The sequence below is a fragment of the Hetaerina americana genome, unplaced genomic scaffold (genome assembly GCF_022747635.1).
Source record: "Hetaerina americana unplaced genomic scaffold, ioHetAmer1.1.p SCAF_5, whole genome shotgun sequence".
Taxonomy (NCBI): Eukaryota; Metazoa; Arthropoda; class Insecta; order Odonata; family Calopterygidae; genus Hetaerina; species Hetaerina americana.
Window position 1 is genome coordinate 43,691,446 of NW_027287095.1, and position 72,089 is coordinate 43,763,534.

General features: G+C 41.8%; 1 protein-coding gene and 1 non-coding gene across 2 annotated transcripts; both read right to left on the reverse strand.

Moving 5' to 3' along the window:
* Positions 1-3,821: 3,821 nt before the first annotated feature.
* On the reverse strand, positions 3,822-40,094 carry LOC139693645 (uncharacterized). Its single transcript, XM_071591880.1, has 2 exons — positions 38,991-40,094; positions 3,822-3,989 (listed from the first exon to the last, which is right to left on the reverse strand). The coding sequence occupies exons 1-2, from the start codon at positions 40,092-40,094 to the stop codon at positions 3,822-3,824; spliced, it is 1,272 nt and encodes a 423-aa protein (XP_071447981.1).
* Positions 40,095-54,717: 14,623 nt separating this feature from the next.
* On the reverse strand, positions 54,718-54,790 carry TRNAV-CAC (transfer RNA valine (anticodon CAC)). The gene has a single exon. It is a non-coding gene; the product is annotated as a tRNA-Val (tRNA).
* Positions 54,791-72,089: the final 17,299 nt, after the last annotated feature.

A 72,089-nucleotide genomic window follows, 5' to 3' on the forward strand; every position in this document is an offset into this window, starting at 1 on the left:
TGGATGTAAACTATAAACTTTCTACAAAAATAAACTTTCTTGAATGACAAAAAAGCCAAACTGAAATTTTCATTCACGAGAACTGGAAAATATTCACCTTCAGAAGAATATAATTGATACCTAGTTTTTTTATAAAATCGGCTTATTTGTTGTAACAATACAAAATACTTTTCATGAATCGCCTTAATCCGACCTCAAATTGGTGGATAACTTCTGTTAAAAGGGAACTATGAGAGCCTTAATCCAAGGGTGGGAACCAATTTTGTACGGGCAGCCGTTTTTGAGACGAGAAAATAAAGGTACACAAATAGGACCCCTGGGTCAAGTATGGAAGTTATTTCTTTTTAATTGCTCCTTCACTTGCGAAGACAGGACAATTAAAGGAAAACGAGAGTTATACGGAAATCGCACTCACTCTTTGAAGTACATGATCTATAAGACGTGATGATCTTCTAAGAGAGACTTAAATTAAAAAAAGGAAGCACCTGAGCGGAAGGAGCGGTTCTAGGAGAAATCCTACATTCATTGAGGGAGCTTGGTAAAGAACTGGCCCATGCGACCATAATCCGGGCACGGCGTTACAAAGACCCCTCTTAGTTCAAAGGAGGGCAAGGTTTGGAAGGAGGGGAGAGCTTAAGAGCGTCAGTCCGAGAATGTGGGCTCGGGTTCACTGAGGGATCAAGTAAATGTGCGTATGATGAACATGTGACCAATGACAAACTTGCAATTATGATAAAAATTAATTAACTAGCTCTCGGTCGCATCTCCTAATAACTAATATTACTAATAATTCTAGCTAACCGGTGGTGGCGGGGTAATGTCCTCGCCTGCCAACTCAAAGGTGGCGGGTTCGAGTCCCCCGAGGTGGTTTCTCCCCCACCTAGGGCTTGGGTGTATGTAATTGTAATCTTGTTATATCATTGTTTAAAGTCCAACGTAAAGGCCGAAGTGCTGTTTACGGACTAATGCAAAATAAATGAATAACCGACAAAACTTGACAGTTTATCTCTTTTCCAAACACAACGTGATGTGCAACAATCGCCAAAACGATTACGTTGTGTGCACTACCAATAATAAAAAATATCCACCTAATTATAACTTATTGGGATTTTATCCTGTTGAATACTATAATATACTGGCTATAATATGTCCATCTGATTCGTAATCAATGATTCTATAAGTTTGGACGATTTTGCTTGGTTTTGTGGTATTTTTTTCTACACTCCATATTGCAAATAACTATCTTAATCTTAAACCTCCCTTATACCACAATTGGTTTAAGAAGTGACTGAAAATGGTGTATTGAAGGACTTAAAATACATGGTACTATTGTAATTCCTGGTTAAACTGGGAGGAGAGGCCGCAATTTTAAGTTAAGGGAAATTCAAATACACCAATCCATGTACAGCATCCTTTTACCCTCACGAACTTCACGACAACAACAGAAGGAAATATCGCATATTATATTTGAACTGTTCAAATATAATCGTACGTAATGCCAATGATCATCAATTACTATAATTATTAATGGCTGGTGACCAAACAATAATTGTCATACGTGTCCTCATGGCGACTTACAGAGCACGATGTAAAGGTAGGTATTGACAATGGCTTAGGTTTATTGCGAGAAGTTAGCCTATACTTACAAACTCTTTCTCTTATAGGCCACTGATAAAGGTATTATGAGGTAAATAATATCGTAATCTAAACTATTTGTAAGTAAAAGTTTTAGGCAACTATAATAGCATTATACATATTTTATATAATATATAATAAACTTATATACTATTTGAGGTAATGCATTATTTTTCGGACTCTAATGATAAGATAACTGTAAACGTTTGAATTTGTTTGCGCACATACAACATATCAATAGCATTACACAATTGTGTGTTTATATATACACCCGCACTTGTCTTGTCACACATGTAAAACTAAATGTCAAACCATATTAAAAATAGGGAAGTCATATTATAAAACACGTGTCAGAAATTGATACTTGGAAAACGTATGGCAGGGAAAAAAAATATTATACTGCGTGCGGCGTCTTGTTATGCAAGCGGTAAAAAAGGATTTACAAGCAAGGTATTTACATTATTTCGCATATCATCTGATAACCAAATTTAAAGAAAATGATAGGAGTTTCAAAGTCTATTGTTTACAATATAATGACAACACCTCACCGGATAGGTGATGGCGTCATTCGCAGATATGCATACTAACTGTACAATTAAAAAATATAATCGTAACTATATGGTAAAAGGAATGTTTTCAAAATTAAAAAAACGCTTTTAAAAATGCCTCAGTTTTCGGCACAAAAGTTAGCAACGAATATCACGCATTGCAAGTTGTAAAGAAAATTCTACGAGTACGACCGAAGAGAAAAATAAAATAAAATAAATACGTCATTTCATAGAGGTTATCTATGGTGACAACTTATATCCTGAGAGGAGTTTTATGTGTCAAAAAAGGTCGCAAATGTAGATATGTTTATTTTTAGGTCTGGATATGTTTTGTTCCTGATCAACGATTCAATGTGAGATTCAGGTCATCACTGACAGCAATATATCCCGTCATATTTAGTATTTAGAATGTAAAGCACCTTACCTTCTACTTAATCAAATTTCATCCCCATGAGTTGTCCTCTTAGCGTGACGTCACGGCTGTCGCCGACATCGCACTACCAAAACACGCCCCTCTCTGTGCGGGGGTGGTGGCAGGTATTGCGAGGGTTCCCACTTGGCTGAGTTGTCCCGTCCTCAGGCCGCGAGCCCCTGCAACAGCAGCATGGAATCCCCGAGGTCCTCCAGTATCGCCGGTTTTTTTAGCACCAGGCATTTATTTACCCAGGGACAGAAGTGTGACGAGAGGAGTCGGCTCGGGGTAGAGGGTACCACACCCACGCGAAAGCACAATAACACCGGCCGACGTACAGCGCCGGTTCGAAAACAAAACACAATCGGAAGTCGACGAAGGAGCCCGAGGTCAAACGAGAACTGCGCCAGGAGCAGCAGAGGCGGGGATTTTTCGCGACGTCGCCTCGAGGAGGGAAGTTTTGCTTTTATTCGCTACAATTTATTTTCTATCTATTTATTTTGCTCGGACCAGTTCACCACAGTCCACTCAACGGTGCGGTCAACATCATCACTTCACCATGTGGGTGAGCGCCGGTGACAAACACGACAGTCCTATTGCGCCGATGACAACACACACCCTCTCGTGTCCACAAGTCCGTCCGTCCGCTCCCGCGTGACGCAAGGAGGGGGGGGGGATGACGACGCTCTGTGCGTGAGCATAAAGATCGTGACAAAAGAGGGGGGAGGGGGTGGACAGCTTTGAAAACGCACCGCCGAGGGCAAGAGACCTGTACCCCAACCGGCGCAGCGGTTACAGCCGAACTGCTGTTGAGTGACGTCCTGCCGAAGAGCGCTCGCTGCTCGCCACGGCGATTCCAATTCCCCCTACCTCCCTCTCTCTCTCTCTCCCTTCCCACTCCCCCTCCCGCCCCTGCACATCACGACACCCCTTCCACTCCCCCTCCACCGCCACCCATCCGGGGCCCTCCGCACAGTGTCGACCGTGTGTCCTCCTCCTCCCCCCTACCAGAGCCAATTCCCTCCCCCTCTTTCCCACTACTACAACCCTCTTCGCCATACGCCCGCCCCTACCTCTCCTCCTCCCGCATCCGCCTACCCTCCTTCCCCCCACTACCCTCCTTCCTCGCTCCCTCATGCACTCTCCCCATCGCCCTCGCCTTCTCCTCCCCTCAAATGCTGCTACCTGTCCCTGTAATACACGAGCGCTGGGACAGGACGGAGGGCCTAGTCGCCCGTGGCCCTCGTGGCCCACCTTTCAGTATTTCGCAAATGGGTAGGAGTCACCGTTGGCCGATGCACTCCGAATCTTCCTCTACCCCGGAATTCCACCTTGTTTGGGAGACCCGTGTCCAAACGTTTGGCGGTAACCCGCTGTGAGGTATCCATTGAAACCTGTCAAAGAAGGAAAACATGTCAAATGGAACGGAAGCAATAGCATCGAGAAAAGTAGCAGCGAGTGATTGTAGGAATGGGATTCAAAGTGCACATTCAATTCAGATCATTTTCTCTCGCAGCCGGCGAGAATACCAGCGCATATTCATAACCTCCGTGCCTGGGGGTGGATATGCGCCCGCGGTCTAAGGGCTAGCGCCAAAATGAGTAAACTACAGGCTGTTCGGTCAAGTTTACCGGATATGATCTCCAGATGACCCTTCAGTTTTCAGAGTGAACACAAATATACAACCATCGCGAAAAGGCTTAATGAACGAGGACAGTTCAAAGAAATACAAATGGAAACCACGGGACAACTAAATGGAATGTGAACACATCTTCGCATAGATATATATGTAAAAAAAAGCAACCTGCCAGGTGGTGTAAGGGAGTGGTTGCATTTAACGATGGAAAGGGAAAGAATGGGAAAGATTTTAATATAAGAAATTGGGGCATTGCACTTGCCAACTTTCAATTTTTATTACTGATGCTAGTCTATCTCAAGGTAGGTTTCGAATGATCACGTAGACTAACCGCAGCTAAGTTTCTTCACCGAACACGACACAACATGACCCTAACTAAGCCCTCATTCAATTGAGCACACTTTCTGCCTCCCTTCTCTTTTCCTCCCCCAACCACGCCTGCCACTCTACCCTCCATTACGTTATTTATCATTCCATTGCCATTGAAAATTCCCTCCATCCTGCTATTTTTCACACCTATATCTTACTATGCGCTATGGTAATATATTAAAAGTTTTTGATTATTTCCCTGCAAGTTTAAATCTAAATTATTGCATATAAATTAGCACCGGAGCTCTTGTATTTAAATTTTTGTGTTATACTATTAACATCCTTTGGATACTCACTGGAGTGGTATAGGAAAGATGCATCGCAGTTATTCAAGAGCGTGGTCCGGAATCGTACACACCAAAGCGAAATAGCATCCAAGTAATCTTGTCCCAAGCCGGCGTAGTGGTTGCAAATGAGAACTATGCCTGTATGTAATCTTACGGCTACTAGCAGCAGAGTAAAAACGCTATTCATCTACATCTACATCTACATAATACCCCGCAAGCCGCCGCAAGGGCGTGTGGCGGGGGGTGTTAGGTCACCAACCGTAAAAAGGAAAAATACCACATGCAAAAAAAAAACAACACGGAAAATTACACCCACAGCAGCGCACACACTCATGCAAAAATCCCTTCATCCAATACTCATGCAAACACATAAACCGCAAAACAACTAAAAAACTGCACCCCATGATGCAGCACGAAAGACATCCTACAACACGGAAGCCAGGACACAACAAGCAAGAAATTGAAACACCACATGAAAATGCACCACGAAACACTATACCCCCAAAGAGTCTCTAAAAGGCAGGGAATGGGACCCAACGTTGCAGGTAGCAGGAATTTGCCCCCGCGGAGAGGGACGAGGGATTGAAAGGGAAACTTAAAAACAGATGAACAGAACATGAATGAAGTCATTCGGAAAGAATGGGTTATTATAGCAAAACACATAAGGTTAGTGGAAGAGCATGCATTTAAATACAACTAATTATTTTTTAGACGCTGAGGGTGGCAAGTGGAATTTTTGCTATCTGTAACCCTGCAGTTGCTATCCCGTATTGTCCGTGGGAAGAAGGAGTCCTTGAGTCGGCTAGTTCTGGCATCTATTTCCCGAATTTTATATGCATGATCCAAGCGACTAATGTATGTAGGAGTACGAATAATTTGCGAGACCTCGGTGCTGAAACATGCGGATCTAAATTTATTTAATAATTTCAATCTTGCATTGAATCGTCTCTCAGCCAATGATTCCCACCCCAAATCCATGAGCATTTCGGTGACGCTTTGCGTTTTATCGTAGGAATTTTTTACAAAACGGGCTACCCGGCGTTGAACCTTCTCAATTTCCCGAATGAGACCTTTTTCACTCGGATCCCACACGCTGCATGCGTATTCTAAATGAGGCCTTACAAGAGCGTGGTAACAACGTTCCTTGACCTTCGAGTCACTTTTGCCGACAATGCGTCTAATGAATCCCAATTTTTTATATGCTTGACCGCAGACTTTACGTATGTGAGTCCCCCAAGTTAAGTCTTTTGTGAATGTGACACCTAGGTATTTTACCGTATCAACTACTGCTAGGTCACCTCCAGCTAATTTGTAAGCAAATCCCGTTGATCTTTTAAAGAAATTTACCACTGAACATTTATTATAATTTAGAGTCAATCCCCAGTTAGAACACCATTTAGTAATGCAATCTAAATCCTGCTCTAGAATAAAACGATCCTCATCCCCAGATATCTCCCGATAGATCACCGTGTCATCCGCGAACATCCTAATTTTACTTTTCACTTCGCGGTTCAAATCGTTAACAAAAATCAAGAAAAGCAACGGCCCGATCACACTTCCCTGAGGTACCCCCGACGTGACTCGAACGCTGTCGGAACTAGCGCCATCAAGGACTACCCTCTGTTCCCGCTCTGAAAGAAAATCTTTAACCCAACTTATGGCGCCCTTGTTTATACCCGCGACCTTTAATTTATGAATGAGTTTACCATGTGGGACCTTATCAAATGCCTTTTGAAAATCTAAGAAGATGGCATCCACTTGCCTACCTCTCTCACCCGATAAAAGTAAATCATGTGTAAATAATCCTAATTGGGTCTCGCAGGAGCGGGTTTTCCTGAATCCGTGTTGATTGTCACTTAAAAAGTTAATATTGTCAAGGTGTCTCATTATTGAACTGACAATTATGTGCTCTAAGATTTTGCAACAGATAGAAGTGAGAGATATAGGTCTGTAATTACTGGGATCCTCCCTGTCACCACCTTTAAAAATAGGCGTTATTTGCGCGGTTTTCCAAATCTTAGGTACTTTGCACTCTGTGAGGGATTTGTTAAATATAAATTCAAGGTACGGGGCAATGTTTGGAGCTAAATGTTTTATCACCCTAGCTGGTATATTTTCGGGACCCGGGGATTTGTTGGGTTTAATCTCGCTAAGCAATTTTAGAATTCCTTGTTGGTCCACTGTTATTTTTTCCATGGGTGGAGTATGTATTGTTTCTTGGAGATATGCGGTGGCAACATCATTCGAGAAAACGCTTTGGAAGAATGAATTTAGGATGTTAGCTTTACCCTCACTGTCTGTATGAATTATATTGCTACAATCCCTTAAGCAAGCCACGGTTTGTTTACTCCCATTTACTTCCCTAACATATGACCAGAAAGCTTTGGGGTCAGTGTCCAAGTGCTCGCTAAGTACTTTGCGTTTAAAGTCCAGTAAAGCGCTACGTAATTGTGTTTTGGTTTCAATTTTAGAGGATCTATATGTGTCCCATAATTGTTTATTCTCAGGGGATGATGTGTTCACGCCTGCCCTCTTTACCCTAGAGTGTAGCATTCTCTGCTTTCGAAGGGCTTTTCTAACGCTATTAGGCCAAACCTATACTTCATCTCGGATAAAAACCCTTGGACACTTCCTATTTGCACTAAAATGCGGGGTCGTAAAATAATAAAAAACTGAAAAATCGCGATTTTCCAATGCGGACTTATGGCTACCCTGCCAAAAGTGGTTCCCACAACCAAGTCAGGAAGCCGTAATAACACCCACCCTCCTTTCCTTCCGGTGAGGAGGTAACGAGCAGACCACTAAGGGAATGGTTGGCTCACTTATGTTTGGAAGCAAGATTTTGAAAAATGACTTTGTGATGACTCAATTATTTTATTGTTTAATATTTTTCCATTTTCCACTTCCTTCTCTCCAGCTTCATCTTGTCTGTCCCCGATTACCTCCACCATGGCAAAGGGTTTTTAATACAAAGAATTGATATTTCGAGCAAAAGGAATATGCAAAAATGGTAAAACGGGAAATTCCTGAACAGGATACAATAAATAACATCTAGTTTCATCATACTGCCCATATAATCTGATGAACATTAAAAATCATTTTGGCCTTTCATAAAAAAACAGAGTTAATTTTAAATCCATGCCAAACTTAAATACCGCAGATGTGTTGATGAACTATGCCTATACGTAATCTTATGGTTACCAGCAGCAGAGTAAAAACACCATTAGGTCAAACCTATACTTTATCTCAGAAAAAAACCCTAGAACACTCTTCCTAAGATCTGTTCGGGATTTCATCCAGGAAATCCAAGCAGATATGTATAACAGACGAAAACATTGATGAAGTGAAGAAAATAGTATTGGCCAATCGTCGAATCACCGTTAGAGAAGTTTCTGAGTACCTAAAAATATCGATTGGCTCGTGCCACTCGATTTTTACCAATGATTTGGGTATGACACGGGCCACCGCGAAATTTATACCAAAAACAGCAACGCATTAAGATTGCTAATGAGGTGTGGGACTCTGTCCGCGACGACCCAAATTTGCTCCAGAGGGTCATAAACGGTGAAGACTCATGGGCTTAGGGTTATGATCAAGAAACTAAAGATCAATCATCCCAATGAAAGCTGCAGCACGAGGCAAGACCGAAAAAAGCACGCAAAGTTTGGTCGAATGTGAAAGTTTTGCTTGCAGTTTTCTTCAATTGCAGGGGCGTGGTGCATCAGGAGCTCTTGCCACAGGGTAGAACGGCAAGTAAGGAATATAACCTGGAAGTTATGCGCAATTTACGCGAAGCAATCCGCCACAAACGCCTGGGTTTGCGGAAGAACAAAAATTGGCTTTTGCACCATGACAACGCTCCTGCTCACGCATCGTTACTTGTGTGTGAACTTTTGGCCAAAAGCAACACACTAATGATGCCGCAGCCACCTTATTCAGATCTGGCCCCCAGTGACTTTTTCTTGTTCTCGAAACTGTAGAGACCCACGAAAGGACGACGCTACGCTACGATTGACGAGATAAAGTCTGCAGGAGCTGAACAAGATAAAAAAAATGATTTTTTGAAGTGCTTTGAGGGGTGGAAAAAACGTTGGTACAAGTGCATGATACGTAATGGGGATTACTTTGAAGGGGAAAAAATAGATATTTTCATGGATAAATAAATAATTTTCGAATAAACACAAAAGTCGCGATATTTTTTTAACAGACTTCGTATTTAAGAATAAACCAAAACCAACTGTTGGCAAGTGTTTTCCACTTAAAATCTCTCATCAAAGTATCCCAAATAATGTCTTCTGTATGCGCGGGTTTATATTTTGTTATGTATGTTCATATTTTTAATTATCTATTATTCTTTGGTGTTCAAAACCATACTATTCATGCACTACCATATAACAAGAAATCAAAGAGAAATTCCAGGAAAATTTATGAAAAATTCATAATCTCTATGGTCCTAAAATTATAAATATAATTATTGATGTATTATAATAACCTAATTAGTCCTCATTTTTAGGACAAATAATTTTCTTCGCCAGGCATGTCACGCAGAAATATAATGCTTGTTAAGTATTTTATGAGCATATCTTCTGTTGTAATGTAAAACATAATCATTATTATTCCAAAAATGGGGCCAGTGGAGGAATAACTGTTCGTCAACAAAAGAAAAATACGCACGATTGAGGACTTTAGCATCAAGGATTTTCTTTAATTTAGATCCTAATCACTTCTCACGTACGTTTACCGTGAAACTTATCATTTAAATTAATTGGAATCGTCATTTGTCTCAAAATCTCCTTTCCTTGCGGTATTTTCACATGAAGATAAGAAATCCGGGATTCCCATTAACCGCATTGACGCCATAACGAAGTGTATAACCGCTCTCATCTTAACTTCTGTAAAATCTGCGAAGGGCTTAACTGATAACCATGGCTCAAAAAACACACACGTCTTTTCCAAAGCGAAGAATGTCTTCGCGCTGTGTTTCTAACTCGCATGTCATTTTGCATGTGAATAGGAAGCAAATTTAATTTTTGTGAAGGCTCTCCGTGGAATGGTGTTGATAAATGCATTTTTCTTCGGAATTTCATCCAGGAAATACAAACATAAATGTATTCAAATATAAAGTTTAACCAACTGCTTGCAAGTGTTTCTCACTCATCAAAGTATCCCAGGATGTGTCTTCTGTCATTAGTTTTTCTATTTATTTTTATGTTTTTTAGTAAAAAGGATATTTACTGCCCATATTTGACGGTGGTAAAAATATAACCCCCTCGAGATAACAATATTATTACAGGGGATAATCGGCAGTATATTACCCATTTCATTCATAAACATTTTTATAATTATTTAATTATACTTTTGAGTAGCTTTTAAGTCCACAAGACAGACAGGTAAGTTCAAATTCTCAGCGATTCATGATTTATTTGACAAATGTTTCTGCCACATTTCCCAAGCTTAGCTTAAAGCATGAAATAAGATGACCATAGTCAGCTGAAAAAAATTGGGAGAACTGGGAATTAAAGACATGTTTCTTTCCGCATTTTATACTTCTAACTCACCTAAAAAGGAGTAGCAGCCAGATAGTAGACTTGGGTCACACCATACACATTAAAAGACTTGAGTAAATTTTTTTTGTTTCCCCAGAACAGAAAATGAGTTACTTAAAAATGTTTTCTGCATCAAACGATCCGAAAACAGTTGCGAGAGAATTACTTATTTTTGTATTTTTTAGTACCCAACAAGCCCCAGCTAGGTTTTGTGCAGGTAACTGTACACACTAGACTAATTTTCAACCAAATATTTTTACCCCTACCGCAGTCGAACAATGTTATTCTGATTCCTAATCGTTCGTGGAAAAAATGACCTCTTAAATCTCTCTCTTCTACACTTAATCTCTCTAATTTTATTTACATGATCTCTCCTGCCGTAGTACGATGGGGATAAAAATACATTTACAACATCATTGTTATAGAAACATACTTCCAACAAATGCAATAGATTTAATATGTAAAATCACCGTCGCTCCGTGGGGGCTAATAATACATTTTCTACATCATCGCTGAGGAGGCATCCTCCAAATTAATACAAAAAAGTAATCTGTAATTTAACCTTTTCACCTTGATTGTAGACCAGCCTACCTCCTATAATATTTTGGATACGCTACTAAGTTTATAATAACAACGTTATACAAATCTAGATCCTATACGCTGCACTCATTCCAATTCGGCAATAAATCCAACTTCATGAGGATCCCATATACTAGCAGCATATTCAAAATAAGCCCTAACCAGCGAAAGATTACAATTCTCTCTGGCCTTTTCATTAAGTTTGCCCATCTTATAATGAAGCTTATTATGGTTATCTAGTAAATTTAAATGTATAAAAAGTATCGGGAAAATATTCGAAAAATAGGTTTATTTGAGATATTTCTAGAATGCCTCAAAATTCTTCAAAGTATATCCCTTGAGTGTCAAAACACTTTTGCCAGCGGCTTTTCTACGACTCGAAGGCGGATTCCGGAATGTGATTAAGGGTACACATTCCAGCTTTTTTGACGGCAATTTGGGTTCCATGGTGGTATCCTTTGAGGGAGGATTTCAATCTTGGAAATAGAAAATATGTAGTCTGCTGGTGCCAAGTTGTGGCGATCCAAAAAGTCGGGATCCTCTTTAAAGCATTGCAAAAGGTCTTCACAAGCAGACACTCGGCTCTGCTTTTGGTCACCCGTCAAAACCTTCGGGACGAGTTTAGCGCAGATCTTTTGCATTGCTATATTTTCAGTAATGATGGTGTGCACTGTCATCTTATCAATGCTAATACGATCTGCAATCATGTGCAAACTTAATCAACGGTCTGAATTCAGCACTTCATGCTCACGCTAGGAAAAAAATTGTTACCAATACTTTTTATACAACCCTTGTATGTTTCACCCAGGAGAGGTCGTGAGCGAGAGAGCTCTAACGTCTAAGTATTTCTTTGAGTTTGCACATTCCATTTCGGGGTTCCCGATGCAGTAGGCATTCGGGAGGGAATTGCTACTTTTCTAAAAATCTATCACTACGCACTTTGTTAAGTTTAATTCTAATTGCCAAGTGTCGCAACAGCGACATGCAACATAGCATTTAGGTCATCTGATAAAGCTGCTATGCCCTCAGGATTATGGATATCTCTGTAAACCACTGCATCGTCGACAAATAAACGTATCTTACTAGTGAAAACAGAGTCAATATCGTTAATGTAAAATAGGAATAAAAGAGGTCCAATGAAACCTCCCTGGGGAGCACCGGAAGTGACTTCTACTGAATTTGAGATAACTCCGTCGATGACTAATCTTTGCATCTGACCATTCAAAAGGTCTTTAATCCCACTCAGAATATTTTTATTTATGCCATTTGCTTCTAGCTTAGTGAGTAGTTTACTATGGGGTACTTTGTCTAGAGCTTTCTTAAAATCTAGAAAAACCGCGTTCACTTAAATATTTGTACCTCCCGAAATAAGGATTACATGAAAAAAAGCGCATGCTGGACCAAAAGCACAAGTTGAACAAAATGTGCAAGTTGATCATGTGACCAGGTTGGAGTAACTCGGAATGTAATCCAGTGTACATCAAATATGTTAAATACGAACAATACGGCAATGCTTAAAATTAAGGGACCTGTCCCTTAAAGAACGTTTGCTCAAAGCGCGTTGATTCATATTTGAATAATGATTAATAACACCTCAGAAACTTCTCCTGTTTTGACCGATTAGAATAAATAAACCAATCATTTCAAGGTGTTTCTCTTAACTCCACCCACTGTTCCATTAAGTTAGCCTAACCTGTTAATTAAAATTAAAGACTCATTTAGGGCTCCACAGATTTGAAGAATTGTCACCCTAAGAGTGTACGGCATGAGATACATTTTTTTCTGTTCTAATTTCACCATTTGCATCCTTATTATTCTAATTATTTATTATTTTTTATCTATGAAGTTAAATTCTTGAATAGATTCTTGTATAAATTGGAAGAATCTCTTTTGCAGTAATGTTGTAAGTTACATATTATCTCCATCGTACTATGATAGGAGAGAACCTGTCAATAAAATTGGAGAAATTAAGCGTAGAACAGATATTTTTAGATGTCATTTTTCCCACGAACGATAAGGGATCAGAATAAAATCGTCCGACCGCGGTAGGTAGGGGTCATTTTCGGGTCAATATTAGTCTTGTGTATTGACCCCCTGCCACACACCCTAGCGGTGGTTTGCGGGAAACTAAAACTATCAAATGATTTGGTCTTCTACCAGAAAAGGTAGGTTTTGCATGGAATCAGCCTATACCTTTGCACCCAATATATTTACTTGCTTCTCCCAGCCAAAAAACACAACCTGAAATCGCACACTACATTAAGTCCCTCTTTATCTCCGTATGCCTTTTTCCTCCCTTCATTCCGTCCAACATCCCTATCCTATTCCTCTCCTGTCATCGTCTACCTAACATTCTCCCCTCTATCACATTCTTCAGCATCCCACTGCCGATCAATACTACCTTGATCAAAAAGTTCCCGGAATAACCACCGTGTGGCGCTCCCATCGTTCCGATTTGAGTTCTGTTTTTTTTGTTAAATTGGTACATCTGTTGTTGATATTCCCTTTAAATCTTAGTGTCATAACTTGACATTTGCAAAAGTTACGTAGCCAAGAGTACATCTATCTCTGTGTGTGTTGGCGATTTTTTACAATTTCAGAAATGGATTTAAATTTGCAACAACGAACTTGTATTAAATTTTGCGTAAAAAAACGGATTTAGTGGCGCACGGACGTTGGAAATGTTGGAAAAGTGTTTCGGCAACGATTCTCTAAAAAAAACGGTCGTTTACCAGTGGCACGAGCGGTTCAGAAGTGGTCGTGAGTCAATCGAAGATGATGAACGCAGTGGCAGACCATCGACATCGAAAGTCGGTGAAAAAATTGATAAAGTAAAAGAAATGTTGGTCAATAACCGCAAATTAACCATCAGAGAAGAAAGCGGAGGACTTGAACATTGCCTATGGATCCGCCCAAGACATTGTGGTTAATGATTTGGGTTTCCGTCGTGTAGCAGCAAAGTTGGTGCCAAAAGACCTCAATTTCATGCAAAAAAGAGACCGTGTTGACGTCGCAAAAGACATGATTTGCGAGGCTGAATCCGATCCCACATTCATCAAAAGGATCATTACTGGAGACGAGACGTGGGTTTATGAGTACGACACGCAATCCAGACATCAGGCAAGTGAATGGCGTTCACCAAATGAGCCGAGACCAAAAAAACCACGTCGTTTTCAGTCAAAAAAGAAGGCAATGCTGACGGTTTTCATGGATTACAACGGTGTAGTGCATCGTGAATTTTTGCCAGAAGGCCAGACAGTAAACAAAGAGTATTATTTGGGCGTTATGAGACGTTTGCGTGAAGCAATTCGCCGAAAGAGACCAGAAATGTGGGCAGAAAACTCGTGGATTTTGCACCATGATAACGCACCGTCGCACAGTGCTATCATTATTCGTAATTTTTTGACGAAAAATGCAACAAATACCATCCAACAGCCACCGAATTCACCTGATTTGGCTCCCTGTGACTTCTTTCTGTTCAATCGAGTTAAAAAACCATTACGGGGAACGCGTTTTAGCAGCCGAGAGGAAGTAATGGAAAAATCGCAGGAAGCACTGATGGACATACCGAAAACCGAATATAAAAAATGTTTCGAGGATTGGATCAAGCGCTGGCATAAGTGTGTTGCAGTCGATGGGGATTACTTTGAAGGGGACAATATAGATTTAGATGAATAAACTTGTATTTTTAATTTTCTGAATAAATTCCGGGAAATTTTTGATCAAGGTAGTATGCTGTACATCCATTTTTCCTGTCTCCTTATGATTTCTCCCAACAATTACCTTTACGCCGTCACTATACTTCTTCATTTGTTTTCCATTCTGCCCATTTCACCTTTTCCATTCTTCTCCATACGCACATTTCAAAAGCCTCCAGTCTGTGCCAATTATCCTGCATCAGCGACTATGTTTCAGCGCCGCACAAAACCACCCCCAATATCAACATTTGACGAGATTCTTAACATCCCTCCTCAACGTCCCCGTCATCAATTCTTTTCTCCTGTGAAAGCTTCTTTGCCTAATGCGATTATTCGTCTTTGATAATTTGGTCCAAAACGCGTCTGAGATAGGTAAACTGTTTCACATGCTCTGATTTTTACCCTCCGATTTCAACTTTTATCTTAGCCTTTCTCTTTCTAAAAAACTGCATGACCTTTGCGTGAAATCCTCTCGGGTCTTCCACCGGGTTAGTATCAAATTGCAGACGAATTTTCGAAAACCAGCTAGAAAGCATTCAGAAGCCCTAAGGACGATGACCTGGTCGGTTTTCTAAACGTCGGCAGCTATGGAGACACTAACGCGGTTGAAGACCCGAGATAATTTCACTCAACAAATGCCCTGGAAAAGGACAAGATCTTTCGCATAACCTTTGTCAAAGTTACACATAATATCACCCCATACTTATCGCACTGACCTTCCAATGCACCCAGTAATGCTTGCAACCCCTTGGCTGACTGACAAACCAAAGCTTGATCACGGCAAACCAAACCGATTTAATAAATTCCCCACCTATTTTCAATCCAACCTCTGGCTCTTCCCATGCCTCTTTAAATGCTTCCACCACAGGTACATGGAAAAGCACAGGTAATAATGGACATCCCTGTCTGACGTCTCTTTCTTTAACACCGGACTCCTCATCCGCCACTCGCACCAGAGCAGTCTTTGGCATATACATATTTCGGATAAGTCACCTATCAGGTAAATCAACACATATTTTCTACAATATATTCATAAACTCGCCCAGTTCACTCCATTGAGTTTTAAAAATTTTCTTACATTTTCTTCAACTAAAATATCACGTTCTATTAGAGTTGGGTCTTCAGATTCTCCTCATGTATATCCACCTGAAATACGGTGTATTGCAATCTACTTCTAAAGGAATTCTGGAATAGCCGTGGGAAGACAAGAACGGGTTCGCACGACGTGTAGGTATCGTTTCGCGTCATTCAAGCGATTGACCCTTTTTTTACACTAACCGATAAACAGCCTTCCTGTTGCGGCTCAATATCCTGCTTCTTATTTTATCGGCAACGTCCTCTTAACAAGAAAGAGAGGCACATTTCTCGGACCATTTTTTACGGCGATGTATTTCGTATTCAGAAGAAACAGGTTCAATAGAATGAGTATCGGTATCTAAACAGGAATATATTAGCTTCCACTATTCAACATATATCTGATATATATATTTTACAATACATTTTGGAAATAAACCGATTGGCCGGATGAGTTTCCTACACACATGTTCTCTCGGGCAAGAACCTAATCTGCGTTTAGGTTCTCACCCAAGGGCATTGGCGGAACGAAGGTTGCAATCGATTCTCATGTACTCCTGGCTTTATAATATTTTTCAACAGTCAGACCTAATGCTGGGAAACAGAGGAAATTCTGATTAAATTGCATTTATCCAGGAACACAAAAGAGCTCACGGATAAACCTTAAAACAAATACACATACTGAGGAGAAACTAGGGGAGGAAAGTTGAAATGACGTTTGTAAACTTGTAAAATACTCAGGTTGATACAGTTTTACTGTATCGTACATAAAATGCTACTTTTACACACAATTTTCATGTGCCAACAAATGCGATTTAACTACAACACATTCCCGATTAAATATCAGTCATTAGTTAAATGGCCTTACACTATTCCAGATAAAAATTTTGAGGAATTAATTGCTTATAGTTACATAGGGTTTTAATTTAACTAAACAAATAACTTTTTTATCATGACAGTTCAGAGTTAGGTGAGTACTATCGAATTTTCTTTATGTAGAATTCCAAAGAGTTTCCGTTCTCTCAAATCAAAAGATTCACCTCCAAAAAGGGGAAATCCCAAGAGAGGCATTACAAGGATTTCACAATGATTTTCTAAACGATCTCTCATACGCCAGAGCACCAAAGGTCCACAAAACATCGTGTGGTGAATCATGCATAAAGGCACGCGTTAATTTAAAAGGACTCTTCGTAATCACGTTAAAATTGCCGTCTTTAGCAGGAAACGAGAGAGGACGGGCAGGAGTCACACCCTCCTCGCCCTCACACGTGGCTAGTTTGGTTCGCAAATGAACGAAATGGAAATCCCTTTTCATCGCGATTAGTGCTAAAGACAAAGTAAGGACATGACGTCTTCGTCAGACGCATGGCCTATTGTATTTAACATGGCTCGGTGAACAGCTAAGCTGAATGCTCGAACTAAGTGAAGACCCACGGATTCCAGTTTAGTAGGTGGCATTTGAGGTTTAGAGATGATTTCAGTGATCGCCAGACTCTTCCAGTTCCAAAAATTAAGGCATCAATACACGATTAAGCAAATTCTATGCAGATGCAAATGATAAGAGCGATAATACATTAGAAAGGACAAATTGAGTTTCTTAGGGCCTTTTCAAGGACTGACTATGTTAAATAACATTTCCTTAAGCAGCAAAAGAAACATGTTTAGATTTATAGTTTATCGGTGAAATAGCCTTGAGACAACAAAATTTCATAGGTGACAGTATTTTTGCCAGTTCCCGAAAATTCCCGGTCCTACCTAAGGTGCTTGGTTTTTAACCAAATTATCAAATTATTCAAAATTCAAGAAAATTTAAAAAAAATTATGTACCCAATGCTTATGCGAAGAAATAAATTAATATTAAGTATTTCTGTTTGCAATGAAACTATGATACATTATTACAAAGACAAATAATATTTGTCCCAGGTGTAAATAGTAGAATTTTTTAATCTAGCTCTAATATAATATTTTGTTACAATGGAATATTTCATTGGTCCTTTTATCCGTATCATGTAGGTAAGTTAAAAATAAAAGGGGATGGTGTGAAGTTGTAATTTTAGGAAAATGCCGAAGAATGAGAGATTATACTCGTATGATGTAATGATTGGCGAAGCGCTAGATACACAAATAAGTAGTATACCCATGCTATTTTGAATAAATTTTCCTTCAGTTCAAAATAAATAAAAGAACCATTGATTAAGTTGGCAATTGTGCCGAACGTAATTATCACCATATAAAAAATACACAATAGACGTTAGAAGCTGTGCATTGACATATGCTTGTATGTTTTTATTACTATACTTTTTATCTCACTCCAGCATTAAATATGTTCTCTTTTAATAAAAAAATCCTTAACAAAATGCACCTATATTTCAAAGATATGGATTACAGTTTTTAAAAATTGTTAAGAAGAAAAATATCTCAGTGGAATTTAGAAGGTTTTGATCATTCTAGTGGTTATTCCAAGTAATTTTAAGATGTCTAATTGAATATTTGAAGGTTTCTAAGATGTAAACGCTTTGTAAATTTATACTTTTCGGAGTAAATACGCGATTGAAGACGAAAAAGGTAAGCGCTGGTATAACAAGATTACCAATCAGCTGACTTCTAAGACGGCGATTTGTAATTTATTGTGATTGAATTCATCCAGTCTATTGGTTATTTCGGATGTATCAACGTGAGCAACACTAAAATAAATATGGCGTAAGAATATGAATTTTGAGTCTCAATTGAGTTACACTGAAAATGCTGCATTTTAATGTACATTTAGCGGTTTACTCCGATAAAACTAACAGCCGCGGCATCTCCCACAGTTTGTTAGAATCTGCATTGGGTTTTCATGATAGCTATGCTGGAAATAATAAAAATATATGCACCCTAGATAATTTTGCAGGCACACACACTGAAACTTATTAGTCTTATAAGAATAAGAAGGGGTTATTAAAATACTCAGGTAAGCCAAAAACTTTGACGAACAAGCATACTCTTTCCGCATTTTAATGTTAAGTAAAATACCTTTTCTTTCATATTTACATTTCTGGGACCTTTTTTAGCGACTGAAATAATGCATTGGAAAATATTTCAAAGTTTTGAGACCATACTAACATTGCATTCTTTTCTTCCGTATTTAAATCGGGATTCTCGCATTCTTGCTTACATTCGATACGATGGTGGTGAGTGATCTAACCCTGTGCCCTCGAATTTCGACAGTTTGCAAGAGAGACAGTTGTGAGGGGAAGTAAGGAGACGACACGAATTCTGGAGGAATGAGGAATGGGAATCTTAAAATGTGGGGCATCACTATGAGGAGAATATAGGGGGCTGATCAGAGGGTGGAATGTCACGTAGAATAGGAGGTAGCTGGTAGAAGGAGTAGGGGGGATAGAGGAGGCCAAGGGGAAGAGGTGCGCGAGTGGATTTGATCCTCTCTTCGATCTCCCCTTTCGCCAAGGAATTTGCGCATGCTCACTACATAAGAGTCCCACTCCAAGCTAAGCGCGGAGAAGTCATTCCTATGAATTTGCTTGAGATTTTCGAATTTTCACCTAGTATTCCTTCCCGTTGACTTTGCGCATGCCGATGACAATTCTCGTATCACTTAGATTTTAGGTATTGCACTAGGTAGATAGGTAGATATTCCCTTTTTACTACAAAGTGGTCTTAAAAAAATTGAAGCATACAAAAATTGAAGTTTTAGGTAGGCCCTTAAGGTTATACCTGGTATAAGTCTAGCTTTAAATTAAAAATACATTCGTTGCAAGAATCACGATAAAAAACAGAAATAAATAAAACAGAAATATATGCATTTGCTCACTATGAAACCAAAAAAAGCCATAATAGAAAATATACAAAAAGCCTGTATACACAAATAATATAAGTCATAATTAAAAACACAAAAATTCTCAAATAATATTCATATAATTTGTTGAATGATTTTACTTCGACAATAAAATTACAAGACATTTATCCTTTAAGTCATCTGGAACACGGTAAATGTTTTAGGTCCAATATAACTTCGAGTATACAGTTCGAATATAAAAAGGTCTTAATTCTTTATAAAGGTGTATAGTATACTCATTTCTTGCCGGTGAAAAGTTTAGCTAGAGAAATAATGGGAATGAGCGTATGTCTCCGTTTAATAATTATTGTTCGGACAATTATTATTTAAGAGTAAGAGCAGGTTTAAAAATTACATTATATGTTCCTTCCCAAATGATCAATCCACAATCTAAATGTGACAGATCCAAAGCATAATAAATTAAAAGAAGAAAAGAAATGGATCATTTATAACGAGTGAAAAAAATTAAGTTAAGCCATGTCTTAATCTTTTTTTTACATTCATGATGTACCGGGACGCACCCAAAAGTGGTAGGACTGATTTTCTCTGGCGCGAACGGAGCGGTGGAGGGGGGTCTGCCTGGCAAGGTAAGGTGGAGGGGGCTCTTAGCAACAGACCGACACCAGTTTTAGTCGCCTGCGGGCTGTCGTTGAGTGAGGACACCGTTTTTAGTGAAGCAAGTTTTTTGTCCGCGTCGAAAAACAAAATGAATCTGAATTTAGAGCAACGTTATTCCGTGAAGTTTTGTGCGAAACTCGGGAAGAAGGTAACTGGGACCCTCGATATGATCAAGCAGGCTTATGGGGACACTGCCTTAAGCCGTTCCACAGTACGTTTGAGTGGTACAAGTTGTTTAAAGAGCTACCCTCTAGCTAATTGGAGCTCGTTGAAGACGACCATCGCTCCGGACGGCCGTCGACGGCAAGAACCGACACGAATGTGGACAGAGTGAGGACACTGCTGAACACAGATCGACGCTTAACCAGTGAATGCGAACTTTTACGTGCAGGTGCTCACCCGCCTCCGAGAACGTGTGAAAAGAGTCCGACCATCGCAAACTGCTGGGTGCTTCATCATGACAACGCACCGTGCCATGGCGCGCTCGTCGTCAGACAGCTCCTGGCCAAATATGGCGTTGCCACGTTGCCGCACCCGCCCTATTCTCCCGATCTGACACCACCGGACTTCTTCTTCTTCCCCCTGATGAAAAGACAACTCAAGGGACGACGTTTTGACTCGATAAAGGCCGTTCAAGAGGCTTCGACGAGGGTCATCAACGGTATCCCCAAAGAAAATTTCCAGCGGGCGTACGGAGAATGGGAGCAACGTTATACTAAGTATGTAGCAGCTCAAGGAGCATTCTTTGAAGATTATTAAGTCGATGTAAGTATATCGTCAATAAAATTCTTGTAAAAAAATCAGTCCTACCACTTTTGGGTGCAACCCTGTATTTTTGCCAACTCAATATACTATCCAATAACACAACAAACAAAAATTGTGGAAAATTGCAACGAAGTTTTCATTAACACAACAAACACTTAATATCATGAATCCATCCTATAAACGGACATTTGCATGGGATGTGTACGCAATACAAGCCAATACAAGTAATTGACATTAATGATAAATACAATAAGGCACAAAAACTAGAGGGGCACCGCAAGTTATTAGTTTGCCTACCCTACCGATTACAAATATTTATTTTTCCAAGCTGCGTTCATGTTGATAAATGACTCTTGAACCAATGAAGGGTAATTTCTAGCCAAAATGACGGATGCTTGCAACGTAGGGTATTGACCAATAATATTTAATAATTAAAGATGGCTGGGAAGGACCATTTCAAAACCTGTTTTATATATTCGATTACTCAGGGAAAAATTAAAGTTATTGTATGCGTATTGGTTTCCGATGTTAACTGACGGTTAAAGTATTTTGCTTAATAAACACACAGTGACTAACTCCAGCATGACAACAATTTATGTCCCCAGTTATCCTTGAATTTGCTACGCTCGTACATAGCAGGAAAATCGCCTCTCTGGCTAATGGAATAGAATTGGGCTATTTGAGGAATTGAAAACTTTGATACCGAGTTAAAACAACCAGAATTTCAGTCAACCGTAGGGAATAGTTAAGATATTCCTAAAAGATTTAACATTCCAATCTGACTAAAAACTGTAGCTTCTCAGGTAACTGCCGATATACCAAGTGAAAAAAGGGATACAGTCAAATACAGCTTAATAAGTTTCAAGATTAGCTATTGGATGAAACAGTAACTACGCAAGAAATGCATTTTAATCTGAAATACATGAATAAATATTTCATGTTATTTTCAGATCTAATGTACCACACGGGACACTAAACTTTTAGTAAAACGTTTGAATCACAGAAGAGAAATGAAAAATCACATCAAAAGGAATGAAAAATAAATTTGAATTAAAATGTGCATTCAAAAGTAAAACGATTTTTCCTCATGTCCTGTAAGTTTCCTTTTTTACCATTAGGTATCTCACCTTTCCATATCTCCATTTTTATGCTATGTGGATTTCTTGAAAGGGGCTAGGGGCTAAAAGCTTATACAGGCTGTAGGCATGCCGTCCGTATCACCGCCCATATATTCTATTCAAAATCCCCGTTTAGGCAGGGTTAAAGATACAAATATAGCAAATGTTTCACTGAAGTTAAAATTTGTTTTCTCCGGGAAATTTTGTGGAATTTACATAACATATTGAGATGGAATTATTGACTTTATTAGTGACTTTCAATAATTTTATTTCAACATTTGACTGCAGTTATTAACGCATCTGTACATGATACAACAACTCTATGCTCACGAAACCCTACCCTCCTAAATTTCAAATAAGTCAACCCATCTAAAATCACGACCATGCTATCAAAAAACAAACAAAGATTGAACTCCCCATTTCAAAGCTATCTCTCAAAACTACATTTCTTTCCACGAGTAAGAATGCCATGCTTTGTGCACTCATCATAAATTGCTGAACTCCGCAGATCGTGGAAAAAATCGCCTTCTGATATCTCGAATATACCACGTCATCCGGATTTGGGAAATGGGAGTGAAGACGGTCTAAAGATCTCCTGATGTAGGATACGTGCGGGAGGAGTCCTGGGTGATTAAAATATGGTAAGAGAAACAAGATGGGTTTCTGAGCTATGGAAGAAAATCAACCGTCGGAGATCGACTGATAAATTGCGAAAGGAAGTGATAGTCAGAGAATTATGCAATGGATTAAGTCAAAGGAAGCTACCTCACAATTTAACTCTACTTGGGACAATTTCTGTCAACTTCGAGGACAAGACAAGGTCAAAAAATGTTTGAGTTATTTTCATCATGATTTGTGCAGGAAAAATGCTAATTAAAGCATTCTACGAGACCGAGGCGTGCAGTAGAAGAAAAGTGATTGATTTGAAAAATTTGAAGGGTTGTTTAGGAAAATGTCTTCGAATGGTGAAGATTTACGTTCTCGGAAACCTATGAATGTGCCGGAAAATAGGACGTTGTGAAGAAGTGATCAAAGCTAAAGTGGACACAAATCAAGGGCGCGTTGGTGTATTATTATATTATAATGTTCATATAGTACGTATGTTGTTACGTAATTATGTGAGAGTAAAAGAGGGGAAATTCAACTTCAAGGGCGAAGGCCCAACTAATCTTTCAATTTACTACCTGCATGAACGAGTACTTCTAACTACTTCAAAAGTACTTCGATTCGCCAAATTGGGAGAGGAAATTCAGACGACAACGGGAGGAGTGGAACCAACGTCGGTCACTCCGGCAGAGTCGGTGGTATCACTGAAAGTGATACGGTGTATTGAGTATTTTTAAGTTTTGATGGGATAAATTGTACTTGTTTTCAAAATTAGTTTCAATTTCCTACACAAGGGCGTAAAGAGTTAATCTAGCATTCCATATTTTTTCTATTAAAAAAAAATATGCTTTATTATATTCCATTTGCCCCGATTCCGCTCCGTAAACATTATGATTGGAATCTTTCTCCATTTAGAAAAGTATCCACTATTTTTGGTAATTACGACATTAGGTCCTAGAAAACATTAATGGAAAAGTTGAGTTTTTACAGCCTGGTTCAACTGTTCCTCGGCTTATTCATGCAGAAACATTTATCTCATACTTACCCTCCAGGATATTTCCATACTTATTCAATCCGAATCATTATTAATTCATTAATAATACGGGATGCTTCAGAGTATTAGATATCCTTTAAACTTTTAGTGAACAGGAGGCGTATCGTTTTCACGGATCAATAGTGGTGTCTTGACCACTTATTGTCAGTAATGTATTGAGATTGGTGATTATTTCTTTACTGAAATTTTCGAGTTGGCCATTGTCTCTGGGTGTAATAATTTTTCCCACCACTGTCGTATTCACTTTTTCAGTATACAAATGTACTCCCAGAAGCTATGTGGTAGCACTTGCAAAAGAAAAATGAATAGCAAGTAGCCACAGGCATTTCATTACTAATTCTACATCTACATCTACATAATACCCCGCAAGCCGCCGCAAGGGCGTGTGGCGGGGGGTGTTAGGTCACCAACCGTAAAAAGGAAAAATACCACATGCAAAAAAAAAACAACACGGAAAATTACACCCACAGCAGCGCACACACTCATGCAAAAATCCCTTCATCCAATACTCATGCAAACACATAAACCGCAAAACAACTAAAAAACTGCACCCCATGATGCAGCACGAAAGACATCCTACAACACGGAAGCCAGGACACAACAAGCAAGAAATTGAAACACCACATGAAAATGCACCACGAAACACTATACCCCCAAAGAGTCTCTAAAAGGCAGGGAATGGGACCCAACGTTGCAGGTAGCAGGAATTTGCCCCCGCGGAGAGGGACGAGGGATTGAAAGGGAAACTTAAAAACAGATGAACAGAACATGAATGAAGTCATTCGGAAAGAATGGGTTATTATAGCAAAACACATAAGGTTAGTGGAAGAGCATGCATTTAAATACAACTAATTATTTTTTAGACGCTGAGGGTGGCAAGTGGAATTTTTGCTATCTGTAACCCTGCAGTTGCTATCCCGTATTGTCCGTGGGAAGAAGGAGTCCTTGAGTCGGCTAGTTCTGGCATCTATTTCCCGAATTTTATATGCATGATCCAAGCGACTAATGTATGTAGGAGTACGAATAATTTGCGAGACCTCGGTGCTGAAACATGCGGATCTAAATTTATTTAATAATTTCAATCTTGCATTGAATCGTCTCTCAGCCAATGATTCCCACCCCAAATCCATGAGCATTTCGGTGACGCTTTGCGTTTTATCGTAGGAATTTTTTACAAAACGGGCTACCCGGCGTTGAACCTTCTCAATTTCCCGAATGAGACCTTTTTCACTCGGATCCCACACGCTGCATGCGTATTCTAAATGAGGCCTTACAAGAGCGTGGTAACAACGTTCCTTGACCTTCGAGTCACTTTTGCCGACAATGCGTCTAATGAATCCCAATTTTTTATATGCTTGACCGCAGACTTTACGTATGTGAGTCCCCCAAGTTAAGTCTTTTGTGAATGTGACACCTAGGTATTTTACCGTATCAACTACTGCTAGGTCACCTCCAGCTAATTTGTAAGCAAATCCCGTTGATCTTTTAAAGAAATTTACCACTGAACATTTATTATAATTTAGAGTCAATCCCCAGTTAGAACACCATTTAGTAATGCAATCTAAATCCTGCTCTAGAATAAAACGATCCTCATCCCCAGATATCTCCCGATAGATCACCGTGTCATCCGCGAACATCCTAATTTTACTTTTCACTTCGCGGTTCAAATCGTTAACAAAAATCAAGAAAAGCAACGGCCCGATCACACTTCCCTGAGGTACCCCCGACGTGACTCGAACGCTGTCGGAACTAGCGCCATCAAGGACTACCCTCTGTTCCCGCTCTGAAAGAAAATCTTTAACCCAACTTATGGCGCCCTTGTTTATACCCGCGACCTTTAATTTATGAATGAGTTTACCATGTGGGACCTTATCAAATGCCTTTTGAAAATCTAAGAAGATGGCATCCACTTGCCTACCTCTCTCACCCGATAAAAGTAAATCATGTGTAAATAATCCTAATTGGGTCTCGCAGGAGCGGGTTTTCCTGAATCCGTGTTGATTGTCACTTAAAAAGTTAATATTGTCAAGGTGTCTCATTATTGAACTGACAATTATGTGCTCTAAGATTTTGCAACAGATAGAAGTGAGAGATATAGGTCTGTAATTACTGGGATCCTCCCTGTCACCACCTTTAAAAATAGGCGTTATTTGCGCGGTTTTCCAAATCTTAGGTACTTTGCACTCTGTGAGGGATTTGTTAAATATAAATTCAAGGTACGGGGCAATGTTTGGAGCTAAATGTTTTATCACCCTAGCTGGTATATTTTCGGGACCCGGGGATTTGTTGGGTTTAATCTCGCTAAGCAATTTTAGAATTCCTTGTTGGTCCACTGTTATTTTTTCCATGGGTGGAGTATGTATTGTTTCTTGGAGATATGCGGTGGCAACATCATTCGAGAAAACGCTTTGGAAGAATGAATTTAGGATGTTAGCTTTACCCTCACTGTCTGTATGAATTATATTGCTACAATCCCTTAAGCAAGCCACGGTTTGTTTACTCCCATTTACTTCCCTAACATATGACCAGAAAGCTTTGGGGTCAGTGTCCAAGTGCTCGCTAAGTACTTTGCGTTTAAAGTCCAGTAAAGCGCTACGTAATTGTGTTTTGGTTTCAATTTTAGAGGATCTATATGTGTCCCATAATTGTTTATTCTCAGGGGATGATGTGTTCACGCCTGCCCTCTTTACCCTAGAGTGTAGCATTCTCTGCTTTCGAAGGGCTTTTCTAACGCTATTAGGCCAAACCTATACTTCATCTCGGATAAAAACCCTTGGACACTTCCTATTTGCACTAAAATGCGGGGTCGTAAAATAATAAAAAACTGAAAAATCGCGATTTTCCAATGCGGACTTATGGCTACCCTGCCAAAAGTGGTTCCCACAACCAAGTCAGGAAGCCGTAATAACACCCACCCTCCTTTCCTTCCGGTGAGGAGGTAACGAGCAGACCACTAAGGGAATGGTTGGCTCACTTATGTTTGGAAGCAAGATTTTGAAAAATGACTTTGTGATGACTCAATTATTTTATTGTTTAATATTTTTCCATTTTCCACTTCCTTCTCTCCAGCTTCATCTTGTCTGTCCCCGATTACCTCCACCATGGCAAAGGGTTTTTAATACAAAGAATTGATATTTCGAGCAAAAGGAATATGCAAAAATGGTAAAACGGGAAATTCCTGAACAGGATACAATAAATAACATCTAGTTTCATCATACTGCCCATATAATCTGATGAACATTAAAAATTATTTTGGCCTTTCATAAAAAAACAGAGTTAATTTTAAATCCATGCCAAACTTAAATACCGCAGATGTGTTGATGAACTATGCCTATACGTAATCTTATGGTTACCAGCAGCAGAGTAAAAACACCATTAGGTCAAACCTATACTTTATCTCAGAAAAAAACCGTAGAACACTCTTCCTAAGATCTGTTCGGGATTTCATCCAGGAAATCCAAGCAGATATGTATAACAGACGAAAACATTGATGAAGTGAAGAAAATAGTATTGGCCAATCGTCGAATCACCGTTAGAGAAGTTTCTGAGTACCTAATAATATCGATTGGCTCGTGCCACTCGATTTTTACCAATGATTTGGGTATGACACGGGCCACCGCGAAATTTCTACCAAAAACAGCAACGCATTAAGATTGCTAATGAGGTGTGGGACTCTGTCCGCGACGACCCAAATTTGCTCCAGAGGGTCATAAACGGTGAAGACTCATGGGCTTAGGGTTATGATCAAGAAACTAAAGATCAATCATCCCAATGAAAGCTGCAGCACGAGGCAAGACCGAAAAAAGCACGCAAAGTTTGGTCGAATGTGAAAGTTTTGCTTGCAGTTTTCTTCAATTGAAAGGGCGTGGTGCATCATGAGCTCTTGCCACAGGGTAGAACGGCAAGTAAGGAATATAACCTGGAAGTTATGCGCAATTTACGCGAAGCAATCCGCCACAAACGCCCGGGTTTGCGGAAGAACAAAAATTGGCTTTTGCACCATGACAACGCTCCTGCTCACGCATCGTTACTTGTGTGTGAACTTTTGGCCAAAAACAACACACTAATGATGCCGCAGCCACCTTATTCAGATCTGGCCCCCAGTGACTTTTTCTTGTTCTCGAAACTGTAGAGACCCACGAAAGGACGACGCTACGCTACGATTGACGAGATAAAGTCTGCAGGAGCTGAACAAGATAAAAAAAAAATGATTTTTTGAAGTGCTTTGAGGGGTGGAAAAAACGTTGGTACAAGTGCATGATACGTAATGGGGATTACTTTGAAGGGGAAAAAATAGATATTTTCATGGATAAATAAATAATTTTCGAATAAACACAAAAGTCGCGATATTTTTTTAACAGACTTCGTATTCAAGAATAAACCAAAACCAACTGTTGGCAAGTGTTTTCCACTTAAAATCTCTCATCAAAGTATCCCAAATAATCTCTTCTGTATGCGCGGGTTTATATTTTGTTATGTATGTTCATATTTTTAATTATCTATTATTCTTTGGTGTTCAAAACCATACTATTCATGCACTACCATATAACAAGAAATCAAAGAGAAATTCCAGGAAAATTCACTCCTCACTTCACAACTGGCGGCGTTCTCAATTTTTTAAACATTGTAAACAATCACAGAAACAACACAGGCAATGATAGCGTCACGCAACTTGGCTCAGAGAAGGCAGACAAGCCACTGAAGCTATCTGACCTCGTCCAGCGGCTACTCGCGTCGTCAGCACTTCATGCGGCACGAACGGGTACTACTTTCCGGATGACCCTCTTATATCAGCGGAATGAGTTTGGATTATGTGTTCTAGATCCGCTGATTTGTTCTTGAGGCTTCTGCAATTTATAACAAGTATAGTTAAATTATTTTGATGTTGAATAACGTCCTTATTTGCGCCTGACTGTATTTTAGGACGCCTTTGTGGGGAAGTGCGTGTCACAGGTCTTTCTAAATTAATGCCAGTGTTGTCGGTGACTTTAATATTTTTATTAATAATATTATACGCGCTATCCCCAGATGTTACTGACCCACTAAGTGACCTGCCCTCTATCCTAAAAAAGGCCTACAGTGGTCGAGTATCCTATCCGCCACCTTACTCACCGCTTCCGCCGTGTAATGGACCCCAGATCGGTTAAGGGGAGTCCTGCAAGATCGGAGGGTTGGTCTCAGGTCGACGAAGGAGGCTCCTATGTCCGAGCAGAATCTCGATAGTCTCTGGTTTATGCCTTCCACTCGGCTCCAAACCAGAGACCCGCGATCCTCCCTCGGAACGATGCTGCAGACCGTTAGTCCCAGCCGAACCCCCTCGACGCCCTGGACGCGCTTCACCTCGGAGCTCAGTTCCCTAAGGGAACGGAGGACCTCCTCGGATCCACGGTCCGTGACGTCGTTGGTGCCCACATGGGCCACGACCTGCAGCCTAGAGCACTTCGTGCCTTTGACCGCCGCCTCGATCGCCTTCGTCACCTGAGGGACTCCTCCACCTGGTATACACCAGGCGGTCACCCGTTGATCGGCGCCTACGCGGCGCGCCCTTTCCCTCAATGGGACCATTACACGACGGACATTCGAGCTACCTATTACTACAATTCCCTCCCTTCCCGTTCCCTGACGTCTTACCCTAGGCAGTGCCCTCGGAGTAGGGGTAGGGGCTGCAGGTACGGTGGTGCTGACATCCGACAACACCTGGTACCTATTGGAGACGGGGATGGTATCTGCCTCCGCAGAGTCCAATCCACGCCGCAGCGTTACCTTCCCCTTGCCCCGAGAGACGACCCTCCAATCGTCCGACCTACGGACGTGAGACACTCCCTCGTTGGGAGATGGGACACGGGGTAGGTCTCTAATCGCCCAGCCACGTGTTGCATTCGGACGAATCCGTGCACCCATATGGGCGTGGCGGGGTTTCGTATTCCCACCCCGAGCACCATCTCTCCTGAGGGGAGTCCTCCGGCCAGCGATCTCCGATCGAAGCTCCCGCACCATTCTCTCCAGCATGACAATACGGGCCCTTAAAGCCGCGCATTCGCCAGTGCCTTCGAGCATGGCAACAGGGGACCTAGATGAAGCCATCTTAAATAACAACCGAGTTCCCAACAAAAGCTAACTTGTATACGCTACGCTAAAATTTCTAAGAGGGGTTAGTTAAATTTACTAATTCATTCAGGTTGGCTTTTCATGGCCATATTTTTTTCTCATATTGAATGAGAAAGTAACACCGATGGAAATTTATAAGGAATAGATTAAATGCATTATGAAGAACTTTAGTGAGTTTTGTTTTTCGCTAACGTCACCTCATTAAATATTAGTAAACTTTTGAGATCAAATTATCTAAAAAGTTTGTGCCTCAGGGACAGACACTGAACGGCAAGCCTTACGTGGAAGTCCTCGAAAGACTACGGAAAGAGTGCAATGCGTCAGGAAGGGGGTTTGCAAACTGGAGGCTGAACCATGACAACACGCCTTCCCACACCATCTTCCTCGTGACCAAGCACCTGGCAAAGTACAGGGGACATCCCGATTCTCCCTATGACCCTGATGTGGTACCGCCGGACTTCCTTTTGTTCCCAAGAATCAAAAAGAGCTTAAAAGGTGACCATTTTGGAACACTAGATAACATCAGAGAGACCGTGACGATACCCCCGAACGGCTACCTTGAACGCCATCCAGGAAGCGTACCGATACTGACAGAGAAACTGGCATCGGTGTGTAGATACACAAGGTGTTATTTTGAAGAATTTTAGTAATTTTTACTTTGATCAGAAATGAATTTTTTCTGGGACTTATTCTACTAATTATTTTTGGCTCAGACCCTGTATGAAACATAGTTTTTATGTGTATTAAACATTATGAAAATTTCCGAATTTATAGGACAAAAACCGTGAACACGTGGAAAAATATCGTATTTTTTGCACGGATTTTTTCGATATCGTATGCCTAAAAAATTAACTCAAACTACACTCGTCGTCTATTTTGAAGGCTGGGCAGTTTCGTTAGCATACTTATAAAAGCGTGTCATTTCGCAAATGCTAACGGGGCTAATACGCTTAAAGGAGAAATATAAACTTTATCACAGAGATCTTTATAATTCCGTTACTTATTTGTATAAATACGTTATCTTCGATGAAGGCTGACGAAAGAAGTAACACGATAAGCAGGGACCTATTCAGACTTGAATTTTATCAATTTTGATTCCCAATTGATTTGCCTGATAGAGAAAATTCGCATATTAGCCAGCCAGAAACACCTGACATATTAGAACAACTTTTACTCGAGGAAAATTAGGATTGAACTATCTTGTCTAATTCATGAGGTCCTATTTTAGCAAATTATTATTTTTCCCTAACAGAAAATCTAAGAATTAGTCATAAAATAATATGAAAATTAATTTATTTAATCATACTCTATTAAATTTATAATTATGCAAATGAAGTTCTTTACGAGACAAATATTTCTTCTTGCATAGGTATAGCTACTTGTCATTGGACCAGAGGTGAAGCTGTTGACAAGAAATTGAAAATAAAATCTAGCTACAGTCGCAATTAACGCTTTTCATGCTTTTAATTTAAGTGCCAAATAAGGTATTACTAATAGAACCGACAATTTTATGCAACTCGAATTATTCTATCTTTATATTGAACTCACCTGAACCGTAAACCTATATTGGTGATAATATTGCCTCTACGACACTCACTGTATTTCAGAACATAAACAAGAGTGTCGGGACAACGTAATACACATACGCATCAATGATACATGATATAGCAATGTAATAATAAATGATATAACAACGTTATACGCACACCAAAGTTATTAAAAGCATTATGTTAGGGGGCAGGAAGGAATTGATCGGTATTTAAATGGCATGTTTACAGATAACGCAATACATCGATGATACGAAGTGAAAGGTGGACATCACAGAATCATAATTATGATTTGAATTAATGCTATTATGAATTGACGTTCGTCTTATAAAGAACGCCAATATGATGGTCACGCCATTCCCAAAACTTTTTTGTTGGGGAGGAACGAAAAGCAGGGAAATTAAAGAGAGATTTTTAGAAAATCGCAAAGGAAATAAGATATGGAGAGCGTTAAATGTTGGACATTATAGCGGGTAGGCATTGGGAGGAAGAAGCATTCGCCCCCATTGAAAGTCTTTCCCACACTTAGACCGAAAGAGTTAACGTGTAAGACTATGCGATCGGTGGAGATGTTGGGCGTGTGTGGTGGGGGAGAGAGGAGGGTGAGGTGTTGAGGCTCTGTGGGAAGTCGAGACAGTGAGAGGGAGATAAGGTAGGGAAAACGGAGGTGGAGAGCAAGAGGGGATGAGGGAGAGAGAGAAAGAGGGGAGGGTGTTTCAGGGAGACGGCGGAAGAGAGTAGAAAAAGTGGCAAGGGAAAGAGGAGCAGGGGGAAAATGAAAAGGGGTTGAGGATTTTGGAGGGCTGGAAGGGGATAGGACAGGAGTGGGTAAATGAGAGGAAGGCAGGTGGGTGTCTGAGAGCGCATACGTGGGGTGAAGAGTCAAGGGGAGGGGGTCGAAGTTGAGTCGGGGATAGTGAAGGAAGGGCGGGGCCTTAACGTGAAAACGAGGGGCAAATTGTGATTGAGGAGCCGGGCAGCGGGAACGCGGGCACCGATGTGCTCTTTCGTCTCCTCATTAACCTAAACGCATTCTAGATGGAGGTCCAAGCGTATGTCTAGGAGAAAAAGGCACGCAAACTAAGTTCCTAGTTGGGGGGTGGTGAACCCACTGCATAGACCGCTAGCTGCTGACACAGCGTTGGAGAGTTCAAATATTCAGGCCAAAGGAGGCAATATTTTTCAATTGTGCAAATTTCCTAAAAAAATAAGAACAATAATGCCAAATGAAAAAATGTGGTTGTAGTAACCGATAGTTTTGCCAAGAATTCTTTTCAGTGGTATGATGAATTGTACCTAAGGAAGTTATTGACAATATGAATAGGAAAAATAATAACCACGCACTGAGGCACTATCGTTAGCAGTAAATTGTACATGATGTATGGAGCTATGAACGGGAGAAAATATGAAAGAAGAAAAAACATGATTTTTGCTATGAGAGGCAACAACAATAAGCAGTTTTGGATAAATGTATACAGTAGCAAAGAAGATAATAATTTGTAGACGCACAGAAAATAATTCTAGAATCTTAATTTTGTTCATTGAAAAACATTTAATTGCATTCCTTCCCACCGTTTTCTTCTTCTGATAGGATATGAAACCATCGAAACCTCTTAAGTATGAGTAATTCAATAAATCTGGAAGATTATTGAGTTTTCAATTAACATGAGTAAAGCCATACAGACAGCCTCAACACTGATACTAATTTTAGGATCATTAAACTTTGATGGCGATGAACATCCCGCAAAACGACAGGCATTGACGTTTGGTCTTCATAGCAAAGGAATATCAGAAAAAAAGCGTTAAATTGCGAATTTACAGATATATCTTGCAGTTTTCTTGATTTTAGAGGAGGTTATTCGTCGAAATCAATAGGTTATGGGAAAATACAAGTGGAATATTACCATATTTTTCATCTTTCACTGGCCCAATTTTTCAAAGAGTTTCGATGCTTATAATAAAGTTTTGCTTCGCGAATGTTGATAACATGGATTGGAATGAAAAACACAACAAAATTAATTACACTATATTACACAACGAACTTATTGCATTGCGATAGAACAGAAAAAAATGCAGCTGATATGAAAAGGAGAATCTCACATTGTGGAGAAACTGTTTTCGTGTTTCGAGCACAGCGTCGCCAGCTTTTTCGCTGGGGCTCAAACGTCAAGTGAAGGATTGGACAAAAGTTATTGTGAGCAGACCATGACTTGTAGCCTCTTACTTCGTCGAGTCAATCGGAGAAAAATCTTGCTTTTTCTCAACACTCCCATGATTCATCATGGTGTTTAGGATTTTGGGAATTTGAAATGAGAGAATACTCGGTTGTGGCGTAATGGCCAGGAGGGGTGGGAGGTGCGGGGATGTGAGGGAGAAGGCTGGTAGAGATAGGGAGGAGATAGGCGGATGGCTGTAAAGAAGTAGTAATATAACGAGTCAAGGGAGTGTGGAGGAAGCGGAGAGAAATGGGTATACGCTGGGGTGTGGGCTCAAGGAACCTAGGAGGAGGGAGAGCGAATGATAGAGGGAAACGTGTAGCGAGGGAAGCGCTCTGGAAAGTGTGGTGTGAGATGGAGGAGAGGGGAGAACTTCCTTCCCTCCCCTCGCACAACCTTATCCCTATGCCAACGGGTTTTATTCGAAATTGCTCCTCCCACCTTCCCCGATTAGGACACCGCTTCACCTCAATTCCGCTCCCTTCGAAATTCACCCAAGGACTCTTAAAACGAGAAATGTATCCTCCAACGAAGCGAAATATGCTTTTAACTCCTAAAAATATCATTCTGTAAGAATTTCAATTCCTTATTTCAGTTTATAGGGGATCTCTCAATTATCAAGCTTGAGGTCCGGTGGCCAACGAAGGATATTTCCCAATAAGAAGATTAAAGGAGACGGTGGGGAAAACCGCGTGAAACATTGGAGAGACCCCTAGGGACGGAGGTGATTGCTCCTGTATTCTTAGTTTCCTGCGAATAACCGCCGATAAGTTTTTGCTGTTGCAAATGCACGAAGCTTTCTTTTCCGAAATGCCCTCAAAAATATTGATAACCTGTAATTAAATAAACAATTTTTTCAATACGTTTAGGAAATATGTCGTAGGATAATATTTATGATGTAAACAAGCATAATATATAGGTGGTACGCTCACCTGACCATTTCATATTGTCTTATCAGCGATAAAATGAAGATGTTTCCGCATGCTGTAGCTGGAAATAATTAATTCAAAGCTTTAAAATAATGATTTTAAACTGAATTAAGTTGGATTGTTCAGTTGGGTTTCAGAATTTTAATAAAATACGTTTTCATATCAGCATTCATCTTAGATGGCTGTATTCATCCAGTAGAAGTCGGTTCGTGCATTTTAGTGATGCATTGATGGCAAAGAAACAACAGAAGAGTACATGGAGTCCCTAATCAACAAATAACCCTCCCTCCCACTTCTCTCTTCTCCCTATCTCTACTCATCCCCCCCAAAGAGTCACCCTCCCACTTCTCTCACTATTTATCCGTTAATCTCCTCCCCTCCGAATACGTAGTATCCCCAACTGGTTCCTATCACCCTCCGCTCGCCTTCTTTCTACCCCCTCCCTCCCCTGTCGTGTGGTCACAGTCGAGTGCTCGCGAGGAGAGAGGATGGCGAGAGTTGGGGAAAGAGAGAGAGGGAAGCGCTCAAGGAGAAAGACACGCTAACGCCTGCCTCGGTTAAGGGAAGAGAGGGGGCTGGAGTCGTAGGAGAGAGGAGGAAGAGAAATAAAGAGGCAGTCTGTCCCCGGTGAATCCATGGCTCAAATAAACTTCGTACCACCGGAGCCAGGACTACCACCATTTTTGGAGCGAGCGGGAGATAAATCGGTTTATTCTCCCTCTTTTCATTGGCCATGGAATGGTTCAGAAAAACACGAGCCACTTACAAATGTGACCACAGGAAATTTTTTCAGCTCTAGCCAGAAGGGTTGCTTCAGAAGCCTAGTATGCCAAGCATAGGATTGATTGTTTTGTCAAAGCTCTCCATTTCATCATGACCTCTGCTAATCTATTCACCTTCATTCTTTCACGCAGGATTTCATATTTCGCATTCATACTTAATCATTCCCTACCGCTTCACCGTTTGTAATCACAAACAATCGCATTTGTCAACAGAATGTTTTGCCAATGACATAGGATATATTTTTCAATCCAAATAATAACTTCGTTTCAATTTTTCGTTGAGTTTTGAACATAGACAGGATTCCTTTAACGTGCGCATTCTTGGTAACTGAAAGATAGATTCGCTTAGTTGAATCGCTCGATTAGAAATGCTCAGTTAAAAAGTAATTTTAAACGTAAGAAATATCAAAATGTGTACAATTTAAGTCTTCAGTTAAAACCAAGAAGAAGCGTAATTTACACAACTACATTTTTGCGCAAATTTTGATAAGTTTAATTACCAAAGGTTTTTGTTAAGCTTCGTGACAAGGCATAAAATTTTTTTGGACAATGTTGAGATAGAACACAAATGTTAAAAAAACTGGTGCTCTACCTCAACATCAGACTACAGCGCCAGAAGAATAATCCTCTTAGTTAGGTTTCAAACAAGGAAGCAGTTCGTCAAAAAATTCGCATGGAGCATGATGCTCCACGAATCAGAGACATGAAATATTGAAAAGGTAGACCAGAGAAGAATAGAAGCTCAATGAGAATAGAAGCCTTTTAAACATAGTCTGGTGAAGAACGCTTAAGATCAAATAGATAGACAGGAACGAGGAAGTACATATACAGAAGAGGAAAGAATCATATGGAGAACTCAGCGTCAAAGAGAAACTAGATGCACTGGGCACACCTAAGGGCATAATTAATCAGATAGAAATAATAGAAGAGAAAATTCAAGGAAGATCCCGCGAGAAAGATCAATACAAGAACAAGAGAGTACCTAGGATAAATAATTATCAGATTGATAATAAGATTTCTACAAAATATAAATAATCAAGAACATAATATGGCTCGAACTGGATGGTAATGAGGCTCTCCTCCTTTGTATGACGATGCGTAGACATTTACATAACCAAACGTATTTTGGCGTAATATACAAATTGGGCAATTTCCAAGTGGAATTTGGATGAATATTATTTTGTCATTTGAAATATGGCAAAATTACTACGGTTCGCTTTCTTTTTTGCTGTCGGAACTGACTCATTGCAAAGCCTTGGCGCGACTGTGCTGCTACACCGTGTTTTGGCGGGAAGCGATGAAATGAAATTTCACGGTCCAAGTGATGCACGAAGGTCGTCGTGCCCAAAGCTCAGTTATTATTTTATCCTATTTGCATATATGTTTCGTTTAGGTTTAAAAATTAATGAGCCGGTGAAAGTGGAATCTGGATCTATAGTGATGCTAAAGGGAGAATAAAAGCAATTCAATGCTTTGAACTAAAACAGTAAAGCATCATCTTACATTATTCGACTGCAGTAATAATCATAGCCGAGAAATTTTCAAAAGGCCTGCACAGCAGTCAAACATGAATCAGATGAAATTTTATTCAAGCTAATATTTTTTCTATAAAAATTAAGATTTTGAATAAACTTAAAACCATTATCAATTGAATCATTGATTTTGTGTTCTAATCATGGAATTTATATAATTTATTATCAATGGAAAAAAATATAATTATTTACTATGTTCATCCGCATTTTACCTCAAGCTTGGCAATGGAGTCGAAGATGGATCGAAACAATCATTAATTATTAACTGGTCATCATTGGTTACTGCCAGATGCCCTCGTCACCGAAAAAGTGGATATTTACATAGCATATGACATAAAACAGGGGTGGACACGATGATCGTTATATTGGACTTGATTGCTGTGTGCAATTCATCCCAAAAGAACAGTTTTATTATGTAAACTTTTTTCTGAATGCTGAAATGTTACTTAAAACCTGGTTATATCTATTAACCAGAAATTTAAATCAAGAAAGTAGGACATCTTTAATATCACTATATAGTTAACTAGCGACCACTTTCAGCTTATTACTACAGCTATATCCAATGGCAGTGACGGAGCATTTTTAAAGCAACTTCCCTCGATTTTCGGAAGTTATATGCAAACTAAATTTTTCATAAATTAATTCTACACTCCAAAAAACTTAACTCTGGAATTCTATCGTATTCGGCTCAACTTTTCAATTAAATCTAGAATTCAATAAAAAATTTAAAAAGGAAAATGTATTAAAATACAAGTAGTGCAACTGTTAGGCCGAGAGAACGAGCTCAAAAACAACCGTTGACGAGGTGTGCAAATTTGCATATACTCTGGTGGCTAATGAAGGATCTCAGGCTTTCCCGGCGAATAGTATTCAGGAATTTTTCTCGGGTTTCCAACCGGGTCAGGTTTCGGAGTACCGACGTTTCGATGGCTGACTCTGCCATCGTCTTCAGGGTTGAAGTGCAGAGCATGGAAATTGCCGGGTATTTATACATGTTGCGTGGGTCAGGTGTGGCCTGATTGGTCGGATGAGTTTCTTCGGCCCGCTCCGGTCAATCGGCCTTGTTCCCGTGTGTTTCTCATCTTTTTTAGTATCGGCTTCCAAATATTACTTATCTGGAAGCCGGTGTCTCGGTTTAAGTTGTTTTTCTCCAGTCGGATCTCTATTCCTTCTTTTACCACGCGGTCCCAATAACCGTTGGCATGACATAGCCTCTTTGTGGCTTCAAAGTCGATTCTATGGTCATGGGTGATACTGTGTTCGGCGACTGCCGACTTTTCCGGGTAGTGGAGTCGTATGCATCTCTGGTGTTCTTTTAGGCGTTTTTCAATTGTGCGGCCCGTCTCCCCGATGTAAACTTTGCCGCACTCGCAGGGAATTCGGTAGACTCCCGATGACTTCATTCCGCGTTTGTCTTTGGCCGTGACAAGGAAAGATTTTAGCTTCCCTTGTGGTTTGTGAATCGTTTCCACCTTGTGTTTTTTCAGTATTCTTGATATCTTGTGTGATACTGAAGATGTGAACGGGATGCATGCTCTGGCGATTGGCTTTTCTTCCTCCTCTCTCCTACCCTTAGGTCCCGCGAAGGCCCTTTTAAGGGCCAAATCGATTTCCCGAGGCTTGTAATTATTTTGCCGGAAGGTCTTCCTCAGATGTTGTAGTTCCGCTTCAAGGTTTTCTTTGTCGGAGACTGCACTTGCCCGGTGTATGAGTGTGGATAGAACCCCCCTTTTTTGTGCCGGATGGTGATGACTGCTACCGTTGAGATACAGGTCGGTGTGGGTTGGCTTCCTGTATACTTTGTGACCCAGGCTGCCGTCCTCCCTTCTCTCAATGAGAATATCGAGGAATGGTAGCTGTCTGTTTTCTTCCATTTCCATGGTGAACTGGATACTAGGATGTATGCCGTTCATGTGGCCGAGGAACTCGTGGAGGGTCTCCGGTCCATGTGGCCAAACGACGAAGGTGTCGTCCACGTATCGAAAAAAGTGTTTCGGTCGTAATGGAGCGGTTCTTAGTGCTCTCTCCTCAAAGTCCTCCATGTAAAAGTTGGCGATGGCTGGGGAGAGAGGAGAACCCATGGGGACCCCCTCCACCTGCTCGTAGAATTTCCCATTGTAGAGGAAGTACGTCGAGGTGAGGACATGGCGGAAGAGTTCGACAGTCTGCTGATCAAATTGTGCTTGAAGGAGTAGCAAGGTGTCCTTGACCGGTACTTTGGTAAATAGTGACACAACGTCGAAGCTCACTAAGATGTCTCGGTCTTCTAGGTGAATATTCTTCAGCGTCTGCACGAATTCAGCGGAGTTCTTGATGTGGTGTTCGCAAGATCCAACCAAGGGTGCCAAGACGCCTGTCAGGTACCTTGCCAAGCCATACGTGGGAGCCCCTATGGCGCTCACAATTGGCCTTAGGGGAGCACCTTCCTTGTGAACTTTTGGCAGTCCGTATAATCTCGGAGGAACGGGCGCTTGTGGAATTAGGTTTCTGCTCGCCTCCGGCGTCTGCAACGTCTTCTTGATGAGGGCGGATGTCTTCCTTACTATAGCATCCGTGGGGTCACGGTTGATGGTTCGGTATGCTGGATCTTCCAGGAGCTTTTGAATTTTTTGGTGGTACTCGTCCGTGTTCAGCAAGACGGTTGCATTGCCTTTGTCTGCCGGCAGGATTGTTACGTCAGGATTCTTACGCAGGGAAATCAGAGCGCGTCTTTCTCCCTTCGTGATGTTGGGTTTTGGTACCACGGCCCTTTTAAGGACCATTGATACTTCTCCCCTAACTTCTTCCGCTTCCTCCAGGGGGAGTTTGCGGATGGCTTGCTCAATACTCCCTACTATATCAAGGTAGGGAATGGATCTCGGAGTCGGAGCAAAGTTTAATCCTTTGGCAAGGACCAGGGAAGTTGATTCATCAATTTCCGTGCCGGTAAGGTTTATGACGAGTCGTTGACGATCGAGAGGAGGAACGGCTTCCTTTCCCATATCCAGTCGTTCGTACTTCTTTTTTTGCCTCTCTGTATTCCTGCGGAGCAGCATTTCCCCTTGAGCTGCAGTGGTTCTGTCGATGAAATCCCAGTCAGTCGGAGAAAGACAGGCTGCCAATCGTAGGTGGATATCCAAGAGGCATTTTGCGTTGTCATCAAGGGCACTCCTATGGTGGTGTATCCGTTCTCGCAGTAAAGCGAGACTGGTTCGTCTCATGATGCGTCTGGCTGCCGGTGAATTCACCGGGGGTCGAAGGCTGACGAATCTAGGTATAACTTCTTTGTCCCTGCACCTCAGAAGGAATGCGAGGGAGCCAAGAAGTTTGGCTCTGTCCTTCCGTAGCTGCTCACATCGGCGAACGCAGCGATGAATTTCCTCCCCGTAGAGGTGAGTAATGAAGGATCTCAGGCTTTCCCGGCGAATAGTATTCAGGAATTTTTCTCGGGTTTCCAACCGGGTCAGGTTTCGGAGTACCGACGTTTCGATGGCTGACTCTGCCATCGTCTTCAGGGTTGAAGTGCAGAGCATGGAAATTGCCGGGTATTTATACATGTTGCGTGGGTCAGGTGTGGCCTGATTGGTCGGATGAGTTTCTTCGGCCCGCTCCGGTCAATCGGCCTTGTTCCCGTGTGTTTCTCATCTTTTTTAGTATCGGCTTCCAAATATTACTTATCTGGAAGCCGGTGTCTCGGTTTAAGTTGTTTTTCTCCAGTCGGATCTCTATTCCTTCTTTTACCACGCGGTCCCAATAACCGTTGGCATGACATAGCCTCTTTGTGGCTTCAAAGTCGATTCTATGGTCATGGGTGATACTGTGTTCGGCGACTGCCGACTTTTCCGGGTAGTGGAGTCGTATGCATCTCTGGTGTTCTTTTAGGCGTTTTTCAATTGTGCGGCCCGTCTCCCCGATGTAAACTTTGCCGCACTCGCAGGGAATTCGGTAGACTCCCGATGACTTCATTCCGCGTTTGTCTTTGGCCGTGACAAGGAAAGATTTTAGCTTCCCTTGTGGTTTGTGAATCGTTTCCACCTTGTGTTTTTTCAGTATTCTTGATATCTTGTGTGATACTGAAGATGTGAACGGGATGCATGCTCTGGCGATTGGCTTTTCTTCCTCCTCTCTCCTACCCTTAGGTCCCGCGAAGGCCCTTGCTTGCCTTTTGAGATTGCTACTCCTTCAAGCACAATTTGATCAGCAGACTGTCGAACTCTTCCGCCATGTCCTCACCTCGACGTACTTCCTCTACAATGGGAAATTCTACGAGCAGGTGGAGGGGGTCCCCATGGGTTCTCCTCTCTCCCCAGCCATCGCCAACTTTTACATGGAGGACTTTGAGGAGAGAGCACTAAGAACCGCTCCATTACGACCGAAACACTTTTTTCGATACGTGGACGACACCTTCGTCGTTTGGCCACATGGACCGGAGACCCTCCACGAGTTCCTCGGCCACATGAACGGCATACATCCTAGTATCCAGTTCACCATGGAAATGGAAGAAAACAGACAGCTACCATTCCTCGATATTCTCATTGAGAGAAGGGAGGACGGCAGCCTGGGTCACAAAGTATACAGGAAGCCAACCCACACCGACCTGTATCTCAACGGTAGCAGTCATCACCATCCGGCACAAAAAAGGGGGGTTCTATCCACACTCATACACCGGGCAAGTGCAGTCTCCGACAAAGAAAACCTTGAAGCGGAACTACAACATCTGAGGAAGACCTTCCGGCAAAATAATTACAAGCCTCGGGAAATCGATTTGGCCCTTAAAAGGGCCTTCGCGGGACCTAAGGGTAGGAGAGAGGAGGAAGAAAAGCCAATCGCCAGAGCATGCATCCCGTTCACATCTTCAGTATCACACAAGATATCAAGAATACTGAAAAAACACAAGGTGGAAACGATTCACAAACCACAAGGGAAGCTAAAATCTTTCCTTGTCACGGCCAAAGACAAACGCGGAATGAAGTCATCGGGAGTCTACCGAATTCCCTGCGAGTGCGGCAAAGTTTACATCGGGGAGACGGGCCGCACAATTGAAAAACGCCTAAAAGAACACCAGAGATGCATACGACTCCACTACCCGGAAAAGTCGGCAGTCGCCGAACACAGTATCACCCATGACCATAGAATCGACTTTGAAGCCACAAAGAGGCTATGTCATGCCAACGGTTATTGGGACCGCGTGGTAAAAGAAGGAATAGAGATCCGACTGGAGAAAAACAACTTAAACCGAGACACCGGCTTCCAGATAAGTAATATTTGGAAGCCGATACTAAAAAAGATGAGAAACACACGGGAACAAGGCCGATTGACCGGAGCGGGCCGAAGAAACTCATCCGACCAATCAGGCCACACCTGACCCACGCAACATGTATAAATACCCGGCAATTTCCATGCTCTGCACTTCAACCCTGAAGACGATGGCAGAGTCAGCCATCGAAACGTCGGTACTCCGAAACCTGACCCGGTTGGAAACCCGAGAAAAATTCCTGAATACTATTCGCCGGGAAAGCCTGAGATCCTTCATTACTCACCTCTACGGGGAGGAAATTCATCGCTGCGTTCGCCGATGTGAGCAGCTACGGAAGGACAGAGCCAAACTTCTTGGCTCCCTCGCATTCCTTCTGAGGTGCAGGGACAAAGAAGTTATACCTAGATTCGTCAGCCTTCGACCCCCGGTGAATTCACCGGCAGCCAGACGCATCATGAGACGAACCAGTCTCGCTTTACTGCGAGAACGGATACACCACCATAGGAGTGCCCTTGATGACAACGCAAAATGCCTCTTGGATATCCACCTACGATTGGCAGCCTGTCTTTCTCCGACTGACTGGGATTTCATCGACAGAACCACTGCAGCTCAAGGGGAAATGCTGCTCCGCAGGAATACAGAGAGGCAAAAAAAGAAGTACGAACGACTGGATATGGGAAAGGAAGCCGTTCCTCCTCTCGATCGTCAACGACTCGTCATAAACCTTACCGGCACGGAAATTGATGAATCAACTTCCCTGGTCCTTGCCAAAGGATTAAACTTTGCTCCGACTCCGAGATCCATTCCCTACCTTGATATAGTAGGGAGTATTGAGCAAGCCATCCGCAAACTCCCCCTGGAGGAAGCGGAAGAAGTTAGGGGAGAAGTATCAATGGTCCTTAAAAGGGCCGTGGTACCAAAACCCAACATCACGAAGGGAGAAAGACGCGCTCTGATTTCCCTGCGTAAGAATCCTGACGTAACAATCCTGCCGGCAGACAAAGGCAATGCAACCGTCTTGCTGAACACGGACGAGTACCACCAAAAAATTCAAAAGCTCCTGGAAGATCCAGCATACCGAACCATCAACCGTGACCCCACGGATGCTATAGTAAGGAAGACATCCGCCCTCATCAAGAAGACGTTGCAGACGCCGGAGGCGAGCAGAAACCTAATTCCACAAGCGCCCGTTCCTCCGAGATTATACGGACTGCCAAAAGTTCACAAGGAAGGTGCTCCCCTAAGGCCAATTGTGAGCGCCATAGGGGCTCCCACGTATGGCTTGGCAAGGTACCTGACAGGCGTCTTGGCACCCTTGGTTGGATCTTGCGAACACCACATCAAGAACTCCGCTGAATTCGTGCAGACGCTGAAGAATATTCACCTAGAAGACCGAGACATCTTAGTGAGCTTCGACGTTGTGTCACTATTTACCAAAGTACCGGTCAAGGACACCTTGCTACTCCTTCAAGCACAATTTGATCAGCAGACTGTCGAACTCTTCCGCCATGTCCTCACCTCGACGTACTTCCTCTACAATGGGAAATTCTACGAGCAGGTGGAGGGGGTCCCCATGGGTTCTCCTCTCTCCCCAGCCATCGCCAACTTTTACATGGAGGACTTTGAGGAGAGAGCACTAAGAACCGCTCCATTACGACCGAAACACTTTTTTCGATACGTGGACGACACCTTCGTCGTTTGGCCACATGGACCGGAGACCCTCCACGAGTTCCTCGGCCACATGAACGGCATACATCCTAGTATCCAGTTCACCATGGAAATGGAAGAAAACAGACAGCTACCATTCCTCGATATTCTCATTGAGAGAAGGGAGGACGGCAGCCTGGGTCACAAAGTATACAGGAAGCCAACCCACACCGACCTGTATCTCAACGGTAGCAGTCATCACCATCCGGCACAAAAAAGGGGGGTTCTATCCACACTCATACACCGGGCAAGTGCAGTCTCCGACAAAGAAAACCTTGAAGCGGAACTACAACATCTGAGGAAGACCTTCCGGCAAAATAATTACAAGCCTCGGGAAATCGATTTGGCCCTTAAAAGGGCCTTCGCGGGACCTAAGGGTAGGAGAGAGGAGGAAGAAAAGCCAATCGCCAGAGCATGCATCCCGTTCACATCTTCAGTATCACACAAGATATCAAGAATACTGAAAAAACACAAGGTGGAAACGATTCACAAACCACAAGGGAAGCTAAAATCTTTCCTTGTCACGGCCAAAGACAAACGCGGAATGAAGTCATCGGGAGTCTACCGAATTCCCTGCGAGTGCGGCAAAGTTTACATCGGGGAGACGGGCCGCACAATTGAAAAACGCCTAAAAGAACACCAGAGATGCATACGACTCCACTACCCGGAAAAGTCGGCAGTCGCCGAACACAGTATCACCCATGACCATAGAATCGACTTTGAAGCCACAAAGAGGCTATGTCATGCCAACGGTTATTGGGACCGCGTGGTAAAAGAAGGAATAGAGATCCGACTGGAGAAAAACAACTTAAACCGAGACACCGGCTTCCAGATAAGTAATATTTGGAAGCCGATACTAAAAAAGATGAGAAACACACGGGAACAAGGCCGATTGACCGGAGCGGGCCGAAGAAACTCATCCGACCAATCAGGCCACACCTGACCCACGCAACATGTATAAATACCCGGCAATTTCCATGCTCTGCACTTCAACCCTGAAGACGATGGCAGAGTCAGCCATCGAAACGTCGGTACTCCGAAACCTGACCCGGTTGGAAACCCGAGAAAAATTCCTGAATACTATTCGCCGGGAAAGCCTGAGATCCTTCATTACTCACCTCTACGGGGAGGAAATTCATCGCTGCGTTCGCCGATGTGAGCAGCTACGGAAGGACAGAGCCAAACTTCTTGGCTCCCTCGCATTCCTTCTGAGGTGCAGGGACAAAGAAGTTATACCTAGATTCGTCAGCCTTCGACCCCCGGTGAATTCACCGGCAGCCAGACGCATCATGAGACGAACCAGTCTCGCTTTACTGCGAGAACGGATACACCACCATAGGAGTGCCCTTGATGACAACGCAAAATGCCTCTTGGATATCCACCTACGATTGGCAGCCTGTCTTTCTCCGACTGACTGGGATTTCATCGACAGAACCACTGCAGCTCAAGGGGAAATGCTGCTCCGCAGGAATACAGAGAGGCAAAAAAAGAAGTACGAACGACTGGATATGGGAAAGGAAGCCGTTCCTCCTCTCGATCGTCAACGACTCGTCATAAACCTTACCGGCACGGAAATTGATGAATCAACTTCCCTGGTCCTTGCCAAAGGATTAAACTTTGCTCCGACTCCGAGATCCATTCCCTACCTTGATATAGTAGGGAGTATTGAGCAAGCCATCCGCAAACTCCCCCTGGAGGAAGCGGAAGAAGTTAGGGGAGAAGTATCAATGGTCCTTAAAAGGGCCGTGGTACCAAAACCCAACATCACGAAGGGAGAAAGACGCGCTCTGATTTCCCTGCGTAAGAATCCTGACGTAACAATCCTGCCGGCAGACAAAGGCAATGCAACCGTCTTGCTGAACACGGACGAGTACCACCAAAAAATTCAAAAGCTCCTGGAAGATCCAGCATACCGAACCATCAACCGTGACCCCACGGATGCTATAGTAAGGAAGACATCCGCCCTCATCAAGAAGACGTTGCAGACGCCGGAGGCGAGCAGAAACCTAATTCCACAAGCGCCCGTTCCTCCGAGATTATACGGACTGCCAAAAGTTCACAAGGAAGGTGCTCCCCTAAGGCCAATTGTGAGCGCCATAGGGGCTCCCACGTATGGCTTGGCAAGGTACCTGACAGGCGTCTTGGCACCCTTGGTTGGATCTTGCGAACACCACATCAAGAACTCCGCTGAATTCGTGCAGACGCTGAAGAATATTCACCTAGAAGACCGAGACATCTTAGTGAGCTTCGACGTTGTGTCACTATTTACCAAAGTACCGGTCAAGGACACCTTGCTACTCCTTCAAGCACAATTTGATCAGCAGACTGTCGAACTCTTCCGCCATGTCCTCACCTCGACGTACTTCCTCTACAATGGGAAATTCTACGAGCAGGTGGAGGGGGTCCCCATGGGTTCTCCTCTCTCCCCAGCCATCGCCAACTTTTACATGGAGGACTTTGAGGAGAGAGCACTAAGAACCGCTCCATTACGACCGAAACACTTTTTTCGATACGTGGACGACACCTTCGTCGTTTGGCCACATGGACCGGAGACCCTCCACGAGTTCCTCGGCCACATGAACGGCATACATCCTAGTATCCAGTTCACCATGGAAATGGAAGAAAACAGACAGCTACCATTCCTCGATATTCTCATTGAGAGAAGGGAGGACGGCAGCCTGGGTCACAAAGTATACAGGAAGCCAACCCACACCGACCTGTATCTCAACGGTAGCAGTCATCACCATCCGGCACAAAAAAGGGGGGTTCTATCCACACTCATACACCGGGCAAGTGCAGTCTCCGACAAAGAAAACCTTGAAGCGGAACTACAACATCTGAGGAAGACCTTCCGGCAAAATAATTACAAGCCTCGGGAAATCGATTTGGCCCTTAAAAGGGCCTTCGCGGGACCTAAGGGTAGGAGAGAGGAGGAAGAAAAGCCAATCGCCAGAGCATGCATCCCGTTCACATCTTCAGTATCACACAAGATATCAAGAATACTGAAAAAACACAAGGTGGAAACGATTCACAAACCACAAGGGAAGCTAAAATCTTTCCTTGTCACGGCCAAAGACAAACGCGGAATGAAGTCATCGGGAGTCTACCGAATTCCCTGCGAGTGCGGCAAAGTTTACATCGGGGAGACGGGCCGCACAATTGAAAAACGCCTAAAAGAACACCAGAGATGCATACGACTCCACTACCCGGAAAAGTCGGCAGTCGCCGAACACAGTATCACCCATGACCATAGAATCGACTTTGAAGCCACAAAGAGGCTATGTCATGCCAACGGTTATTGGGACCGCGTGGTAAAAGAAGGAATAGAGATCCGACTGGAGAAAAACAACTTAAACCGAGACACCGGCTTCCAGATAAGTAATATTTGGAAGCCGATACTAAAAAAGATGAGAAACACACGGGAACAAGGCCGATTGACCGGAGCGGGCCGAAGAAACTCATCCGACCAATCAGGCCACACCTGACCCACGCAACATGTATAAATACCCGGCAATTTCCATGCTCTGCACTTCAACCCTGAAGACGATGGCAGAGTCAGCCATCGAAACGTCGGTACTCCGAAACCTGACCCGGTTGGAAACCCGAGAAAAATTCCTGAATACTATTCGCCGGGAAAGCCTGAGATCCTTCATTACTCACCTCTACGGGGAGGAAATTCATCGCTGCGTTCGCCGATGTGAGCAGCTACGGAAGGACAGAGCCAAACTTCTTGGCTCCCTCGCATTCCTTCTGAGGTGCAGGGACAAAGAAGTTATACCTAGATTCGTCAGCCTTCGACCCCCGGTGAATTCACCGGCAGCCAGACGCATCATGAGACGAACCAGTCTCGCTTTACTGCGAGAACGGATACACCACCATAGGAGTGCCCTTGATGACAACGCAAAATGCCTCTTGGATATCCACCTACGATTGGCAGCCTGTCTTTCTCCGACTGACTGGGATTTCATCGACAGAACCACTGCAGCTCAAGGGGAAATGCTGCTCCGCAGGAATACAGAGAGGCAAAAAAAGAAGTACGAACGACTGGATATGGGAAAGGAAGCCGTTCCTCCTCTCGATCGTCAACGACTCGTCATAAACCTTACCGGCACGGAAATTGATGAATCAACTTCCCTGGTCCTTGCCAAAGGATTAAACTTTGCTCCGACTCCGAGATCCATTCCCTACCTTGATATAGTAGGGAGTATTGAGCAAGCCATCCGCAAACTCCCCCTGGAGGAAGCGGAAGAAGTTAGGGGAGAAGTATCAATGGTCCTTAAAAGGGCCGTGGTACCAAAACCCAACATCACGAAGGGAGAAAGACGCGCTCTGATTTCCCTGCGTAAGAATCCTGACGTAACAATCCTGCCGGCAGACAAAGGCAATGCAACCGTCTTGCTGAACACGGACGAGTACCACCAAAAAATTCAAAAGCTCCTGGAAGATCCAGCATACCGAACCATCAACCGTGACCCCACGGATGCTATAGTAAGGAAGACATCCGCCCTCATCAAGAAGACGTTGCAGACGCCGGAGGCGAGCAGAAACCTAATTCCACAAGCGCCCGTTCCTCCGAGATTATACGGACTGCCAAAAGTTCACAAGGAAGGTGCTCCCCTAAGGCCAATTGTGAGCGCCATAGGGGCTCCCACGTATGGCTTGGCAAGGTACCTGACAGGCGTCTTGGCACCCTTGGTTGGATCTTGCGAACACCACATCAAGAACTCCGCTGAATTCGTGCAGACGCTGAAGAATATTCACCTAGAAGACCGAGACATCTTAGTGAGCTTCGACGTTGTGTCACTATTTACCAAAGTACCGGTCAAGGACACCTTGCTACTCCTTCAAGCACAATTTGATCAGCAGACTGTCGAACTCTTCCGCCATGTCCTCACCTCGACGTACTTCCTCTACAATGGGAAATTCTACGAGCAGGTGGAGGGGGTCCCCATGGGTTCTCCTCTCTCCCCAGCCATCGCCAACTTTTACATGGAGGACTTTGAGGAGAGAGCACTAAGAACCGCTCCATTACGACCGAAACACTTTTTTCGATACGTGGACGACACCTTCGTCGTTTGGCCACATGGACCGGAGACCCTCCACGAGTTCCTCGGCCACATGAACGGCATACATCCTAGTATCCAGTTCACCATGGAAATGGAAGAAAACAGACAGCTACCATTCCTCGATATTCTCATTGAGAGAAGGGAGGACGGCAGCCTGGGTCACAAAGTATACAGGAAGCCAACCCACACCGACCTGTATCTCAACGGTAGCAGTCATCACCATCCGGCACAAAAAAGGGGGGTTCTATCCACACTCATACACCGGGCAAGTGCAGTCTCCGACAAAGAAAACCTTGAAGCGGAACTACAACATCTGAGGAAGACCTTCCGGCAAAATAATTACAAGCCTCGGGAAATCGATTTGGCCCTTAAAAGGGCCTTCGCGGGACCTAAGGGTAGGAGAGAGGAGGAAGAAAAGCCAATCGCCAGAGCATGCATCCCGTTCACATCTTCAGTATCACACAAGATATCAAGAATACTGAAAAAACACAAGGTGGAAACGATTCACAAACCACAAGGGAAGCTAAAATCTTTCCTTGTCACGGCCAAAGACAAACGCGGAATGAAGTCATCGGGAGTCTACCGAATTCCCTGCGAGTGCGGCAAAGTTTACATCGGGGAGACGGGCCGCACAATTGAAAAACGCCTAAAAGAACACCAGAGATGCATACGACTCCACTACCCGGAAAAGTCGGCAGTCGCCGAACACAGTATCACCCATGACCATAGAATCGACTTTGAAGCCACAAAGAGGCTATGTCATGCCAACGGTTATTGGGACCGCGTGGTAAAAGAAGGAATAGAGATCCGACTGGAGAAAAACAACTTAAACCGAGACACCGGCTTCCAGATAAGTAATATTTGGAAGCCGATACTAAAAAAGATGAGAAACACACGGGAACAAGGCCGATTGACCGGAGCGGGCCGAAGAAACTCATCCGACCAATCAGGCCACACCTGACCCACGCAACATGTATAAATACCCGGCAATTTCCATGCTCTGCACTTCAACCCTGAAGACGATGGCAGAGTCAGCCATCGAAACGTCGGTACTCCGAAACCTGACCCGGTTGGAAACCCGAGAAAAATTCCTGAATACTATTCGCCGGGAAAGCCTGAGATCCTTCATTACTCACCTCTACGGGGAGGAAATTCATCGCTGCGTTCGCCGATGTGAGCAGCTACGGAAGGACAGAGCCAAACTTCTTGGCTCCCTCGCATTCCTTCTGAGGTGCAGGGACAAAGAAGTTATACCTAGATTCGTCAGCCTTCGACCCCCGGTGAATTCACCGGCAGCCAGACGCATCATGAGACGAACCAGTCTCGCTTTACTGCGAGAACGGATACACCACCATAGGAGTGCCCTTGATGACAACGCAAAATGCCTCTTGGATATCCACCTACGATTGGCAGCCTGTCTTTCTCCGACTGACTGGGATTTCATCGACAGAACCACTGCAGCTCAAGGGGAAATGCTGCTCCGCAGGAATACAGAGAGGCAAAAAAAGAAGTACGAACGACTGGATATGGGAAAGGAAGCCGTTCCTCCTCTCGATCGTCAACGACTCGTCATAAACCTTACCGGCACGGAAATTGATGAATCAACTTCCCTGGTCCTTGCCAAAGGATTAAACTTTGCTCCGACTCCGAGATCCATTCCCTACCTTGATATAGTAGGGAGTATTGAGCAAGCCATCCGCAAACTCCCCCTGGAGGAAGCGGAAGAAGTTAGGGGAGAAGTATCAATGGTCCTTAAAAGGGCCGTGGTACCAAAACCCAACATCACGAAGGGAGAAAGACGCGCTCTGATTTCCCTGCGTAAGAATCCTGACGTAACAATCCTGCCGGCAGACAAAGGCAATGCAACCGTCTTGCTGAACACGGACGAGTACCACCAAAAAATTCAAAAGCTCCTGGAAGATCCAGCATACCGAACCATCAACCGTGACCCCACGGATGCTATAGTAAGGAAGACATCCGCCCTCATCAAGAAGACGTTGCAGACGCCGGAGGCGAGCAGAAACCTAATTCCACAAGCGCCCGTTCCTCCGAGATTATACGGACTGCCAAAAGTTCACAAGGAAGGTGCTCCCCTAAGGCCAATTGTGAGCGCCATAGGGGCTCCCACGTATGGCTTGGCAAGGTACCTGACAGGCGTCTTGGCACCCTTGGTTGGATCTTGCGAACACCACATCAAGAACTCCGCTGAATTCGTGCAGACGCTGAAGAATATTCACCTAGAAGACCGAGACATCTTAGTGAGCTTCGACGTTGTGTCACTATTTACCAAAGTACCGGTCAAGGACACCTTGCTACTCCTTCAAGCACAATTTGATCAGCAGACTGTCGAACTCTTCCGCCATGTCCTCACCTCGACGTACTTCCTCTACAATGGGAAATTCTACGAGCAGGTGGAGGGGGTCCCCATGGGTTCTCCTCTCTCCCCAGCCATCGCCAACTTTTACATGGAGGACTTTGAGGAGAGAGCACTAAGAACCGCTCCATTACGACCGAAACACTTTTTTCGATACGTGGACGACACCTTCGTCGTTTGGCCACATGGACCGGAGACCCTCCACGAGTTCCTCGGCCACATGAACGGCATACATCCTAGTATCCAGTTCACCATGGAAATGGAAGAAAACAGACAGCTACCATTCCTCGATATTCTCATTGAGAGAAGGGAGGACGGCAGCCTGGGTCACAAAGTATACAGGAAGCCAACCCACACCGACCTGTATCTCAACGGTAGCAGTCATCACCATCCGGCACAAAAAAGGGGGGTTCTATCCACACTCATACACCGGGCAAGTGCAGTCTCCGACAAAGAAAACCTTGAAGCGGAACTACAACATCTGAGGAAGACCTTCCGGCAAAATAATTACAAGCCTCGGGAAATCGATTTGGCCCTTAAAAGGGCCTTCGCGGGACCTAAGGGTAGGAGAGAGGAGGAAGAAAAGCCAATCGCCAGAGCATGCATCCCGTTCACATCTTCAGTATCACACAAGATATCAAGAATACTGAAAAAACACAAGGTGGAAACGATTCACAAACCACAAGGGAAGCTAAAATCTTTCCTTGTCACGGCCAAAGACAAACGCGGAATGAAGTCATCGGGAGTCTACCGAATTCCCTGCGAGTGCGGCAAAGTTTACATCGGGGAGACGGGCCGCACAATTGAAAAACGCCTAAAAGAACACCAGAGATGCATACGACTCCACTACCCGGAAAAGTCGGCAGTCGCCGAACACAGTATCACCCATGACCATAGAATCGACTTTGAAGCCACAAAGAGGCTATGTCATGCCAACGGTTATTGGGACCGCGTGGTAAAAGAAGGAATAGAGATCCGACTGGAGAAAAACAACTTAAACCGAGACACCGGCTTCCAGATAAGTAATATTTGGAAGCCGATACTAAAAAAGATGAGAAACACACGGGAACAAGGCCGATTGACCGGAGCGGGCCGAAGAAACTCATCCGACCAATCAGGCCACACCTGACCCACGCAACATGTATAAATACCCGGCAATTTCCATGCTCTGCACTTCAACCCTGAAGACGATGGCAGAGTCAGCCATCGAAACGTCGGTACTCCGAAACCTGACCCGGTTGGAAACCCGAGAAAAATTCCTGAATACTCTGGTGGCTATTATTAATCTGGCGAATTCAATATAAAAGTCGCCACAAGGAGAAGAATAATAGTTTTCTTCTTGATACAGAAGAGAACAAATCAGTTGGTCTTCATCTTTTTCACAAGTCCTCCTAGATCCGGGAGTAACTTCTTATACGGCTCCTAATAGACGCTTCCCTTAATCTGATGCCTCCTTCCATTAGACTTCCTCTCCCCTTTCATGCCGCGTCTCTTTCCTGTTCTAATTACCACTACCTTCCTCTCTGATGATACTTGCTCCTTATATATTTTTTCCTCCTTCGACCCCTTCCCTCTCCCCCCAAACCTCTCTCCCACTCCTACGTCAAGTACATGGATGTCTCCCACAATCTCGGGAGAGGCTGGCATAATTAAAAACGAGTTATTTCATTTATTCTCCTTCGTAACTCCTCCCTCCTCCCACACATTTTCAATTATGCTGATCTGCTATTTAAATTCTGAAAAATCATCAACCGTGAATTTTTCTCGACTCCACTACCATCAGCGCTGAGATTTTAATCTTGCGGCGGCGCTCTCTTGCGCAGATGATGAAACAGAGGGAAGGATGAGGAGAGGGGAATCAAGAAATCCGGCGCCGGCAACCCAGAAGCAGTAAACAGACGTCGCGAAGGGTCTCCACGGTGGCTTCAATGTGACGTTTAGTACTCTCCGGTCAAGGAAGCGAAACGTGATTCTGGGTAAAAATGTAATTTAATTAATGCACGAGATGAAAATGGACAGCTTCCAGTCATAAAAAGTGTTTGTAAAAGCACTTAAGATGCCTAACTGACTCTAAAATGATACACTTTTGAGCCTTATGTATATTGCATCAACAGAGTTGAAAAATTATTCCTCGCTCAGTTCTTCGTCGGATTTAAATCAGTGCTGTATCGGAGGGGGGCGGGAGAAAAAAAGTATGGGCGGCCGCTCATCTATAGAGACCTTTAAATTAAAATGTAAAAATCATTCGCCTTGACCGGGATCCCGGTCAAGACGAATGATTTTTACGCTCGGAAATTGTTGCATTGTATCCTGAATTAAATCAAAAATCCATCATACGTACACATTTGAAATTGGCCTTTAAGATTTATTTCTTGCAATTTCAATCCTTCAGAGGTGCGTAATGGAGCCATGATATACTACTGACTGAGAATTTAATGTGAATTCGAATTTATTTACAAACAGGCATACAAATCTATGATTTTCAATTATTTGCATGAAATACCTACTTGGGTAATTGAGTGCAATATTGTTAGCAAATTAATAATAAAAGAAGAATAATTCATGAAAATTTACTTAACTTAATGAAAATTTAATATTTATCAGCCAAATGCTACCCTGTAATGTATCTCTGTATGTAATGTATTGTAATTTTTCCTGTTTTATATTGTAATGGATAGTTCTTAGGATAACATTTCTCTTCAGAAACATGTAGTCAGACCCATGGTCTATAAGTAAGCAATCATGATCATTAAATTATTTGTTTAGGAACTATCCGCCTCTGGTTCATGCATACTGTACACTTACATTACATTGTAAATGCGAATAACAATACCAGTGGCTGAGTTTGAATCCAATGATGTTTCATGAAAGTGTAACTCTGTCTCTGGGTTTGGAGTCACTGAAATGTAAACATATATTTCCATTTTTCTTCCCAGATGAATGTGTTTAGGGGCTGCAAATAATCAATAAATGTTACACGAACCAAATAACGGCCTATAATTGCGACATGATGGAAATTGGCAATGGTAACCCTGAATATTTCAGGGATAAATAGAACTACGCCTGAGAGCTTTGCACCGTATCTCCCAATAATTTTACCTTCAACTGCCATTAATTCTAGAGCTGATATGATCCAGCTCTGTCATTCCCACAACAGGTTGACTTCCATTGGCAATTTATATTATAGCATATTTAAAATATCGAGATCGTAGTTAAACGTTTTTCAAAAGTCATCTCCAGGGTTTGCAAAGTTGATTTTCAATATTTTTTTTTGCCACCTATCCTCCATAATATTCATTAAATTTCAGTTGAATTTTTATCATTGGTAATGTTCTTTTTGCAAGTGGTGTAAGTTCTTTCTGGAAATCAGTCCATAGAAATCTATGTCATCATTGGGGCGAGAATGAAACTCGATATTCCTACTAATTCATAAAAAAAATTGTTTCCGCCCGGGATCGAACCGGGGACCTTACGCGTGTGAAGCGCACGTGATAACCACTACACTACGGAAACTACATTCAAGAATCCTTCACTCAAAGAATTTATTAAGTAATTGACAACAACCTAAAAATAAGATAGTTCTTTGAATCTTGGAACTTGAAGTATTGATGGGAATATTTCAATTTCTTTCCTTATTGAAATGCATGGGAGAAGTTAGATGAACTCTCCTCTCTCCCTGAAGCAATAATGTGACAGTTTCCCGTTCTTCCACAGCGCAGTAACTGGCTCGTTGACCATGCCAAAATAATTTGGGTGTTGCTCTAAAGATCCCTATGCTCCCCAATGTCCAGTAATTTGAATATTTGTTGCTATCCCCTCGAAATATGGAGCGATACTTGCTGGCGGTGGTTTATAGTCGGACATTTATTACACCTTCATGTAATTTTTAGTCATTACACATCACAGTCATTTTTTGTCCAATGCTTAGTTATTGAGTGAAATCGCTTGTTTTACAGTTTATTTCTATATTTAGAATTCGAACCCGTGGCCTTGTGAATGCATTCGACAGCTTGAAGCATTAGCCAATCACTTGTAATGTGTTGGTGATGGTAAAAAGATGGCCTGTGTAGGAGATAACTGATATGAAAATTATAATAGTAAAAAAAACTGGATATATTATGAACTGCAAACCTTTAAAAAAATGATGTTCTTGCTCATGTCATTTTCAAGGCCACTAGATAAATCCAAGCTATAAACTATCTGGTTTTTCAGTTTTTGGCCCGAAACACTCAACAAATTTGGGGAAAACCAGTTCGAGAAAACAAATGCGTGCAGTGATAAACATTGTAGGCTCTTGTCGTACACTCCCGGCCTCTCTAAATGTTAAGCAATTTACCCGGAGCACATCAAGGGTGCCAATGCATGGAAGACCGGTTATTTAAAAAAAATAAAACACAATGAAAACGGGAGAGACAGACTGGTTAAAAGAGGGTGAAATATGATGAGTTCAGTTTCCACTTCCGGATCGGATAGTGGGTACTGAGGAATACGCTCACGGAGATACGACACGACGCGAGTGTTTTATTTACTAGCTTCTTCCCGTTCTGGAGAAAAGAGCACGCGTGTCGCGCGGGTGGCTCTATCGGTTGGCCGTCCTTTCGTTGCTTGGAGGCGGTGAGGGGAGAAAAGAAAGGAGATAATACGGGAGAGAGGAGGAGGGAGTGGGCTAAGAAGGGCGGGACGAGGGAGGAGAGGAGCGGGAAATTGTTCACACGGCGTAAGTAGATGGCGTGGAGTGGGACGGATGAGTGAGGAGGCAGCGCCGGACGATAGCATCTCCTCGGACCCCGATGGGACTTTGCAGGTGTCCCTATCGCCCCACTACGCCTCCGATGCCGTGCGGAAAAGTGAGTGAGAGAGAGCGTCTCCGCCTTCACAATAGTCCCCCCCCTCTCAACACGTCACATAAATGGCGTCCACGGGAAGCAGCAACAGTCCCATGGATGATATCTTCAAATTAAGACATATTGAAACCAATCTGGTAACACAACTTTCGTGGGATGTGAACGGATAAAGGACAGTTGCCATTATCTGAGGACTAGAGGGAAGAGCGCAGGTCTCATACTAGTATCCATGTAAATATATCTAAAGATAGAACATGTCATTATAGATTAGATCCAATGTAATCGTTGAAGGTTTAGTACATCTCGTGAGAACTTACTGAGGAGACAACTCGGGGGATACTCTGCTTTTCTGCGTGTAACTCGGTTAGCTTCGATTAGAAATTATTTGAACATTTTATTTTCATAAAAACTTCTTTTGTAAATGCCAACTACCGGTTATGGACTTCATGAAGAACCGTAAAAGTACACCCACCAACTTTCTCCAGCGGCATAATACGCAAGTTTTATTATTAGTTTCAATATTATTCCGAAACAATTGCCTCACCCGATGCGGAAATATCCATACAGGAACTATTTATTTGAAAAAATCCTGAACACATATAGAAATTTATGAGTTAAAATACAAACAACTGACAAGCTTAGTTTACTATGAAATATTTACAAATACATTAAAAATATAAACAAGCTTGATTTTCAACTATAAATACTACGCCTAAATATTTTCAATATACCCTAATTGGGGACCTGCATCATATCCGGAAGAATTTTACTAAAGTTGTAGTACGATTGGTTAATCTCATTCCTGTTAATTCTTTATATAAATATTAAATTGTCAACTTCCCTTTGTTGTTTACGTCAAATCAAAACCATGCAGCTTTTGTAATCTGTAAGATGCTAGCCGAAATTTAAAATGTTTGTCTCATAGAATGTTTAAGCGAAGAATATTTTATTTTAGAGTATAGATGAAAATCGGAAAAAAATATATTGAGCTGAAAGAGAACTTTTACTTAAATGAGATACTGGTCAGTAAAAAGTATATCTAAAGGCGATTCCCGAGTAATTACGATAGAGTTTCATTTTCCTCCTATTATAAGTACAACTGACAACTTGTTTGAAACTCAAACCCGCAAATTGAAAATGTTAAACAATATTCAGGCTTACTCATATGGCTAATGAATACTTCAGTGCCCACAAATATATCTAATTTTCCGCAGTGAAAATCAAAAGAATAAAGAGCATTAAGTAAATGTGGCCAAGATATAAACATGTAATTTTTAGTACACATATGATTTATTTCCACTACATCAAGAAATTGCACTTCTATACATAATAGCTTTGTTCAATGTCTTTAAACGTTTCTCCAACCTCCATGATATCCATTTGTCGTTTCCAAATTTTCGAACTGATGTATTATTGGGCTGTAGATGGAGGCGCGGATTATGGCCGATGTTTCATAAATAATATGTATTGACTGTTGGAGTATATGACTTGGTGTACAACTATTATTAGTAAGTTCCGCAGATTACGCTTGCAACAGGAAAATTCTGAGTGTGCATTGAAAATGTATACATTTATGTACATATGTTTATATTCATAATTTTATATGTTTGTGTGTATAAATAAATAAATAAATATATATATATATATATATATATATATATATATATATATATATATATATTATTCGGTAATCTACCGGTTACGGTAGGTTTTTGGATGGACATAATTACTAATTAAATAATTTGTGACCCCTAGCAAAACACAACATCCTACTTTACATCAGGTCCCTCTTCAGCTCTGAGTACCTTCTTCCTCCCTTCATCCCGTCCAACATCCCTATCCTGTTCCTTCCCTTTCCTCGCTTGCCTAACATTCTCCCCTCTATCACAGTCTTCAACATCCCGCTGCCGGTCAATACCCCCTTCGGCCACTTTTCCTGCCTCCATTGGATTGCTCCCAACAAACCCCTCTCTTCGCCCACCATACCAAGTACTTTCTCGTTTGTTTTCTTCTCTGTCCATTTCACCTTCTCCATTCTTCTCCACACCCACATTTCAAAAGCCTCCAGTCTACGTCTATCATCCTGCTTCAATGACCACGTTTCCGCGCCGTACATAGCTACGCTCCATATCAAAGTTTTTACGAGTCTTTTCTTAACATCCTTACTCAACGTCCCTGTCATCAACTCCCTCCTCCTTGTGAAAGCCTCTTTGCCTAATGCAATTTTTCTCCTTACGTCCCTACTACTTTGACCGTGTTGGTCCAAAACACTACCGAGATACGCAAACTGTTCTACCTGCTCTAGTTTTTGTCCTCCTATTTTAATGTTTAGCTCAGCCTTTTTCTTTCGAGAAAATCGCATAACCTTTGTTTTATCAATATTGATTCTCTCCCATACCGGTCGCACTGAATTTCCAATTCACTAAGCAATGAACTTTCATTCATACCTCCAGTTCTTCCCATGCCTCTTTAATCATTTCCTCTGCATACACGTTGAACAACAACGGTGATAGTGGGCAACCCTGCCTTACACCTCTTCCTAACACTGCCCAACCGGACTTCCCGTTCCCCACTCGCGCCTGAGCAGTCTGAGACAAGTACAGGTTGGGGATTAGCCTCCTTTCCCTCCAATCTATTCCTATTTTCTGCAATATACTCATTAGTTTTTCCCAATTCACTCTATCGAACGCTTTTTCGAAATCTACGAAACAGGCAAATACCTCCTGGTTGTGTTCTACATTCCTCTCGATTAATAATCCCATTACTGCAATGGCATCACGCGTACCTCTCCCCTTCCTAAACCCAAACTGATCATCCTCTAAGTAACCATTTGCCCTACTCTCTATCCTTTTGTTTATGATCCTGAGAACAACTTTAGCTGCGTGGGATATCAAACTAATTGTCCTGTAGTCCTCACATGACGTGGCCTTTACCTTTTTCGGAATAGGAACTAAAACTGATCTCACAAAGTCTGCCGGCCAGATCCCCGCTATCTTTCCATCTCACCTCGCATAGACCTAAAATATCTATAGTTCCCCTTTCCATCTCTCGCTTAACATTCTCCAATTTCCCTATCCTCATCATTCTCCTAACATTCCACGTTCCTATTCTAACTAATGTGGTCTTCTTCTCCTGTCTTCTGTCCTGCTGGTCACTGGTTTTCCCTTGCAAGGGTTTCGTGGGATGATGTAAATATATATATATATATATATATATATATATATATATATATATATATATATATATATATATATATATATATAATTTAACCGTTTTCGTTGCTCAGATTGTCTTGTGGTCAAATCCTAATATAGCATAAAGAAAATATTTGCCGAAGAAACAATTCTTATAAAGAAATCTTTCATGATAAATTAAGACATTCTAAAGAATTAATATTACGATAATTAATTAAAGCAAATCCGACCATACTGATTCATAAAATACGTCATTTTAGGTCAGATAGGCTAATATTTTTAGGTATTTGTAGAATTATTTTTAAATATTATAAATTTATTTATATTTATTTTATATTGTCTAACTCCTCTACGGTTCACTAGTAACCCTAATTATTCCGCCATCAAAAGTATTTAATTAGCCTGATTTATGTACAATCTTCGAAGAAAACGCCTAAACCTATATAATAACGGTTGCAGTCCACTACTTCATACTTCGGTGTTAGTTTAAGTAATTTGGCCAACTCAACTATGGCGAAAGATTTCTCGAAATCTACGATGAAAAGATAAATATTCTGATCATATTCTCCGATCCTTAAGAATCTCTATCATACCTAGTTTGGTGTCCTGCTTTCCATCACAAACAAACTTATATTCACCAAAGTAGCCATTTGTTTCCTTCTTCAACTTTTCATTGATAGTTATGAGAGCAATAACGATGAAAGGTGTTAACAATCATATTTTGAGGAGGCTTGGTGGTAATAAAAATTCATTATCTAAATTTTCGTTTTACAACCACAGATAACTAATTTATCATGCAAATTACTCCTTGCTCAGCCCCACTACCTACCTAACTCTACCTTAACAAAAATGCATGTTCCATATCTCTAAAGGTATGTAGGTTGTCAGCACATTTCAGCAAGTACTTTATTATTAGCACTCAAATCCTCGTTACCTGACCGTTATTTTCTTCCCAAATTCATTCTTACCCATAATTTGTCGAATTGCAGGTGTTCTCAAATCCATTTCCCGCCATCCGTCAATCGAAAAAAATTGCTTAATTTGTCATTTACGAGTACGCAATTATTTCCTTTAAAAACACAATTACGTTCGATAGTTAAGAGCAGACTCCATTCAAAGGTTTAAAAAAGACATTTTTGGTGTGGAAGGGTATAGTTTTTTTATGTGTCCTTTAAAGCAGCTATTTAATTTATAGAATGGCTGATGCTCAAACATTGCTCCGTTTTAAACAAGAGACCTTCTGAGAAGGATTAGAACGCTCCATCCACTAGTCTACGAAGCTTCTTATCCTTTCCTAATAATCTTCCATGCCCTTCATATGTGTGTTTTTGGAAATGAATAGGAAAAACGTAGTGCATCATTATTTAGACTTTATGAGGAATGCTTCATTGTATCTACACTGAATACTCTCCCAATAAAATTTCTTCATTTACCCATTTCGGTTCAACCCCTTTCGCCCGCGAATCGCCCGCACTCATTTTCCTTTACTTCCCATAATGTGTCTCTCGTCGATCGTAGATAACTCCCCGCTTCCACTTTCCCCCACAGCTAACACCCAATTCCTCCAATAGCGCTCGTTCCTCAGTCTCCCCTCATTGTGAGCGTCTTTCCTGAGTCTTCTCCTTCCTCCGATACCACTCGCGACACGAAGACCGGCCTTTCTCTTTCCCTTCACCCCCTCCCAGATATGCGGATGCCTATGTGTAACCAATTAGCTTCATCGTGGTACCTTATCTTTGGAAAATAACATATCACTCACCGTCTGGGCACATCCTTCTTCTCTTATCCTTCTCAGAGAACTCGGGAATGAGTTCATTGCGCCTTTTCTTAGAGTCCAACATTTCATGCTAAAATTAACATTTTTTTCCTTGCCTTTTGGCGGAGAGAGCTCTCTTTTATAAGTTCAAGCATGAATTTAGACTAGGTTCACGACAGCATTAAAAATATCGCACCTGACGAAAATTTTTTCACTGGTACAGTACTCGATATTACACACAGCGATTCACTAACTTGGTACTTGAGGGTTTGTCATTTTACGAGTCAATTAAAAGATTCACGGTTGGAAGAATACTCTTGAATATTATCATACTTACGGTATTATCAGGTTTTATTTCAGATTGGGGATGGAAGAGAAGTTCAGTAATATTTCAGAAATCCGGAGTTCATTAGCCTCAGTTAGATGCAGATATCATTTATATAAAAAAATTACGTACAGAAACTATTAGTTTAGAATATTTCTCATCTTGGAGCTTGAACCAGCAGCTTGGTGTAGGGTTGGCGATATTTTTGGAAGTGAGGCAAACATGGCTAGAATGGCAAATATTTTTAGAGAAAAATATCGTTTTTTGAGACAACAGACAGAGTATCACGAAGAACTCACGAGATAATACCATGTTTGACGAGACGATATTAGCGCGAAATGGTCCGATCTATCCAGTCCCTCCAGTATAAAGAATTATATTTCCACCAGGGGTTTCAGTTACGCGTCGACTTAAGATTCGTGGAGGCGTGCATCCACTCCTGTTACCTCAGCTCGCTGTTTTTCTTTCTCTTCGAGGGAAGGGCTTGAAATGGCCGAGATAAGAATGAACCCGCCTTGCCTATATCTCCCCCTTTGTCCTCCGTCCTCTCGTCCTCTTTATCAGCCGCTGCCCTGAGACTCGTTCCAAGCAGTTGGTCTCATTTGTCTCTCACCCTCTCTCTTACCACCCCTTCGTGTGTGAATACAGCAAATGGGAGACGGTAGCCATATTCACTGCGCCTTTAGAGCCCTCTTGGAAATCACTCTGTTTTCTTTCCAGAAGGCATTTGATTGGAATATCAAAGGATAAAGGAATTTCAGAGGATAACAATCATTTTTATTGACCGGATTTCGAACCCGGATCCCTCGAAGTCCAGATGAGTACTTTAGCCAGTTGCCTCAGTAGTTTAATTGCCTAAGGAACTCAGCCAATCGTCAAGGCCAATGATTTTTATACTTTGAAATGTTTCTATTTTAATGCATATTAGCCGATGACTCCGTTAAAAGTTATTGTCGCGTCATCTCCCGTAGTTCTTTAAATTCATAATTCTCTGCGAGTCACAGGTAAAAAAAATATCACGATAATTATCCCTCGGTAAAGACTCATTGCGAGTGATCACTCTAAGATAAACATTCATTTTCTATCGAGGGCCTATTCATTGAAAACTAATAACACCTTAGCTAAGAACAATGTGTGACATGGATGAATGAGAAGAAAACCAATGAAAATGATCTCTAAATGGTGTGATCAGAGATGGCCGTAAATTCGACGATAGATTGTTTTTAGAAAATGGCTTCATGGTGGTAGATTTTAGGTAATACCAGATTTATAATTCTGCTCTAAACCTTGGAAGGTAACTATGGGAACAAAGTAATCACTGTCAATTTATGCGGCACATGCTGTTCTGGATCAATAAGTGTATTATTGAAATTTTTCATACAATTCCACCAAAAAGTAGAGCCCTAAGTGCAAGATAGAAACATTTGAAATTTGCACGATAAACTATGCGAATAAAAATATTTATGATCGCTCTTTATTGACTAGCCCTCGACTGCATTATTAGAATTACTAGTCTAGTTGAAACTCAAAGTACGAGGTATGATTTATAGATTAATTATCTTGTATAGAGGTAGTTCATTTTGTGACTATTGCAAAAGTGGTATTATCCCCGTTGTACACAGTAAGAAAACTCATGAAAATATGTACGCTATGCAGCCTAAACTAGGCAAGAACGATGCAGTAAAATAGGCGTTCCAATGTCACTTATCATAAACATAAGGATTCAGAATATTTGCAAACGAATTCGGCATGGAAATAATTTTTATAATAGGTAGCCTAATTTGCAGGCATTATTTGAGCTCATCCATCGTATTTTAGTCCTAACTAGCATCTCCTCACTCATGCTAATAACATAGTACTTGATATTTAGATAATTTAGCGCTGCTTAATATTTTTTTCATCCGAACTCTATGCATTCTCTGTCAGTCCCTAACTTAAAGTAATGTATGCTTGTAATGGTTCATGTTTAATCTCTCCTTATCAAGCTTCCCATCGGAGATTTCCAGGGCAGCATGTATGTATTCATTTATTTTGCTGAAGGGGTTGAATGTGGTCAATTCGTCCCAATGAAACGTCAATACTGATATATTATTCACAACCTCTTCACGCTTGACAGAGAACTGAGAGGAAATTTTCTCCTGTTTTTGGAGTAAGCCTAAAACGGTACAAGGAAACAAAAAGAAACGAAAATGGAAACAAAAGAGGAAAGGAGCATGTACAAAAATAATGAACAAGAACATGAAGGTAGCATATGATAACTTGTGATTCCAAAGGAATACGGAGAGTTTCATTCCAGTTACCAATGCATAAATTCCCTTGTACATAGTGATATTTACTTATGATAGTAAATTGATTTTTTATCATGGAGACTCTTCAAACAATTGAGATATCGTTCCCCATTTTGCAGCCGGCTAACGTCCCCCCCCGCTTTCCAACAGCATCCCTTATCGCCCCTTCCCCGGGAGCATCTGTCGTGTGTCCCCTTAAAATGGATTCTTCACTCTAAAGATACGTTCATCAGTTCACTCAAAATCCTATCCCGTCGAAGAGGGTGCCAGTGAGCCCCCTTTGAAAGCGTAAAAAGGAAATGTTGCCATATCTGTGAAGCGTATCCCGTTCTGACGCATCCTAAGACTTAATACAACTTCACAGTGTGTAATAAAGCTCATTCACTATGCTCAAATTCCGACCTTCCTCTTTATGAAAAAATCTAAAGACACTTTCAGTATATTTACTTTTGCGAAGAAAAGATGTAAGGAATATATGTAAAAATTTGATTGATGTGTGGTGTATTGTATTATATGTAATAGCTTAAATTTTTTTTCATTTATCTTTTTTTCTTGCTGATTGATGGATGTAAATGAGATGGGGATTCGCTTGTTTTGTTATAGAGATTTGTGTTTTGAAGTCTGATTTCATCTATTATCTTTTGTGATTATTTGGGATTTGTGTGCCACCTGACACTGTCTATTAGCACCTATGTAGTTTTAATAATAATAATTACGTGTCAGCATTTAGTTAGGGTGTACTGCTAAAACAATATTTATGCTCTAAATTTCCAATGGGATAGACAAAGTAAGTTCTAAGATTGAGAAGATAAAAATCTTATTGGCGTCAAGAGATATTGCAGACTAAATAAAGCCAAAGTGAACGTTACCACTTTATACTAAGAAGTCATCTACACAGATTGGTCATTTTTTAAGAACCATTTTTATGATAACAATTTATCCCCATCATTCTCTTAGAGTTGATTCAAGCCTCTCTGAGCCTCATCATCTGCAAAACAGACAAACATAATTTGCTTGAGGAGGTGATGGTGGATAACTGCAGTTAGTTTCATTTCATGCAAAATGGTGTTGTACATAGTGTCACCATTATCGGTGTGCTTTAAACATTTAAACCATTTTCTTAGAAGCCATACTGATTAATCGAGAGATGTGTTGGAATGGGGGGCGAGCGACTGGAAACAGTGATTGCTTGAAACTATTAACACAGGTGCGCGCAGTATTTAATTTTCGTACATTAATTTTATAGCCCTATGAGATTAAAATACGGTCGAAATAAATGGCATAATGTAATATAGTGTTGGCATACAAAAACCTTTAAGTATGTCGGCCATAACTAACATAAGTGGTGTACTCAAATATAATCATAGCCGTTATTTTCCTCTTTTACGTCATGGGCGTCATAAGAGATTTTCTAATAGGAAAAGGAAAAGTGCTTAAGTCTGGAGGACATAGATTAATTAACAACCCTGGGAGCATTGCGTAAATATGACGCTGCAAAATCATTCCAAGTCATTGACCATTGGAACAAGCTCTTAAGTAACTCTCGTAACTAAGTAATTTTAGGTTATTTATTGTCTATTTTTTCCATTTACGATTCTAGGACTCGATGGAGCAAAAATTATGGTAAGGAGTTAACTCTGCGCATCCCTAATTTATAGGGTAATTGCCGTCACAACTTCCGACGCTTTAAGTGAAAACTTGAAATATTTTCGCGCGTTGTCCCATCGATTTCTCTCAGCATCGTGCTTCTTTGATACGCTTAAGAAAATTGTTCGCCAACTTTTTCTTACATCCCTATACAATTTGGTTACTAGGGCTTTGTCCTTCAGAAGCGACTCCATAAAAAATGACCGTCTATTTTTGGAACCAGAATGGGGGAAATGACGCGAGGGAGAGAATGATTTGCCGGGAGCATGGAAGCGGAGAGGGGAGTGAGGAAGTAAGGGCGGGAAGAGGACAAAATAAAAAAACAGGAGATAGGAAACGGTGGAGGTGGAGACTATTTTTTTTCTGCGAAGTGTGTGCACGGCGTGCAGGGGTGGACGCTGGTGCCCGGACTGGAGAGAAAGAAGTTTGGGGGAGGAGGTGACGGGGATGAGGAAGCGACTTTGAGAGACGAGGGTGAGGAATGGCTTGGTGCACCTGGCATTATAACTACCCATCGTACATGCCCAGAGGAACGCTGCCACCCTCCCTTCCGAGGTACGCTTTCCCACTCAGTCTCGCTTATGGCTCTCTCGGGCGATGAAAAGAGCCACGGTCCGTCGCCGTACCATCGGACGCGGCCTTAAAGTTGCGAAGGAAGCAACTCCGATATGAGAGAAGGAAGGAGTGAGAGACAGACAGACAAAGAGAAACAGGACGATGGCGGGAGAGATTCCTATTATTTCTGAGAGGACAAAGTGTTGGCGACCGGAAAAGAGGTTTGCCAACTCATCAACAGGGTATTGGACAGTTTAATGAGTTTCTTTCTCAACTAGCTTACGCTTGGGAGTTTGAATCCATTAGGAGACAATCAATTAACGGGAACACTAGTCACATCTTGAAATCATGAAATGAACGAATAACATAGTGAGTGTCTAAGATGGGGTCCAAGAAACTTCGGATTCCAGTTAAAATTAGACTTCGGCAGCACCTTGTATCTCTTAAATGTGTCTCAACAATTCCTCTACAACTGCATAGACATGATACGGTGGGCTGCAAAAATACCTCTCAAATAATCGCAATTTTTCAACGAATACAAAAATGCAGAATGAAGCCATTGCATTTCGGATCACAGAAATATGCAGAATGAAAATAATATGGCGGTGTATGGCCGCCTTACCCTCCCCGCCGCTGCTTCGTTGATGCTGCTGAACATAAATGAAAGTCCTTATGCTTTTATTAGAGTATGTAAACTGAACAGAATGCAAAATTGCTCGATACAAAGAAGAGATAGTTTGGAAAATGCACAACATGCATTTTGATGGCATGACCTGAATCCATGACGAAAATTGTCTTATATACAGGCCACTAAGCATGTGCAGTCTTCCTGTAATTTCTTGGATAAAAAAAGCGGGTATTATTTAAAAAATGATATCTAAACCGTAAATTTCTTCTATTGCCTAGCCCACGTATCAATTACGCCGGTATATAACAAGTTTCAGGACACAAAACTATAACAAAATACAAAATTGCGGACCATTAGTCAAACACAGAAATCCGTATTTTAATACAAGAACCGAATACAAGAGGCGTGGTAGCCCAGGGGTATAGCGTTGGACTACTGACCAGGGGGTCCGGGTTCGATACTCAGATATGCCTCCCTGAGCACCCTCAGTTCCACACAAGCTGAGTGATTTTTGGGTATCAGATCTTATTGGGAAACCATAGCTGGCACAAGTAAAGGATCTGACCCCCCAACACTGATGCGTGAATTTCAGACGCCGTCTGGCTTAACAATGGATAAACCCTATCATCACCTACCATACCGACCTTCATTTTAAAGTTTTCAACCAAGAAGAAAATGAAAGAAATATTAAATGTCAATATGTGTGATTACATTGAGAATTCAAATACAGTAAATTTAGGGGATGGGGTGGGTTGAACGAGGACACATTGCATGTATGTTGTGTTATGCTGAATGATACCAATGGAGGGAACTGGAAGGTACACGGAAAAGCTCAATTGGATACAAAATAAGACTGTATGACTGGAAAAATTCACATTCCCTTGGGCAAATTTATGGCTAGATAAATAGACATATTTAAACAATCGAGAATTTCCGTGAGGTAAGAAATATTTAACCTTTCAACTAACGAACTGCCATCACATGGTCCAACTGGCCTCCTGCCAGAAATAATCAAGCATCTTATCATTTAATACGGTTGGGATTTAGAAATATGTACATTTTTAAGGTAACTTAAGCTGGTAGCCTGAATAAATGGTGTTAAAATGGAATAATATGGATAATTTACACGATTATTCTGGCTAAATACCTTTTTACCAGTCGGGAGCTAAACTTAACCATTTGAAGCTTAACTAATTGCGAGTATAAGATTCGAGTCAAAAAATGTGTCCTTCCATCGCGATCAAATTGATTAATCACTCAAGTAAAAAATGCCACTGTGCATTTCCACAACATTTTTTATCCGAAACTAGTTTCGACGCATTTTTCTCACACCGTATCTCGTACATTGGTATTTTTTACGTCAGTGATAATTGATCTCCACATGGTTAAGCCTGAAAACATTGAAAATTGATTGATATTGGTATTTATTAGCCTATCTATAATTACACTAATTTTATATATATCATATTTACAAACTAAATTATCGAAGGAGAAAATTCTCCAGGTCTATGGAAGAGTTACGTTTTAGATTCTACTTCGACAGACCATATGGCCTGACAACAGTACGATAACATAGATTAGAGGCCATTATAGCACGTGTGAAAAAAGTATGGTCCCGCCGATAGAGTTTTTGGATGGGCAGAGACGCTCTTAAATTCTATTCAAATTTCGCTGCAGCTGTAATTCGCAAATCAGTACACCGATGATTGGAAAATACTCTTCATCCACTTTCGGATCTCGATCAATATACATAACTTTAATTCAAATTCATAGAAGAATTTGGTTCAAATTGGTGGCATTAATAATACCACAAAAACGTTCAGCATCTGGACAACCGCTTACTCGATACTCGGAGGATGCTGCGTATTTATGATTGAATTTTGGCTCAATTTCGCACAAAGGACATGGCCGAAGGAACGTCATTCCATTGCTCTCTCGGTTCCTCGGCTAGGAAGGAGAAAACTATACCAGGTATTCCTTCACCCTTCCATCCCACTTTAATGCCTAGTTCGGCTTAAATCCTATTCCAAGGGTCATAAATAGTCACCTCCTGGATCTCCCACAAGTACTAATTAAGTTCGATGATGAGGCCATGTGAGGGCGGTGAAGATGATCAGCCAAATACAGGAACATTTTTACGGGCACTGAATTTTAGAGATATAATTTCATCAAAAGTTGCCAGTCACGCTTATTTGGACAATAATTTATTCCACAACAAAGCGTCTCCAACTTATATACTCAATGCATACTGGATTAGAACGCAAATTAACGTTAACAGCTATTAGTTCGTACATCGAATTAGTTGGATTCTTTCGGCATGCGTTTTAAATAAACGCGTTCCGTCATTCTTTGTGAGGGCATCAATGATATCACACTGATTTTGAGGACTTAAGGCACGAGTTCAGAGAGAAATCTCGCAGTATTTCCTCCTTCCTCCCCACTTCTTCACCCCAGCCTCACTCACCCTCTCACACCAACCCCTACCCCCCTCACCGCCGCGCTCGCATATCGTCAATTTCCCGTCCGTACCAACCCACTCTCCTCACGAAATCCACCTACTCCAACACCTACCTCCCTGTCCGTCCATCCGCACTCCCGAATTTTCACCCTACATCCCCTTCACACCCTTTCGCGATCCCCTTTTTCCGTCCCATATGCCGCCGCTCGGTGCTCGCCCGCTCCACGACACTCGCACGCAAGCGAAATGCTCTCCCACTCCTCAGTCTGTCTCCCAGCACTCCTGTAACGGCTCCAACCTCCCCGTCATGCGTCAGCTGAACCCTCTTCCGCTCCAGCCAACCAACCTCGGATCGAGACCCTCCGCCCCTGATGACAAGAGCATGGAACGGAACATCGAAAGAGTACACGGCGTACTGCCTTTGCTTAATCTAGGCCATATTGGTAATTAATAAAACCTCGATCATGGGAGGCCTGGAGCAACACGTTTTAAATTACAACTTGCATGTAGCATGGTATTTTGGAAATCGCCATTCACTTAAGGGAAGATGAATTTGGTTTGGTTTTGGCCACAGGGAATAAGTTTTTATAAATTACTCTCTTATGCCTTGGTTCTATCATCTTCGTTGACGATATGTTTATTTACAATCATTTCTATAAGGAGGAAATTACGTGAAATGGTAAATGACTAATTATTATATATTCTTTCATTTAATACCTCGTTAGAAGCAATTAAACACATTCGTCAACAGTATGCAATCATCCCAAATTATTTGAGAGTGTCAGACTTAACTTCATGAAAAGAAAACAAAAATCAACACTACGATATATCCTTAGTAATTGAAAGCATGGAATAGTAAACAGGGGTAAAATAGTCCTTGGTTTTAAAGTAAACCTTATTAACAACAATGCAATGCATGGGACCTCCTAATCGTTAAGTCATGATATAACCTTAACGCTATTATCATCCGCATGAATATCCTTCGTTAAAATATGGTTTCAAGTTTTGAAAAACAAAATAATGATATAGCCATTGATGGGAAATAATCCAATATACCTTTGAAATGAATTTTAACGGAGCCATATACACGCCACGGGAAAACTGCTTCTTGGTCACGATTAGGACCTTTATTTTTTCCTTTACTGCTTTAATTATCCAATAGAGACAAACAATATTGATTTGCCATTTTTATAGACGTTATTTAGTACACACTGGAGTTATGTCTCACGTTGTAACGTCCTGCGGCAGAAAAATGTCATGGCTGAAAACGCAACCAAAACATGGCATATTAAGGGGAAGCGGTGCGTAAATCATGGAGGCTAATTGAGCTGAATTTGCGCATTCACCCTTCCATGCAATGTTATGAGGAGAATCAAAAATGTCAAACGCGTCAAACAAATGCCTGAGCGCCTTTGATTAAAACCTCAGCTGCCGGAAATTTGGCGGGAGTCCCGTCCCTATTTTCACCTTCACTTTCCTTTTCATTAGAGACTGATTTTTCAAAAAATCTGTAGGCGACGGTTACGCTCACAAAGTAAAAAAGGGGCTGCTTCCAGACCGCAGACCAATAAGGGGTTGTGTGGGCAAACACGATTTATTCACGCGCCCCGGTGAATTAGGCGACAATGCGAGCAGTTGCACATGCGCTATTATGCGCCATGGGTCTGGTTTGAGGGACGTTGAATGGGGGAGGGGAATCTCGTGCAAGAGGAATCAGCTCACGCCAACACACACACACACATACATGCGCACGCACCAACGCCCACGCACACATGCGCATAGGGGGCGGGCCCATAGGATACAGCCATGGCGGGGTCATAAGTTCCGTATGTTCTGCGGCGGGCAACAACAGACGGTCGGATGAGAGAGTTTCAGGGTTCAGGAAGGAAGTGAAGTGGAAAGTTTTGCAAGGCTTTAGGGGTTACAGGAAAAGAAGGGTTGGAGGTATAGGTAAGAAGAACCAGCAGAGTGTCCTGTGGACGAATAAATGTATCTGGATGAGCTCAAGGGAAATGGTGGCTTATAATGTACTCGCTTTCAGTAATTTCACACGCTAGTTAATTGAGTGAATCATGTAAATAAAATACTCCCAGGAAAAAAACGTTTTCATGCTACCTTTTGGTAGTTCTTAGTTCTGAAAACGAATTCCAATATACTCTAGAACAGAGGTATTATAAAAAAATGGGTATTTCCCTTTGGAATCAATTCATCAAATTGATTTTGCGACGTAAACATTTCAGGACGATCGCTTTCTCTGGATGGATGAGATAATAACGGTTAGAAAATATTGTGCAGTAGGAATTAAATTTGGATGAAAATTACCTTTAGGAAGGGAAAGGAGAAGTACCGTAGATGGCTCATATTTGGAGAAATATGAGCAAAACGACAAAATAATAGCTTAGTGGGAGAGGGGGAGTGAAATAATGATGACCATTAAAGCCTGCATTTAATGAAACAGCAAATATACATTATGCAGGCAACCACGTTTCACCATAGCATTGAAGAGGAATTAGTAACTTCGAGTAACTTCGAAGGTTCCAAAAACATTAATATAATGCCAGCAAGAAGTGGAAACATGGTATCTTAAATGAAATGGCTATGCTTTTTGAATTAAAGTTTGTATTAATACTAGAGAATAGATATTCGGCTACAAGTAAGAGTTACTTTAAATTAAATTAATTTGATTTTAGAGGTAGTATAACAAGGTATTATTTATCCTAGGTTTTACTCCATCCCTACATTTTCTTTACTTGAAGTAGCTGTCGTATAAATAAAGATATAACGTGAACAGTCATGATAGGAAGAATTCTTATGATTATGGAACAATTTTATACAGTGCCTTGGCTACTAAGAAAAAGTTTTTAGGAAAGTCCTTTTCCGAGATAAGTTTGCCTATCTTGGTATTCGACCTGGTCTACTCGCAAAAACTAAAATAAAATGTGACTGTGAATTCATATTTCATTAGAGAAGAACGCCCATAATTATTAGAATCGTGTATAAATTGTATAGGTTTCGTAATGTTGTAATTTTATTTTTATTCTCGTATTATAAATTAACATCAGAACCAATTGCTCAACATGCTTAATTATTAAAAAGTATTCCACAGTGAGGAAACTA

Bases quoted from the DNA above. Each gene is read 5' to 3' on its own strand.
- LOC139693645 (XM_071591880.1), bottom strand. From the start codon at position 40,094: ATGAGACGAACCAGTCTCGCTTTACTGCGAGAACGGATACACCACCAT. The intron at 3,990-38,990 runs GTGGAGGGGGTC...CTTCTTTGACAG, and splicing joins ATGGGAAATTCTACGAGCAG to GTTTCAATGGATACCTCACA.